Consider the following 56,116-nt stretch of genomic DNA (forward strand, 5'->3'; position numbering starts at 1 on the left):
TGTTAAGACATTTGTAGGTTTACGTTCAAGTTTATGTGAGCATTATATATGTTGTTTAATATAATAAAAATATTTTTATTTTATTTTATTTTTTTAATATCGAGTATTAATAAATACAAAATATTTAAGGATATAAGAAAATAATCACACATGTTTACCCGAAAAAAAAAAGACAATATGACATGTTAAATTGAAGTTGATTCTTTGCTCCAATTGAGTTGTGGTCAACATGACATGTTACATCAATAAATACCATAGATTAAATAATTATTATTAATGGCACGAAGAAAGATAAAATAAGACTTTAAGAAAATAATAAAAATTATAAATATTTTTAATAGAACTAAACCTATGACTTTTTAGTGTTTAGTTTGTTTGTGCCAAGTGAGTGAGTGGATGTGGAAGCTCAACAATCTTTGATACCAAATTTAGCTTAGGAAGGGAGAAAGGCAGTGGGGCCCAATTGATGTGTGATAATAGCCTTTTTGTAGGTCCATCAGTCACACAACTAAGATCCTATGGCCCCTGATGCCAAACATGCTTGCAACACCCCCAATCTCTTCTTCTTCAGCTGTCTCAAGTCATTTCAACATTAGTCCAACCGCTGCAAGGATGAATGCAGTAAGGCAATGGATTGAGAGAACAACTTGATCTGTAAGAACTTGTACGTATCATTCCAACGAGGCTCTCTTTTTCACATGCAAAAAAGGGGTGATCGCAGCACCAACTGCAGATGAATGATTTGTTCTACCTTCCTTTTCAATGTTTGTCTTGTGTGGATGGTTGCTTTTTCAAGAGACCATCCAAAATTTGATGACATGCAAATGCAGGATGCAGTTCTATGAATGGGGAATTCTTTAGAGAATCAAATCAGAATCTTATTTTCTTTGATAGCAATAGATCACAGGAAGAGCTCACATCAGAGACGCAGATCCAAAGCTTGGAAACGTCCCGAGTGCATGCATGGATTACCTCCTCCTCACATCCTTTCAGATGTGAGCAAGGCGGAGAGAGTGTCTGCAAGAACAATGGAAGGTGGAAGGTCGCCTGATGAGCTGAAGTGACCTTATGTGCCCTTACCCAAGAAGAAGAAGAAGAAGAAGAAGATTCATGGGGACCTAATGAAAAGAAAGCCAAGCAAACTTAAAAGCTCTTGTTCCATGCACAGTAGTAGAGTTCAGGGGACCAGTTAAAACCATTGCACATGCCTACATTACTCACTCCCCTCCCTTGGTGTCTTGGACCACTTGAGCTCTTCTTTCTCTTCTCCCATGATCTTGAAATTTGAACTTGAAGACACAGTTCATTTCTCTCTTCTCCTGCAATTGATCTGGCATAATATGATGCTTATAGTTTAATTCTCCTGCATAGACTAACACTCTCATGCCATCCATGCATTTTAAGATACATGGAGGAACCTAATTGCCCAAGGCTTCTTGGAAAGGTAGATCACATCATTAACCCTCCGCTCATGAGTTGACTTTGTTCAACCCCGTTCTCGGGGACCATGAAATAAGGACAGCTAACATTGTTGTGGTGTGTGACATCTTCAAATGGGCCAAAGTATTCTAGTGAAATGGAAGGTTCATGCGCCTAGGTTAATTATATTGGACCATAGCCAAGAGAGTATGCCACTGTAGAGAACAGTCTCTTTAGCTTGTGAGGACAGCAGCCACCTTCAATGTGGATTGAGATGCAGGTTATTGATTAGGGTTGAAATTGCAGAATTTATCAGACTTGAAGAAAAAGAAGAGAACTCCATGCCAAAGTCCCAGCAAGAAGGATTCATTTTTTGCTTGTGGTCTCCTCCTTCCATTGGAGTCTGAAGACTCTCCTCTAAGATCAGTACAAGAAAAAGGAGAAGATAAGACGAAAGGTCTTTGTGATTTGTTCATCTCTCTCTCTCTCTCTCCGCTGTGGTCAAACAACTCTACTGTGAAGAGAACAAGTTTGTTTGGTGTTCTTGCGAGCACGGACATGCATTGAATTCGACATTTGAACTCATATTAGGAGCTGGTTTCTACTGTGGGGAAAAGGGGAATGGGACGTACATTACTTTGGAAGCTTTCAAAACCATTGTTACATGGGAGATGTTGAAGAATACATTGCTTTCATATATCAAATGAACTTTTTGCTCCACAAAAGAAGAAACACTAGTTTTTTAAGGAACTAGGAAGAAAGAGAACGAAGAACTTGTTCTACAAATCGAAGTGCAATTAATCGCATACCTTCACGTTGATGAAGAGAACGAAACCAAAGAGAGCCACTTCAAACTAAGCATGGATTACTGCTGCCATGGCTTTAGATATGTAAGGTGAGGCCCCTTAGACACCAAACAGTAGGATTTTCTGGCCTTAGGTCGCTGTGATGTGCAATCTAAGCTTTCCGAGTTGGTCCCATCTTCTCTTTCTCCCCCTCTTTGCTTTCAGTGAGGTTTTGTTCCCGACATTTTTCTTAATGTCGGACTCTCAAGGTTTCATCGTTGCCATCTCTTTCTCTTTTCCAACCACGTTCTCAACGTGGAGCTTTTGTACTTTGCATGGCATCTCTGTTCTTCTCTATACCTTTTACCATATGTATGAGTATTGCTAATGGAGGATATGATTTACGCGATTGTAGTTGATATGATATATGAATTGCTCGCACATTAAGAATGTTTTGTTGATCATCTCCACTGGTATGTCTTGGGGTACAAAACATCTTTGGCGACAGAAGATAGTTCAGGAATCATGGGACCTATGAATGAGTGAATGGAGTCAGCAAAAAGACTTCTTAACCTTAATTACACATCTTTACGTGCTTGTGAATTCTTAACCTTAATAACACATTTGGTGTGACATCCTAATCGATGATAAGGTCATCTTAACAGAATGCAAGTCTGCTGTATCAGTGAAATGATGATGCAGTTGAAATAAATGCTCCTTATTTTTTTATGACTAATCAAATCATGCGAGCGATTGAAATGTATCATTTGTATCAGGATGATTGATCCATCGTGTATAATTGAATCAACCAGGCAAGCAAGTTAAAAATTCCTCTAGTATACATTAGAAGTGATATGATAGGGAACATTCTGACATCAATGAGAGCCCGTCAAATTGGCCACCACTAGGGAATTGATGTGGAAAGACCACGTCACCTCTTTCTGTTCAGTAGCAAAGCGATAGCCGATCAACCGTCATGATCCGCAAATCACGATGGATGGTATGACTTAGCCACCGAGGGTAGGGGTCCTCAAATGGTTAAGTTGACCTGTGCCCTCCTTTGGTCAACCTCTGTAGGCGATAGCCCACGAGAAACCTTCTCGACTAGCAAGCGATGTCCCTTATATTATCCCCTATTGATGGGTGTCACAGAAGGCCATATAAGCCTATTGTCTATATAAATAAGGCACAGGAGAAGGAAATACAGATAAGCAACTTGTCAGTCGCAACACCCTTCTGGCTTCCCAAGTATAAAAGTCAATCCTTGATGCCTGAAGGAGGGACTAGATCTGACACACATTGAATCTTCTATTCTAATTCCCCATAAAAGGCTAACTTAATCATCGGAGGGATCAGGTTGGAAAATCTCTTTCGACGTCAACTTTTATGCAAGACTTTGAGGAGACCAAAGCTCACGCTGAGATATGACAACCGCCTCAGACCCCCCTCGACCACCTCATTTTCGATATCGATTCCCCTCAATTGTCACGTAGTTCTAGTAGACTACTCCGTGCCTTTGAGATTAGATCGAGTCACGACAACCCTCCGTTGATGACACAAAGGTAAAAATAAATACGTTATATTTTAGTTATTCGATATAGAAGATGATTTGGATGGTTCTTTCCTAGAGTATGACACAAATAGATGAGTGAGAGCATCAAATCCATCTGTTAGAAATCATACAAGATTACATCAAAGATATGTCGAAATCCATCTAATACTTAGAGTGGCTGATCCTCGATGCCTGAAGGGAGGACTAGATATGATACACTGAACCCCTTGCTTTAATTCCCCACAAAAGACTAATTTAATCATCGGAGGGATCAGGTTGGGAAATCCCTTCCGATGTCAACATTTATGTAAGACCTTGAGGAGACCAAAGCTCACGTTGAGATACGACGACCGCCTCAGACCTCCCTCGATCACCTCGTTTTCGATATCGATTCTCTTTAATTACTACGTGGTCCTAGTGGACTACTTTGTGCCTTTGAGATTAGACCGAGTCATGACAACCGTCGATTGATGACACTAAGGTAAAAATAAGTACTTTATATTTTTGTAATTCCATGTAGAAGATGATTTGGATGATCCTTTCCTAAATATGACACAAGTAGATGAGGAGTGAGAACATCAAATCCATCTGTTAGAAATCATACAAGACTACATTGAAGATATGTCGAAATCCATCTAATACTAAAGTTAGTAAATGGGTTTGGATGATTCGATGTAATGTCAAATCTTAAAAATCAGATGCTAAACGATAATGCATTCGAGGGCTTTTATAGTATGAAGAATGGTCATGATTGCTCACGTAATGGTCAGTCGAATCCAATTATTACATAGTTGTTACCAACTCCTCCATTGATCTAAACGTTTACCTCCGATATAACGTTAAGAAATCTATCAGATGTGTCATGTCATTGAGTTATCAACGGCCTACCATGTCTCATCTTTGTGATCTTATTCACCATCATAATTATGTTAAATGATTTATCATTTAGCAATTCTCGTCACGCATAAAATGGTCAAAATTAAACTTCGATTATGAACGTTTTCAATGTGGCATCGGATGTTGCACAAGATTTGCCTAATTATCGTGAGAGTTGTCACGATGAAGAGCGTTGTGGATGGATTCTGAGAGCCATGAGGCGGGCTTACACAGAACAGATGGGCCAAGTTCAATCACAGTGGGCTCGGGATCTAATCAAAGAAGGCCGAGTCCTTTTGTGACAGTAATTACTCGAATCAATCTAATAATAAACTAAATCAATTGATTCAACTAAAACAATATTAGTTCCGAATAAAATTTATATATGATTATGAGTTCATGATATTAAGAAAGACCATTTTTTAGTATATTTTAGTTTACTGTCAAGATATAATAATAATAATAATAATAATAATAATAATAATAATAATAATAATAATAATAATAATAATAATAATAATCGGAAACGATCATCTGAAGAGAGGCAGAAGATTTACGGTCTACATAGTTCATGATCTCAGCCTGTTCTTCAAGTTGAATGGTGCTATCAGATGAATGCTGCAAACCCTTCTCTCTCCTAAGAAGCCAAGACAAGATGAAGAAGCCAAGCTGATGCAAAGGCAGCCACCATCAAGAAGAATCCAGCGAACACCAGTCAACACACCTCAGTAACAAAGGTGATAACAAGTTTCATGCATTTGGTTGTATCCTGTTGGATAGACTACTGCTCACAACTCCATCAACCAAACAGAAGGCTTCCTCCATTCCATCTATCTCACTGGGTGACTGGGCCGCCATTCTACGCTAACATGCATGAAACCAACAGCATAAACTCGAGTGGAATCTTTACAGAAGACCTACCCTTCTTGCACAGAGATCATTGTCTGCATCTCCTTGGCTTCCTCATGTCCGGGGTATATATGCACTCACCTTAAAGCGTTCCCTGAGCTTGTGTGCTACTTAAATACGACGGTCTGTGAGTTCTCGAATAGATGAAGGTGATGCCTCGAGCACATGCTCTTATTCCTTACTTCCATGTCTGAGCTCTTGACCAATATCATGTCCTGTTGGAAGCCAACAGAGAGTGCAGCAAAGCAAGTGAATTCTCCCTGGAGAAAGTTGGCGTTTCAGTTTAGCTGCTTGTCTGCTACTATTTGTACCCCAAGCTCAGGAATCCATTCGGTACTGTCATCAGGGAATTAACAAAGCTCGCAGGCTTAACTTACATCGTTCTCCGTATATGCTTTCCAGCGATTCTTCTAATGCTCTTTTCGGTGTCTGCGCCCGTGGATGCCCTTCAAATCATGCAACACATACGGATATATATAACAACGAAGGTGGTCAGCTTTCCATGCAAGAGTTGATTCATTGTGCCCTAAGTGGGGTGAGTGCATGTCTTCAGCTTTTGTGAGCTTTCTCACTTGTCAGCAACGCGGAAGCCAACGGGCTTCAGCTTTTCTACCTTCGAAAAGTTTGACTACATATATCTTCCTGTTCGATACCTCCCAAATCATATTGTCATGCAAAACGCATAAGATTGCATGATGGGCTTAGTACGAATTGAAGTGGTCCATTCAGGAAACTTAAGATAGGATGATACCGTACGAGAACCAGAGATAACCTATTGAAGTTTAATCTGAGACAGTTTTGTGGTCCTTGTCTTAATTATACTGTTCAAAACATGTCATCCTCCTAAGATCTATCTTCCATGTGAAGGGAAGATGGTAAGATGAGATCTAAGAATGAGATTTCTTATCAGTGAGGTGAACATTCCTCCCACATGAAATTAGTTCCCTCTTGTGGTAAAGATAAGAAATGACCTGACTGTATTAGTACACCTACTGAAATAATCAATATGAAGGTACACTTTAACCCAGATTTGCTCTAGTAAGCAGGTAGATTTTACTTCTAATGCCAATTTAGACTCCCCAACATGAACCAAAGTCTTCAACATCGACAGATCTTTAGATTTCATCTCTGCAATCCTCTAGCGGTGAATTTAAGCTTTGAAGATTGTGTTCCTTCGAGCTAAAACTCAATGTTGTTGTTGGCATGAATATATAGTACATGTGAAGGACAAGAAGAGGATCAAAACCGAGAGACTGATGACGCAGTCCATGGAAATTACACACCGAGCTCGGCCATCGATCCCACCCACCTTTAGGCCATGCTCTAAGGGAGCGTCCTTTCCCACACGAACAGAAAGATGCAGTGTATCAACTCACATGGCCTTCTTGCGAGAGACTTGCCCCTTCATAGGCCGTGGGACCTTGTTCCTCTAAGCATGCCGCTTCCATGATAGACCCCAACATGGGCATTCGTACGCTGCTCAATCACACTCACAAGCTCATATCTCTGAGAATATCTCATGTCTGCACCACAGCACGGAAGAGAGAGAGAGAGAAAGAGACGTGGAATGGTTATGTTATCTTGACGACAAAGGTCAAGGTCTCTAGGTTTTGAAGATTAGAAAAGAAACAAGTAATTTACATGAAGACAAGCATAACCCCATGATATTGGTATCAAAGATTAAGATCTTTCCGAGTAAACCCTAACTGGTTCATGCATGCTATCACACCCTCAATGGATGCATATTTGGTGCAGGCGAGTGGGTGGATTTTGCCCTGATTTGTCTTTCCCACGCATCTAACATCACAATTATTATGGAGGAATTTTGACTAAACCATGCTTGTGTCAACTTAAGCTGCATTGGTGTATTCTAATCAATGACGTGACATTTCACTTACTCGTCTGACTTATGACATCGTGAACTTTCGGGTATGAGAAGATTGCATGCCCAAATATTAATTTCTCGTCTTCTTTATTTCCTATTGATTTGCTTAGTAAGTCCCTACCGGCATCACACATTCCTCCTCAATCCAGTTATTTTATTATCTTAGATGCTCGACCACTTTGTCCGGTCATTGTCCTCAAAGATTCTTATATGTAGTGTTCTTTTCAGCCCCCTCCTTTTCTTTCTCTCCCTCACTTTATGGGAAGATTGCATGCGTGAAGAATCATCCAAGCTATTTGGCCATCCATGTAGTTGTGCTACGTATGGATGAGATGAGCAAATGATGTGGCAGATGAAGATAAGAAGGAGAATCACAGGACAAACACAAAGGTGTGGAATTGAGTGATGGCTATTTTAATTGGTGAGTAGATGAAGTAGCGGGCAAACTTGGCAAGATGTGGTGGATGATACAAAGTGTCGTTTTAGTGCATTGCCACACTAGTTTACATTAGCTGCTATCAACATTGCCAGGAAACTACTGCACCATATGATCTCGCCATGATTTGGCCGCCCCGTGAGCATCCCCTTCTTCCTTGAATCATTGTCATCTTCCTCCCTGAAGAGGAGAAATCCCGCTTCTCATGTCCTGCCAATCCATACCCGTCCTCCCCACATGCCATCATCACAGCCATGTAAAAGCTCTCTCTCTCTCTCTCTCTCTCTCTCTCTCTCTCTCTGACACTGGACTCAAGCATCTTTGGCCTACTGGAACATCTTCATCGTTTGCTTGGTGTATAGAGTGAAGAGTGCTGGTTTTGGTTTCTCTTTGGCTTCAATCCTCAAAACAACCAGCAACCTTCCATGTTTGCATACAGGCAGTAGGGGATGATCACTGTATTTTTGAGAGCCGTGTAGCAAAAGTTCTACTCTGTATAGGCTGAACAAAAGTCTTGTATCTTGAGTCAGTCATTCCTCGGGTTTCTTCACGGAAACCCTACTGCAACTTGGAGCATTGGAGTGTTCACATATAGATGTTCCCCCTTTCCATCCTCCATAGCACCAACAAGAACTACAACTAGAGATCCCAAAACACACAGCCCTCTATATATGCCTTGTACAAACACCAAATCCACTCATCTACTGCTACTCCTGTACTAGTTTGCCTCTCTCTCTCTCTCTCTCTCTCTCTCTCTCTCTCTCTCTCTCTCTCTCACAGAGCATATGATGCAATTCACTAGAAGTGCACCTCCGCTTACTTCTATCCACCCCAGTGGGCTAGGCCCGTGCTTGGACGACGACGCATCGAAGCACTCCTTACACCGTTCGTGGCCGTGGCCTGGCCTCCTGACCTCCTCCAAGTCCCTTGGCCGCCTCAACACCGCCAGCTGCATGGAGCAACTGCTCGTCCACTGTGCCAACGCCATCGAAAGCAACGATGCCACCCTCGCCCAGCAGATCTTGTGGGTTCTCAATAACATCGCTCCCCCTGACGGCGACTCCAACCAGCGCCTCACGTCTGCCTTCCTCCGAGCTCTTATCGCTCGAGCATCGAAGACTGGCTCCTGCAAGATGCTCACCGCTGTTGCGGCCCGTGCCGATGCCGACCTCGCCATCCACCTCCATCGCTTTTCCGCCATCGACCTCGCTAGCTTCATCGATCTAACTCCCTGGCACCGTTTCGGCTATGCTGCGGCGAACTCTGCCATCGTGGAGGCTGTGGAGGGGCTGCCCGTGGTCCATATCGTTGATCTCAGCACCACGCATTGCATGCAGGTGCCAACACTTATTGACCTGCTAGCCAATCGCCCCGAAGGCCCGCCGTTCATACGGCTGACCGTCCCAACCTTCACGACAACTGCGACGCCGCCGTTGCTGGACATGTCGTACGATGAACTCGGGTCGAGGCTGGTCAATTTCGCGCGTTCTAGGAACGTAGCTATGGAGTTCATAATGATCCCTTCTGATCCCATCGATGCATTTGATTCATTGATCGAGCAATTAAGAGTTCAACGACTAGTCTCTGAAGGCGAGGCCGTGATCGTGAACTGTCAGATGCTGCCGCACTACATCCCGGAGGAGACAGTCGGAGCGATCGTCTCCACCATGAACGTAAACTCACCCATCCTCTCCCTCCGAACAATGTTCCTCAAGGCTCTACGAAGTCTGGAGCCTACACTGGTCACACTGGTGGATGAGGACGCCGACTTCACGGCGTGCGACGTGGTCGGGAGGCTGCGGTCGGCGTTCAACTACCTGTGGATACCATATGACGCGGTGGACACGTTCCTCCCCAAGGGGAGCGAGCAGAGGAGGTGGTACGAGGCCGGGCTGTGCTGGAAGATCGAGAACGTGGTCGCGCAGGAGGGTCTCCAGAGAGTGGAGCGGCTGGAACCGAAGGGGAGATGGGGGCAAAGGATGAGAGCGGCGGGGTTCCGGTCGGTGCGGTTCACGGAGGAGGCAGCAGGGGAGGTGAAGAGCATGCTGGGTGAGCACGCGGCCGGGTGGGGGTTGAAGAGGGAAGACGAAGATTTGATGCTCACTTGGAAAGGGCACAATGTGGTGTTTGCCTCAGCTTGGATGCCATCTTGAAGGAACAATATTGCATGATAAGAATGTTTCTGTAAGTGATGTTTGGTGTTCATTCATTGCTTAGATTAGCTTTTTGTCTAATAATGATTATTATCTGAGATTAAGACCAGTATTGAACTCTCTATCTATCGATCCATGTCTCAACATGAAATGCATGTATGTCTTCCAATATTTAGAATAATGTTTAGGATAACAATCACCTAAACATTAAACTAAATGAGAAACTATAAATTGAAGCAAAGTAAACTCTATATGTATATGTGAATGAAATATGAGACAGGTTGTCTAGAAATCCTGTAAGAAGTTGTTTGTGGTGGTACAAACTTTCGAAAATCCATGTTAGAGAACTTATAATGGACTTTGATCACCTTGCAAATTAATCTACTCCATCTGAATTTTCAAGAGATTGTGAGGATTTGCCTTTGGTAGGATATTAAAACTGCACCACCTGATTTGGTGCAAATGGTAGAACAGCTACTTTGTGTTTTGGTATAGTGGGGAGAAAGAAAAAAGATCTTAAGCCTTGTATCATAGTTCCTCCTTGCATGATTTACTTTCTTTTCCTAATTGTAGTTCATATGTTGTGGTTGTTGATGTTTAATCTTAGCATGCAATATTAGCATGATGATTAATCTTCATGTGATGTTAAAGGAAATATGTTCCCAATTACATGAAGTCCATATTCTTTCTCTATAGAACAACGTTCTTCTCTTCTCTTATAGTTTGATTTTTTTTATTATATATATATAAAGGATAAATGACACCTTGAAAACATATATCAAATGATGCTTTGAACCTTAACTTTTGATAAGTAAATTTGGTATATCATCATCATCATCATCATCATCAGACACATATTTAAAATAATTTTTTTAGATCGAATTAGTATATGATTGAGAGCAGAAGAATGTGGTATTGGTTTGTGTGTTTGGTTCTAAGGTCTACAGCAATCTAAGGTTCTAAGGTCTACTTTAATTAAGAAATAGATACATCTGCATTGCTTATTCAGTAAATACAGAAATATTTGTTTAGAGGAAATTAAGGTCCAACCAAAGACTGATTCATCTACATGGAGAAATAGATGAATCACTGATTCAGCTGTAATTACGGAGCATAAAAGCCATAACTCCAACCAAAGCCATAGTCCTAAAAGCCATAACCCACCCCATTCGGATTCCAATTCCAATCGTGGTCACCTCTACGCTTATTATTTATCTGTGAATCAATCTGCTATCCGTATGATTAGACAAATGCCATGGAAAATTTTTCTATGACAAATATAATATCCACATGGGAATTCAGAGGTGGATTTCAGTGCAGGAAAGAATCAGAAACATCCCCACTCCCATGTCCTAACTCCTATCACCGCAGCATCTGTCATCAGTCAAATGTGGCCGGAAGAACAAGTTCTTGGCGTTCGGATAACTACCATGCATATTGTTTAATAAACCTCCCCAGACGACAGACATCATTAAGTTCGTCGATCACCATATCTTTCACAAAATGGTGACCGTCACAAAGGTGTCTAATGGCGTTCACGCTATTGTGAATGCTATGAACCAAGTATTGACAACCACAAAACACGCTCATGGATGGCAGATTACAATGTAAGGAGAATGACGAAGAAGAGGCCACAGATAGCATTGACAACCATAATAGTTCCATAGAAATGAAATCAACTCACTGCATCGTTCCGATTAAATAACAAGTCTAAAACAAAAACCCAGTGGATCAGATAAGTTGAGTTCAGCAATAAAAACTCCAAACATCATAAGTTCTGCATTTTACAGGCTTCGCCTCATAGAAGGGCATCTTTAGCGGTACTGCACAAGGCAAAAAAAAAAAAGTTTAGTGAAGGTCAATAAAAGAAAATGCGTATCATTATATCATTGTAACACCATAAATGCATCTTTGAAAAAGAAGCAAAAGACTAACCTAAGTCTCCTAGCAGCACAAGTGTCAAAAAATAGAACCACTAACTACATAAGAACTACCATTTTAAACATGACATCAAACTTCAAATAACCACATAAGCAACCAAAAGAGAAATAACATAATTTATCACCATCTATAAGCATGGCTCAATTCAAGTGGACGAACAGAGCAGCAACCTTTGGATATACAGGTTACTTCAGTAAAGATGGATAACTTAATACGAGTAAAAATAGCACCACTATTACTTCCATCGTCATCATGCGATATCAGGCTTGCATACAACAAGGCAAACAAAGAGCAGAACACATGATCTTACGGTTGCTACACTCAAGCATGTAGCATTTGTACATTCCTAACACCTTTATGTTCCCTCCAAAATACAACCACAACAGCATCTTGGAAGACATGAAAAAGGACAGATCATTTTATAGAGCAGAGCTCCCAATTCAAGCACAGAAAGGCAAAAAAAATAAACAACAATCAGCACAACCAGAAAAAAAAATAGTAACTTAAACTCGATATCTAAAAATTGAAGAAAAAAACTAACAGTCAATGTAAACAAGAATAGAAGATTGAGTTCCTATGAGAACAACAGCATTACCAAGGAGGGAGAACAAAAAACAGCAGCAGCAGTAAATCATAATCTGTTGTTTCAAATGATTCTCATTGATAGAGAATAGTCTTATAGAAACCTCTACAGAGATTAAATATAAAATCAAATAAAAGATCAGCAAAAGGATATAACATATGGATACAAGTATCTATCTATAGCTCTATATACTTTTGACACCTATCTAATAGATCATATATCAAAAAGGCCCTATTACTTCATTGCCCACCCCGCAACCAAACTATCAAAATTTAGGATAAAGTAGATAATATGAGACAACTCTATGACATAATATTTATTATAAACGTTCAACACCATTTTTGTTTTGAAGGAAGTTATATATAGATAAATGTCCTCCTCCAATAAACTCAAACACTCAGGAAATGGCAATTTCATACACCAATTAACCAAAGCATTCAGAAAGGACAAAATACATTCAAAATCTTTAAACCAAGTGCATGCTCTGAGCAACTGAGAGTTAAAGCATCAAACTACCTTGATGAAGCCAATTTCCTTGGCATTGCTGCGGAAGCACTGTCTGCAACACATAAGTCCATACTTCCTAATCAGTCCATGCGGGTTCCCACAAACTCGGCTAGAGAAGAAAGGAAAAAAAATAAGATGATATCAAAAGCGGTACAAGGCAATAACTTAGACATAACGATGCACATTTTTTATGCGATCTTTAAAGAAACAGAACTGCGTTCTACAAGTACACAGTTGACTGGAGTTGTCTTCTCGAGCACAAAGATGTATGGAAAATACAAGGTTCAGTTGAATCATACTATTTCATCTCTAAACAGTTCGCTTATGTATGTTAATTTTATTTTCTTCACGTAAATTTGGAATATGACAACAAAAGATTAGTATTCCAGAACAACGATGATATGACATCAACCATCCACAAAATCTCCCATAAACACAATACATATCGATCAGATTCGTAAGGAAGAAGCTAAATATGCAAAATGTTACACAAGAACCACGAAGACGTGATCAAACTCCTTATGACAAAAGAGAAAAGACCAAACTATATATTTCCTTTGAAAGTTTTCATTTTTAGCGAATCAATTCGACAAAAAATATCGAATCCGGGGAAGAACAACAGAGACCGTTGCAAGGTGCGAACACTTAAAGACTCACGAAATCATTCAGCGAGATAAAAGGAACACTGATTCTGAAGCAGAAACCGAAATAATGCTCACCAAACTCGGGATCCCGGTCCGTAGTTCTTCGGATGCGAGTTCCAGACGTTCGAGTGCCCCATCCCTCTCGTCGCGCCGCTCTATCGCTCGAACGCCCCAAACCCTAATCTTTCGCCAAGAAAGGATGCAAGCGCACGAATCGTTTCATTATATGCCCACTAAAAACCCCAACCTTGACCGAGTCCAAAACAGACGCCAGCGATCCGCCGTCGGTTTCCCACTCTATCAATCTTGCCCGTGCTTTTCTGATCAGACGGTTGAACTTTCGCATTTCCAAATAAGATCACCCCGTCGAGTTTATAATTTCTTTATTTTTATCCTCTCGTTGTTTTTATACATTTTCTTTTTTATATTTCTTCTTATATATATATATATATATATATATATATATATATATTGAGAAAGAGATTTCTTTCTATCAGACACTTCAATGATATATTTAAATACGATATACAAATAGGATTAGAATATATAGAAAATACAGATTAATTAAGGATTAAAATATGTATGGCTACACTTAAACGTACTATTAATTCATATATCTCTCTATCTTCATGATCTTTTATCACCATTAATCATCAACAAAAGTCGTCTCCTCAATTGAAGAGAGCACAGTCGCGGCGGATGTTGCCGTTGGCTCCGGTCTTGACGCCGACACGGCCGAGCTTGGTGATGGCAGCCACGAACGCCCGGTCGAAGGCCGCAACGCTCTGCGCCCACGAGTCCACCACCGGGCGGGTCCGGGCGTCGGTGAAGAGCACCTGGTCCGAGGTGAAAAGCCCCATGCCCTGCTGCAGGTTCTTGTAGTACTGGTTGTCGAACGCTCGCGGCGTGACGGGGTCCATGTTGACGGCCACCCGCGGGTCCACGTCTCTGGGGCACATGGCCTGGAGCTGAGCCGCGTACGCCCTGTTCAGAGTCGGATCCACTGGTTTCTGCTGGCTGAAGTCGTAGATGCGGCTGGCGAAACTGCTGCAGTGGGAGAACCCGAGCGTGTGTGCCGCTGCCATAGAAGCGTAGACACGAAAGCTAATTTGATGGCCAGAAGAGAATGCAGCAATGCCAAGACATCAATTCATTTCTCTCACTCGGAATCTAACTTTTCGAGTAAAAGCATCGATCCTTTTTCTTATTCCACAGGTCGTGTCTCCACATCGTTAAATTGCAAGCATGTGAGGAGCCACGCAGGAAAGAAAAGCAAAAGGTTCTACAATTATTGGTCGATGATTGATGACGAGCTGGTGACTATACCTGACAGAGCGATCATATCCGACTGCGAGAGGCCGTTTGCCGCAAACAAAGAGGTAAGCTGGTTGAGGTTGAAGCCGGGCTGCGGTAACTTCCCGGTCACGCTTGCCGCCGTCGACGTCAACCCATCCATTCTTCCCAATTCCACAGCGTACGACGGCCCGCCGGCCTGGTTATAACATGCCCATGAATTAGAGAGGCAAAAGACTGTAAAGCTGACTGCCCGATGGTCAAGAGTCACAAAGGAGCTGACCAGAGCTATAACATCTCGAGCCGCGATGGCAAGGATGTCAGCGCACGACACCCTATTCCGGCACTGAGCCACCGCGTCGATGGCCGCTTTGGCTTTGATGACCGTGTCGAATCCATCCCCGGCGAGGGAGATGTTGTCAGGGTGGTCCTTCTCAGCCGTGTTATTCCCCGTAGACGCCACTATCACCGACGCGTCACAACCCTGCAAGGTTGACCGCACCAGAAGCTCAGCGATCTAAATAACTCAAACAGAAAGCTCGACGCTCTGCAGCGCGCGCGACAGCACATCCGGCTTCACCTCGACGAAGCAGTCATGGAAGAAGAGGCGGAGGGTGGCAGGGACGGTGACGAAGGTCTGTCTGAACTTGGCGGTGACGGCGTCGCGCACGATGCTCTCGACGTTGGGGCAGATGTTGGCGTAGTAGTTCTGCCGCAGCTGAGCATTGGCGAAGCGAGGAATTTGGCAGAGAACAAGGACCGCAGCCGCTGCTATGAGGACTAACTTAGCGTGTGCCATCTGCTGCTGCTAATGAAAGAATCGAGTGGCTTCGAAGAAGCAGTAAGAAAGGGGAACAGTTGTTTAAAGAGAGTCGGCATTGGATTCTTCCTGTTGGATGTACTCGAGCTCGATAACAAGATGAAATGAGAGAAAGCGAGAGAGCCCAATTTGCCCGAGAAGTGGTCGGCCCCATAACATAAGGGAGCAATGGCAAAACGAGGAGAACGTGGCTTACATTGTGCAAGAAGGACATGAAGAGAAAGGGAGGGAAGGAGACGGAGGAGACGAAGGAGGTAAAAGAAAGGCGGCGGCTTGGTCGTGAGATGGTCCAAACCGGGCCGGACGTCTAAAATAGCCCAATAACGGAAACCATTGGCCCGTGTCAGTCCACGACCATAATGAATACAATCTCAGCCCATAGGTAATCATCCGAATCAACACTTCAAAATGCCTTTAAGAGTCGTCACCTTCATTCAATACGAATAAAGATATGCCCCAGCTGAACCCAAGAGAAGCTGGCAGAGGCAAAATGCCTTCGAGCACATCGCTGATGCAGAACTCTCGTCGGCTTCTGCAACACTTCAAGTCAGTGCAGATTACCACTCCCATCAGTAGTGCTCAGTTGGCGCACGCCATCAAAGACTCCGAGACGAACAATCTGCCAAAGCTTTGGTCAAAGCAGCAGTTTTCTGCAGGGAAATTGGGTACGTCGGCCACCCATCCCCATCCAAGATAACAAGTGGAATCAACCCTATCTGTTGTTCCAAGCCATTGAAAGGATATAAAGGTTCGGTTTATTTTGTCCAAGGAAATCTCCACATGTCCATGCATTGTGGGTGCTCGAAAGCTTTCCAATTCCTCCTCAATATGCCTTGTGACCATCACATCTGCCAACTAAATGGCCATGGCAGCCGCCCGAAAGCCACTTGTAGAATCAAACAATGGCTGTCCCCTTATTCCCTCAAAGAGGTAAAAAAAGGTGGAATAAAAGATAAGACGTGTTCTATCCTCCCCACGTCCCACTATCTATTGTATATTAATTAGAACCCCTCGAATGCTACAAGACTATATGAGGCATTCAAGTTGTAGAACGATCATATGATGTATTTCATTCGTCTATCGTATGTTTTGAATCGTTTTCATATGTCACAACTACTATATTGTACAACATCAAACGTCTCGGTCGTCTCAATATCGTGTAATCTCGAACGTCACAGGTTGAACGAGGATCTCCACTCGTCGCTTGTCAGTGGTATCTTCAACATTTCCTACTTTGATTTCTAACATCTAACTTTAGGGTTCTCATATTCTATGTGGTGACAGAGGCTGGCCCTCCACCCACTTGTAACGAGGGAAAAAGAGCTTGCGTGACGACAAGCAGCAGATGTATCAGCCCACTCTCAATGCATATTGGACTGTCTCAGTCTCCAAGAAGACCTCAACTTTAGCTTTGTATATTTCTGCAACTTGAACGAGTCTTTTCCATCCGCAAGCGGCACACAAAGTAGAGCTGACGTCCAAACGCACCCACCGTCTTCATGGGGTGCAATGAATGGACGCGATCTACCACAATGCACACTGGTACAACAATGTACACAGTCTCCTTCAGATACTCCCGTGTATGACGCCGGGGAAAGAGACAACCATAAAGTATTCTTATGCGTCTAAAAGAGACTCTTAAAGTAGTATGTAGCATTCTCTGCATACCTTACATCAAAATCATTGTAGCATTCTCTTTTCTGAAGTATTACCTTTTCTTTGACTTCAGTTCAGGTATACTGAGAATGAGATCTCTGTCAGCCATGGATTTAAAGTAGCATGCAGTTGGTTGTACGTGAAGCTCCAACATATACTGAAATGATCTCACTAAGAATACATGATAATATGTGAAAGCCACTATGAGATGTTGATGATGTGATACTATGTGAATAAGAGACGGCAAGCATCACAGCCACCGGTGCTGCAGTTGTCATCAAGCTGTGTATATGTCGTGTTTACTGGTGTCAGTGCATCTCCTGGTATTCATCAACACATAAATCTGATTAATAGAATTCGGATTACAGCAAGTGCGTGCATTTCAGTGACCTTCGTGACCCTTTCATTCCATCAAGCAGCACAATCAATCATCCTCATGATGACCACCAGAATATCTCCATCACTGTCACCTCCAAAGTTGTCTTCTCGGGTCGAGGAGGAATTGGTGGCAATGAACCCCACTAGGCTAAGGTGATAATGTTTCTACTCGTAATTTCCTGCCTTGTCATATCCAAGAAACTTAGGCCCTTAACTATCAAGAGACACTTTGTTTTGACCTGATCCCCGGTCTTCATTAGGCAAATGAAAGCAAGAGCTGCTGCTGCTTTCTTCCATGATTGAGCTAATTCATGCTTGCATGTATGCTTCCTGGTTCCTGCTTTACTCTCCACCCAGAGAAGATGCCTGGGTCCAATACGCAAAGTTATCTGTGGGACCCATCGGTGCTATTCCCAGCCCGGCAACGCGTGCTTCCTCGTGGGCCCATCCTGTCGCTGCCGCCCTCTGGGCCCACAGAACAAAACACAAAAGGGGATTAGTGAGATGAGGAAAGGATACAGTAATACATTGCACCGAGGGGAACAAGACGAAGAGTTCATCCACATGACCCCCCACCCCCTTCCCGCGCCCCCCACTCGCGGTGGCCGCAACCCAACATCCCCATCTCTACATCTCTATCACAATCTACTGTGTTCATAGCTTTTTCTTTGGAGTCTTGTAGTTCCCAGATGCTCTGTCCGTATCCACCCGCTCTGCAATTGGATTGTTTAGAGAGAGAGCCTCTGTCAGTACAACAAGGACAAAACAAGAGAAATATAGCCTTTTGTATCATTAGGGCAATAATGCACACCTCCTCATAAGTCGTCCCTTGTTCCAAGTGATGCTTACTAGGTTGGTTGGAGCTTGATCCAAGGCCTGTGCTTGCAGATCCATATGCAGCAGCCAGTGGCAGCCCTTTCTCTGGTTAATTAACCTGCCATGGCCAGACTCTGATCCTGTTTCCAGGCAACGCTAAACACAAGTATGCATTGTGACACCAATGTGGGATTCTTTCATCTAGATCTTATCCTATTGGAATCAGTTCAAGGATCACACACTGAACATGTACTGAGGACTGTCTCCTGATGATTGAAGTTACCAAGTACATGGTCGGATCCACTGGAATTGCATTAAGATGTCGCAGTACTTGCTTGATGCAACACATGATATGATCGACTACTAATATGTTCTTAGCTCACCCACCACAGACAGATCCAGCTAATGGCTGTAGTAATCTCAGCCGACAACACAATTATATACGCCATGTGCTACTAATCACTGTATCTAATCACCTTACATTATGGCTTAGTGCTTAATCTACTATGAACATGTAGATCTTGGTCAAGTCATAAAAGAAAATGTAGATCTGTACAAAGACCTATTGTCTTGTTTGTTCACCAAATCATCACAGGACATGTCGGTATAGAAATGTATTGAGGGACATGTAGGTATCCAGAGAATAATACATGCATTGAGACACCTTGTAATGATCATAAAATCCTAAGGCAACACATGTGATCTACGATGGGAGGTATAGCTGTCTGTCCAATGATTCTTGTGAAGTAGTGCTCCATAATTTTGAGAAATAGTATGTAGAATGAGTGGGTCTTCTTATTCTAATGCTATCCTTTGTTGGTACTGTCTTGGGCATCTTTCACCTTCATATAATTGAGCTGCACTGGCGAAAGACTGGGATTTGTTTGGCATGCCTTCAACCCATTGAAATACTCTGGTGAGAGAGCCTGTGGAGAGGATCTTAAATTCCGCAGGTTGGGTGTATGGAGATGGTTTGGTAGGTATAACTAAGCACATATGCCCTGTTATGACAGAAGAGGAGCGTCTTCCCTCAGGCTGCAGTTTCTAGCAAAAGAATTGAGCTGCTAGCAGATCTCCGGTGAGGATTCCCTCTTCCCTTATTCATTTGTATGTTTCTGTCACAAATCATAAGATTCTTTTGAGAGTTCATCTTGTTTCACTTCTTATCCCATCCTAATCTGCATTCTAGCAATTTTGCGTGAAGGTCTCATGTTCTCGATTGCTTCCTCTGTCATAATTTCGAGGTTGTCAATTAGTATGGAGATCATGAGACAGTCGTCCACATCCTTTACATGATCATAAAGCATGTGATGCTCTCCTGTGGCCTTCAGCTTACAGAAGACAGAATGGATGTATAAGATCAAAGCAGTTTCCTTGTTTATTAAGCCTCCATCGTAATTGACAGTGAGTTTAACTTCAACAGATCATTCATCCCACAACAACACACCGCAGAGGGCCAATGGGGAGATACATGAATCAGTATGACAAAGAGTACTTGAAGATGGCCATCATGAAGCAGGAAGCCACCTTCAGACAACAGGTACCTTCTTCTTCTTCTGCTTACAACTCCGTCGAATCAGGATGAAGTTACTGGAGATTCTGAGTTTTTTTCCGCTGCCCGGTCCAGGTGCATGAACTCCACCATTTGTACCATGTTCAGCAGCTGCTGATGAGGGAGATGAACAACACCAACAAGACGGATGCGCATAACCGGACACCTGATCTGAAGCTGCCGGCAGGGGAATTCAGTGGGAAGAAAGATAGAAACGTGAGTACGACGGTGGAGGCTTACCGAGAGAGCGACTTGGAGCTGACGCTTGCAACTGGAAGCAGCGCCCGAGGAAAAAGGAAAGAGACATCATCGACTTCAGATTCTGGATCAAGCTTTTCTTCATCCTCGACGCAGTCTGGTGGTACCAAACGAAGCAGCAACGGATCTGGGCAGTGTCCGGTCCGGGATATGAGATTCCAACATGGGATCGAGGAACGAATGAGGGAGGATGGGATAAAGCAGCCTCCTTGGTTCTCTCGATGCTTGAGCCTCAACATGGCATGACTGCCTCTGTGAATTGTAATGAGATGTAATTGTAGTTATCGGAAGACAACGAATTTAGATGAGCAGAGAACTCGTATAAGAAGGAAAGGCAAACAACCTTGCGCAGCTTAAACTAACACATGCTTGAAGCAAGTTGGTACTTTTTGGTAGTCATTGACATTGTTGTCTATGTGATGCTCTTAGCGTTGTTCGTTTGATCATTACTAGATGATGCAAGCCCTTTCAACCTCTCGTCTTGTTGATATCATTCACACTATGGTTTGCGATGTCAAAAGATATATCTTTGGTTTGGGTTGGTATGTTTCAGATATTGTGTAGCTCAGTGGAATGTACAAAGTCAAATGACGATAGAGGGGTCAGTTGCTGCCAATGGCCCGATCTGAGTGGGAAGATATGTCGCATGCGAGGCTGCATGCACTTTGTTCTCTGTTTCATGAATTATTCTGACCGCCAAATATACGAATAAGGCCAGCCTTCTATAGAGTAATTTGTTCTCTGAAAGATCATCACACAATTGACAGGAAAAGCCATCTTAGACAGGCCAGCCTTCTATAGAGTAATTTGTTCTCTGAAAGATCAGCACACAATTGACAGGAAAAGCCATCTTAGACATATGTATGGATTTTATTTCAATAGTAAGGATATTGATGCCGCCTAAAGATGCACCAGTATTACAATAATCAAAACCATTTCTTTAGAGAAACAACTGAATAATCTTTGACATCACTATTTAAACAACGGACAACAGTTTGCAATTTCAACCAGTTCAGGTTAAAGATAATAACAGTGATAACTGAGCCTCTTTGAAATCTCTTCGCCCCTATTTTCAACTTGAATTCATAATCCTAAAGAACAGCAAATTCTGATAGGAGTTTGCCACTTAATTCTTCTGAATGCTTACTTTCTGCAGGCTTGCCATGTATGTGAGGTATATTGTCCAAAGGAAAGAGAATGAATTGCATACCAAGGGCTGAAAAGGCAGTGAATTGCATTATTGTATCAGTGGAAGATGTATTTCAAGACTATGCATGATAGTTAAAGTAGACAAGAATATATGTACCTGTAAAAGAACAGGGACAAATTTAAATGTGATGAAATCACAGAAAGGCCAGTACATAAATCCTCTTTTAACCGTAGGAAACATGTCTCTCTTTAACCTGGCAATTATCTCACCCCTGGTTTCACCTGATGTCAAAAACATATCAGAAAAAGAGCAACAACACGTAAGACTGGTATTTCTAATTTGTTTAAAAGAGTCAGATCCACATCGGCTTGTATTAGATTAAATAGTATTGTTAATTTCTTCAGAGATTAATTGAATTTACAAAAGGAATATGAATAGACTGAGAAAAGTTACCATACTGTCGGAGGAAACATCAGCCCAGCAAAAAAGCAGATGTAACTTGATTAAGCATTAAATTGCAAGTTAAAAGCTATAATACAGATAAGCAATTCAAGCTCCAACAACGACGACCTATCAATTTGTCCAGCAACACTAGACAGGATTAGTAGACAACTTATAAAACTGAGACTATTTTGAAACAAAGCAATAGCATCAGGTTTGATTTACATGACCTATATGAAATTAAATTCAAAATTAGTTCTTGGGTTGCTTCAAATATGAAAAGGATTTACCCTGTCACCACAACTTCACAAGTAATTGGCATGATGAACCTTGGGACAGTGATTTAAAAAGCGCTAGGCGTCAAAAGGCGCCAAGGTCCAAAAACGCCCGAGGAGCTCACCCGAACGAAGAATAGCGCTAAAATATAAAAATATATAATATAATTAATAAATATAATTATTTAAATAAAAAATACTATTAAATTAAGAAAATCGAGTACAAAATCACAATAAATAAATAAATCATAATAGTATTTTTTTAAAATAAAAAATATACTACTAAATAAATAAAAATTAATAGTATTAAAATCAAAATAATATATTATTAATTTAATAAAAAAATACTATTATTAGTATACTGTTAACAGTATAGTGAGAAGAGTGTGAGAAGACTGAGGCTGTTGAGGCAACGACAACGGTAGGAGGCGACAACCGTAGCTAGAGCGGGAGCGGCGAGCGACGGCGACAGCGGGAGTAGGAGCGAGAGCTGCGAGCGACAGCGAAAGCGGCGAGCAACGATTGTGGCAGCGGTGAGCAGCGATTGTGTCAATGGCGAGTAGCGATAGTAGCGACGAGCAACGACAGTGGCAGCGGTGGCAAAGAGCAGCGATAGCGGAGAAGAAATCTTGGTGGCAAAATCGTGAGTGTTAGGGTTGGGGAAGTCGGGGAAATCGCGAGAGGGAGCCTGATATCAGTGATTTAGTTGGTTCGATTGAACCAACTAAAGCACCGGAGACCAACCAGACCTAAAAGTCTGGTTCGGTCGCTTGGTTTAACCTAGGCGTTCGCCCGAAGCGCCCGACGCCTGGGCTCGGGCGAGCGCCTCTTCGAAGCGAGGCACCTGGACATGAAGCGAGGCGCTCAGGCCTTGCCTCACCTCGCTCGAGCGCCTAGGTGAGCGCCCGAGCGCCTATTGAAATCACTGCCTTGGAAAAGAAACTTTTGCATCATTTTCCATCAGAGAAAAAATTTACATCTTCTACTTCATAGTTCATATCTATGGGAATGATAAAGCAGCCATATAAGAAGAATAAACATACATGCAATAACACCAATAGTCTTTTTGCAATATTAATGCCTATATTTTCATGATCTGAATATTAGTGCTTTGTTATTCTAATTTGATCTAGTGACATCCCAGGATATAACAAAGGCTAATCCCTGCTTAATCTCTCATGATGCTATGCGTAAGTTTATTAGGAAGAAATTTACCTATATGAAGCTAACTTCATAGTTTGAGGGTGAACCTTGATATAGTGATAAGTTTGTCCCTTTTGCAATCTGGTTGACCAGGGGTTGAGTCATGGAAACCACCTCTTTATTCATAGGGATAAGACTGTGAACATGAACTCTCCCTTAACCCTGAATTGGGGGGAGCTTTGTCTTAACTTTATAATCTAATTTAACTTGTTCATCCAGTTGCTAATTTAAGGTCTGGTTAAATCTTCATCGAAAGCCAAAAACATCCAAAAACACAAAAGGCATATTGGTTTACTACCGGAGTAATTTAGCTATAATTAAGAAGCCAGTTACAAAAAAAAGTTTAGATAAAAAACCATGAGATGTTCACTTCAGCAAAATAAGGATAAATATGAAGACAAAAAATTGTAGCGACAAATCTTTAGATAATATCATGATTAAGCTATTAACAATGATTAGAAAACATGATGATAAAGACAAAGCATAATGTTATGTTGACACTATGTGAAAATAGTGCCAATACCTTGTAGCACTGCATTTACTGAGAAGAATGCAGCAGTCATCAAAGGACCATAAGTAGTTTGACCAAGAAGCATCTTCTTCAAAGTGGTGATCATATCTTGTTTTGGTAGAATTCTTGCAACAAAATTGTACCAGAAATGCAAAGAAGGTCCAAGAATTATCATCCCATAACCAGCCATACGCAGAGTTCTAACCAAATCAAGGTTGTCAGGAGAAGTGAGTGTGGTGATCTGCGAAGTTAGTCAAAAGTTAGGAAAAGTTCTGTGAGATCGACTTGTACTACTTCAATATTGGAATTCAAGAAAATCTGACAACTATAAGACAAACCAAAAAAGAAACCTACTCAGAGAAAATTTGCCATATATACTCTAGTGTTTTTTCATTCTTTTAGAATACCACCGAGTATAGACATAAAAGTAATGTTGTAATTTACAAGACATTTATTAAGTACTGATAAACCATGAAATTAGTTGCAAAAGTCAGATGCTTGAAAATTTTCTATTTGTGTCATCCTTATACATCACTTCTTGCTAATTTTCTAGTAGCTTGCAAATCTTCATGCACCTTTGCACTCTCTCAGCATCCTTATTGCTTTTGGAAAATTTTCCAATCAAGCTTTGCATGTTCATTCCAGTCATACCCAGTTTGATATAGATTAAGGTCTCTTTTTGTGTTCATACTTCCTAAAGAAAACAGGTAAAATTCAGAAAGAGTATCACTAAATAAAATTTGTGGCAAGATTTGGTTCTTCGTCATGCCAAACTTGGTTCATATTCAAGCATGGATGAATATGTTTTATGTGACAATTTATACAAACACCGCCGTACAGCTATCTGCACCCAGAATGGTTGTAAAAAATTTTACTTTTTGTTGATTTTGTTATATGAAAAACTTCCAAAGTCCAACATGGACTACAAAATAAATGAAGGAAAAGTTTATTCCAATTATCAGATCAAACACTCTAATGTTTTGCAGCAACTTTCTCATTAGTGCAATAACCTATGGTACATTGTGCTCTGCTACCACATTAGATAAAATGCAACTGAGAAAAGAAAAGCAAACATTTCCAGTGATGTGGCAGAACAATCATCTACGCACCTATATGCCATCCATCCATTATTTCAGTAAGAAGCAACCCAACACTATTCAGGCCTTATTTCTCCATAGACCCTGGGTCAGTTCTAGTCAGAGGTACATCTAATTAAGAACCAAATAATATACCCTTGTTCTGTTATCAAACGTGATTTTTCCTTGTCATTTTCTTATTTCCCATGAAATTTGACCAATAGAAAATTATCACCACATGTAAACTTCAAACAGACTAATGATAGTCAATAGTAAATTTCACCTTGTCAATCAGCACTATGATTCATCAATCCACAAATTTGGCAGCTTTATTTAAGCTGTATATTTCAGAGCATAATTCATGGTATAGTAGCAAAGCTCAAAATAGCTGCAGTCAGGTTAATACTTTGAAGAAGCAACCTAAAAAAATCAAGTCATGAACTTGGAAGAATCCAGCTATATGCACACAGAATTCAAATATCAAAACAGATTTCAGCAACAGAAGATAAAGAAGACACTTCTCGCTTTATGTGCAATTATGGGTTTTAGGCAAGTTTATAGCATCTTAGATGATGATTCTCCTTCGATCTTATCCCCAACTATTGCTACCTCTGGCTTCAAAGGATTCAATACTTTGTTGTCTGACTTTCCTCATAATATCAGTGCTCCATCTCAACATTTTAAATATCAGCAGCACAAAGAATTTTAATATGGTTTTTGGCTGAACAAATAAAAAAGTTAACTAGCTATAGTATGAAATAGTGGGACAGGCACAGCATGGTTGAGAATGAAACCATGGTTAAGCCATAAGAAATAGAATATAATAACCTTCTTAATATTTTCTTTTCTTACTAGCACTTTTGTTAGTACATAAAGCATGTTTGATAATACAAGTTCTCTTACAAACTTGCCAATTAATTAATGGCAGCCTAGAGATGCATAACTCCTAGACCACATCAAAAGTCTGTCGCCACTTAGCTATACCATTCTTGTTTGATAGCACTATACTGTTCAGAACTTTTCTTCATGAAACTTACATGGATATATCAAATGGTTTTACTTCTTCTGGTTCTTAACAAAATATTACAACGAAACTTATGTTTTCGTTTCTTTTTCTTTTTTGATGCTTTCATTTCATACACATTATGAAATTCACATTCAATATAGACTAACTTGCTCCTACTTATTTAGAAAAAAATTAGTTCTATATTTTGGTTTCAATGCTCTAATTGGAATTTGATCTATTTTGTTATCATTGGTAAAACTAGTGCTAGTGGCAAATTGTACATATACAACGTCAAACATCATCCTGAGTATGGACTATAATTTTATTCAAAATTTATCCACAATTATTGCAGATTGTTAAAAGTTCCTGCTTAAGATATCTCACTCATTGTTTTAACACTAGTAATTGCTACATCATTAATCACATCGACGATCTTTCATCAGATCAATAAAAAGCAAGTCTAAATTAAGCTCTTTTAGCTATAAACTTCTGCTACGTATAAGAATGAGAGATAAGAACCTTCTACTTGTATGTTGCTTAATCTTAAAAATAGAATCCAGACCTTTTCTGAAGCCTTTCTATCACAGAAATACACAAAGGCCTGATCATTATCTACTTTCTTCCAGTGTTTTCTATTAAGTGATAAGCAATCTGTTAACACAGTTGACAACTCATGATCTTCACATGAATGATCTAATGTAAAGACATCAACAAACAAAGGCTTGCATAGTATTCAGCGTCTAAGGCACATAAACCGCTGAAAGAGATAAAAATACACATAAAATAGTCGATCCTTGTTAGCTATTACATAAAGAAACTAGGCCCTAAAATCTTAAGGAGACATATTCTTTGCCAACCCCACCAGCCAATGGAGCCCAATATTAACAACCACTCAGTGCATTGCACTATTCAGTTTCCCCAGGGACATTGATAATAGAAAAACCTAATCTGTAACATGCCGAATCAATTGCAACAAGCAAATCACCAATAAGAAAAAGGCAAAATTTCTGCGAAAACGGATACAAAATGGAGGGCAGGCCGACAAAAGAACCTGAGAGGAGATGTCAGCGGCGGCGAAAATGGCTGCGGCGGTGAGGCTCTTGGTGAGAACCGGGCGCGATTCGATCATGCCTAGGTACCAACCTACGAACCCGTTCCGAAGAAAAGAAGAAGTTGACGCCGAAGAAGCAGCGGCGACGGTGGAAGCGGAGGGATGAGAAAGGAGGAAAGAAACAGTGGGGGAGACCCGCAAGGACGATTTCCTGGGCTTGTATGACAAGGGGTAGGATCGTACGTACGCCCTCGCGTGCGACATTGAGGGCTTGGAGAGGTCGCCTGAGGGCGGAGCCCGAAGATGGTGGACCAGGAGGCGGTGCGCACTCCGGCCGCCGTTGTTTAAGAAGAGGCCGCTCATATCGCTTCGCCTTCTTCTTCTCCTCTTGCTTTCTTTGTTCTGCGGCCTTCGCCAATCTCTACAGTTTCATAGCCTATACGCTCGCCCGCTCGCCTCTTTTTTATCACGGGAAGGCAGGAAGCGAGGCGAGCAAAAAGGAGGAGCGAGTCGCGTGTGGTACGGCCGCCCTGTAACGACCTCGCGAGATCGTGATTGGCGCACGGGAGCTCCGTTTGAGAGGCTTTTGTTACTCCAACGAAGCAGCCCACTAAAAAAACCCAGATGATCCCGACCGTCAATTCTGTTGCCGCACTCAATCCGTATCACTAAGAAGGTATATGGGCCCAGCCCAAGGTGATACGTAACAACAGACCCCAAAAGACTGAGGGTCCAGTATTTTAACCATCGCTATTCGGCTTTCCGGTGAACTGGGCCCGCCTCGGCTCGCGTCACCTTCAAACTCATACTCACACGTGCGAACGGGGTTGGCAAATGGAAAGCAAATGCGTACAAGTGTGAGAGACCCCTTATCACGTGTCGGAATTTTATCTCTAGCACGCCGTCCCTTGTTTCATCCACATCAGATTCGGTGGGTCGCACCACCGACGCGGCTGGGCCGAACCCGACCTGTATCGGCCTTCTGGTCGCGCTCGTGCTCGCCACATCGGCGTCGGCCGACCCTTCCTCGATTTCCTCTCGGCTCCGCTCGTAGAAGCTACGTCCTCCTCGCTTATAGCACGCCCGCTCTCTTTCTGCCCTTTGCCTCTCGCCTCCGTGACGGGCGACATCTCGGTAGAGTTGTAGGCGGTCTAGCCATGTCGAAAGCCCGGGTATACACCGACGTCAACGTCCTCCGGCCCAAGGAGTACTGGGATTACGAGTCGCTCACCGTCCAGTGGGGGTAAGAGCTGGATTATCTGAACCCTAGCGCAGAATTAGCCCTAGGTTATGTTTTCCCTCTTTTGGGCGCTCTCTTTCTTGATCTGGAACCAATTTAGCCGGTTCACGTAGGCGTGCTTCTAGCACGTCTGGCATATCGATTGATGATTTTCCATCATAATCTTCAATCTAGATGTTGCGTGTTCTTTTCTCGTCTGTTGATATTATCTTTTTCGTTGTTCTTGGTTGAATAGGGAGCAATACATGAGTTTAGATGCAAGGAAGGGTTGCAAGAAAAGGAAAACTGGACCTCAAGAGAAAAATTAGGTCTTTTTGGTCAACTGAGGAATAGGAGAGAGGAGCCGACCTGGCCTTCATACAATCCAGGAGATCTCCATCTTGGATACAAGTTGTTTGGTGCGTAATTCATGTGAGATCCTTCACCTGCAATCACAAAGGAGGATAAGAGAAACGCCCTCCATGACAAAGTCAGTGACTGGTGGTGATTGTAGCAGGAAATGTAGGGAAAGAGGTGAAGAACATGGAGGTGAGCAGGAAGAGGAAGGTCCTTTGATCAAGATGGTCAGCTTCCTTTATACCTGTAGGAAGGGTTCCCCTTTATCTCAGAGATTCAATGCCTGCCTGCCCGCATGTGTGTGGGTGAGAGGCAGCCTCTAATGGCATGCCGCCCTTGTCAAATATTGTTTCCTTCAGGTTGAATGGGGAGGTAGTTAGGAGGCATCACAGTCGAGTTGAGCCACTCAGTGATTGTTGGCTATTGGGATGCTCAATTGTGTCTAGTTATTATTGGTTGTCAAAGGGGCCTGTTGCTTTTAGCCATCATCAAGAAAGAAGAGCATATAGGAGACCAAAGGCACCAAAATTTTCCTGGGGTAACTAGTAGTATATCAGATATGTTTATTTCAGATTAGGAGATCATAGGTGGTAATGGATGGTGTCAATCCTGCTTATTAATTGTTCTTCATCATAGATATTTTTGTTGTAAATTGCTTATAAAGTGTTTTATACTTGATACAGGATCACTATGGTTCCTTAAAAATTGTGACCCAAATAACAAAGGTTACTTTGTGAATTGTGGCAATCTATCTTCTTATTCCAAGCATTGGCTATATGTTTGTGGGGCTTATAGAGAAACTAGTTTTGAGTCTGTAGAGAACACAAGGAATCTGACATGGTGGAATAGAATGTCAGCAAATATGACCTAACAGAATAATTTTATGAGCTCCCAAGTCTATTTCTTTTCCATTTCTCAACTAATAACTCTGATAGGAGAATATAAAGAATAAAGAATTAAGATAGAAGTGCTGATATATCAGTTTCTTGGGCAATTCTTATCAAACAAAAATAGTAGACTTCATAAAGCGAGGAATGGTTATAGAAGATTTACTATTGTGATAGCATCAATATATTTTACTATTTATCTGGAGACTAGCAGGTCTGCTTGACTTTGTGACAATAATATTTACAGAACCACTCATGAAATTTGTTCTGACCTTAGCACAACTCACAATATGAATGGTCTCATGGTGCAGAATTAGTGGTTGCTGGTTCTTGTAAGGTTAACCAAACAATTTGACAGTTCTAGTAACTGACCAAGTTTTAGAAGATCAAAGTCAGATTCTCAATTCAGATTTTTCTTTGCTAATTGAAGCTACTCTGATCATGGAAGATCAAAATTGTTTGGCAACAATACTTTGAAAATTGAAGATACTTCCTTCTAGAGTCAGCTACATGGTTTTGCAGCTTTTTTGTCATCTTCATAGTTCATACATTTGCACACGAACTCATTACTGTGATCGGGGAAAACTTCTAATTGTTTGGGAAATAAATTAATGATCGGGGAAAACTTCTAATTGTTTGGGAAATAAATTAAAGATAATTACATTCAGTGATTATACCATCCTTGAGGTTTTTGATGCCATTTCTGATGTTGTATGATATGTTCTATTCTTTCTTAATATGTGTGCTTGCATATTTTTTTTATATTGATATTGTAGTGGTAGTTTTGGATTAGAGGATTATACCTCAAGGTTCCATGGTAAAATTGTTCCATTGTGATCTTGGTGTCAAGGGCTTGAATCATAATAAAGAACCATTCTTTTCAGAAATAAGGCTGCATATATTTGACCACCAGATCTTTCGTTGACAGAAGCTTCATGCACTTTGTCCTGTTGATTATCTTTTTGGATTCTTGCACATGTTCATAGTATGTGTACTAAGCTGCTAAGAATTTTTGTAAAACTGATCACTAAACACTAAACAGTTTCAAAAACTGTTGTGTGTGTGGTGGTTTCTTCAGATCTTCATGTTCATTACCAATGACACGAACAAGCAGTAATATTTCATATTCAGTTGGAAGAGAAAAGAAATATCCTGAATGAGGTTCAAACTATACTTTTCTTCAGAAATCAAGATGATTATGAGGTTGTGCGAAAAGTTGGAAGAGGGAAGTACAGTGAGGTCTTTGAAGGCATAAATATAACCAATAATGAACGGTGCATTATCAAGATCCTGAAGCCTGTTAAGAAAAAAAAGGTATTGATTCATATGCTGATATCCATTGTTCTATTATTTTGTTAATTATCTTAAGTTTTTCTTTCTGTAAAGCCCTATAGGTACTTTTTTCTTATTTCATTGCTAGAAAATGAGATCTATCCTTTTATTTGTTAATAACATAGTAGCCTGATAGAGAAAAGTATCATTTAGATGCCTTATGTGATTGACATGCAGTCAGATTCTGATGTGCACCTGGAAGTTAGGTTAAGCCAATAGAAAGTAGGATTGATCATATGTATGCACCATTTGAAACTATCTTCTTACATATTCATCGTATAGAACTCTCTTTTCTTTATAACAATGAAGTTGAAAAATCTGGACCTATGAAATGCATCAGCTGCACCAAAACTCCAAAAGAAGGGTGTCAGCTGACAATCCATGTCATGAGTTTGCAGTAGATGGCTTGAAGATCAAATTAATAGTGAATTTCGTTGTTATTCTCATGATTTGATACTGTCTTATTTTTTTTCTTCTTCTTGTCTTTGCTTAATATGTCTGGGAAAAGAGAGACTACATGAATTTATAAAACTGATTCTCCCATTTGATATCTCTCTAGTACTATGATGAAGGACAAAGAATTTTATGTGTTTCACAGTTTTTTTTGTTAAAATTTTTTGTGGATTTACTGGATAATTTATTTCTTCATTATTTTTGTCGCTCACTCCAAGATCTTCAAATTAAGTGTATCCATTGTCAAAATATTCACATTCACATGAAACAAATTATATTGTGATGTTTTCTGATGTGGATTTGTATATTATAATTACAAGGATTTTTGCCTTTCTTTGTTATACCCTCTGGATGAGAGTGATTGGTTTAACATTGATTCATGGCCCTATTTTCCACAGTAATAGAATTCTTGCTTATGATTTCCATCAAGAAATTTTCTTCTTTCACATTATTTAATTGGAATGTCCTTCCTTCCTGTTCTTTTCTTAAACTAGCTGTTAGTGTTTTATTGTCATGTTTTATCTGTTCCTACAATTACACCACCATTTGTAAAAACTTTTGGCTGAACTGGTGTTTTTACATTGTTCTGTTGAACTTATTTTTCTTGTCTCCGTTTGCAGATCAAGAGGGAGATTAAAATACTTCAGAACCTTTGTGGTGGTCCAAATGTTGTGAAGCTTTTTGATATTGTCAGAGATCAGCAATCAAAAACTCCCAGCTTGATATTTGAATATGTTAACAGTACAGACTTCAAAGTCTTGTACCCTACACTGTCGGATTATGACATACGATACTATATCTACGAACTTCTTAAGGTTTATTATCTGGACCATTTTTCAATATGACCATGCATGCATCTTTTTACATGCTCATCTCCTGAGATATCAAAATTTGTGACTGCTAAAGATTCTGTAAAAAGTGATGTATTTCACAAATCATAATGGGCATAGTTAACTCATGACAGCTTAGTAACCTCACATCTTTATTGCTGATCATTGAACATTAAGGTTTTGAAGTGCTGCATGGGTGCGAATACTTCAGGTTTAGTTTGTTCGCAAGGAAAATGGAAAATGCATTTTTCCACTAAAAAATCTTTTCCTTGAAATTGTATATGAGTTGGTTGAATTTCAGGGAAAGAAAATGAAAACTGTTTTCTGTATTTCTTCATGTTTGAGATGCAAGAAAAACTAAAAGTCATAAGCAGGTGGTTCTCAAACTAAAAGAAAACTAAAAGATAACTTCCTATAAATCTGGAAATGCTTTTCACAAATTTTGGGCTTCCGTGTAAAATGAACATCAGAAACAAAGTTTTCCTAAAAAAATTTCTTTTGTGAAGCTATCTGTGCAACCAAACATGCCCTACAGATAACTAATCTGCATGTCTAAACCATTGGAAATAGACGTGTGAATGAAGAAATTGTTATTCAAGAAACTAACTTGGGTGTCTCAGCTAGCCTACAATGTAACTTGCCTAGACCATGATGTTGACAAATTTGTATTCATATGTCCTAACGAGGATGATTAAGTTCATGTGTTAAGTCAATGTATATATCTTCCTTGCAGTTTAGCATTTGCATATTAGTTGGCTAAGATAACATCTATAATAATTGTACACTCTTTTTTTTTTGGGAGCCTAATTACTTCAACAAAGTAGAAACTGTAATATCTTCTCCAATTGTTTTCAACTATCAATGTTACTTGTTTCAACTATAATATGTAAGGTATATTGAATCGTAACAGATTAAGAAATATTTTTGAAATTATTATTTTTAGTTTATCGCTCACGGCTTAGGTGTGTAGGGCATTGTTTGTCCTTTAAGATAGGTCTGTCACCTAGGGTATTTTTTGGGCTTTAAAATGGGTCTGTCACCTGGATTCCTTAGTCTGTTTGATAACTAGAATTAACTAATGGGAGGAGATGGTTACTATGGAGTTTGAAATCTGGTGGAATTCATGGAAGCAGCAGCAAATTAAATGTTGGTTCTTGCAACTGGAGGACATTCAGTAATGTGTTTCTCTTTATAAAGGCTTGTTGCATGGGTTTATCATTTGCTTGTGATAATAGTTCATTTGATGACTAGAAGGATCAGGTTAAGAAGGAGCATAGAGGTTGGTGAATGTCATTGCAGAAAAAGGCAGTTCGATGCTTTATATCATAGGTAACTGCTTGATGTGCCACTCTTAATAAAGTTTTATTGGTTGGTGATCCCATATGCTGCTAGTGTTTTTTCCCTGCTTCATTATTGGATCCTGTTAGATGAAGGCTAATGTGTGTTGATAATCAGGATAGGAGATTGAGTTTCAGACTACCAGAAGATTAGAAAATCTTGTTTCTAATTACAGGGATTGGGATATCACTAAAAGCAGTTTGGAGTTTTAAAAAGGATTTTAGCCAACTTGGTCTTATTTTCATTGCCTGCAGAGCTTCTAAGTATTGGAATAATCTTAAGCATAGCTACCAAGTGTTGGGGAGCTCTCTGGTTTGATACTCATTGTCTTTAAGGGTTATATAAGTTATCATACTGCAGAATTATGAGTATGAGTTATAATCATAAGTTTTTTTAGTTAATGCATTCATGAGAAAGATATTACTGCCTGTTGTCTTTGTATTTTATGAAAATTGGCTTCTTCCTGATCTAGCGGTGATCTTTAAACTTCTGAATTTCTCCTTTAATCTTATAGATTTATTAAACAACAAGAAGAATACATATTTTGGTCTTTCAGTGAGCCCATTTGCGAATGCAATGAGCAAGCATTGTTGCTTAGTAAATATTTTAGCTACAGAAGAGAAAAAGTACAAGTGCATAACTGATGCTGCAAACAATTTTGAACTTGTACAACCATGATATTGTTGTGCTGCTTCTGTGTTACTCAAGTAATTCTAATTGCTCTCTTTGATGCTACCACATGATTTATTGTTCTTCATTTGACTTGTGAGTTTTATACTGCTTTTCTAACCTTTTGCACTTCCAGGCACTAGATTACTGTCATTCTCAAGGAATCATGCATCGAGATGTCAAGCCACATAATGTTATGATAGATCATGAGCTGCGCAAACTCCGGTTAATAGACTGGGGACTTGCCGAGTTCTACCATCCTAACAAGGAGTACAATGTTCGTGTAGCTTCAAGGTAGGTTTGGCATGCTAAAGTTTAGATGATCCTTGCAATTGACTATAAAAAAATATTATCTTATGCGTAAGATAATTGTCATGTTTAATCTATCTGCATTTATAAATATAGGATGGGTCATAGGCAGTAGTAATTATTGCCAATTGCCTATTTGGGTTAGTGCATGTCATGCCGACTGTGTGCTGTCACAAGGCATGCTGATATTGCCCATATAAGGGCATCAGACATGTGCATGTGCCTGACTATCTTAAACAGCATCAGCAGTATATTCCATAGCATGCTGGGTGCCTATATTCCTTAGCAAGGCAATTGCAATTATCATTGATTATCAGAACATATTATGGGTAAAATCCTACAAGATATGTATTACAAAGCAAGGATTAGAAGAAATATGTTACTTATGTTAAAAGTCATCCTGAAATATTCACATCTAATACCCAAAAAAGAGATTTACACGCAACTTTTTTGTTCATTCACAAATGCGATGACTTAGGAACCACAATTTATATCTAGACTCTAGAGGTTCCTGTTTTTGAATTATGAGAGCACTTTTGTGGAAAGATCAATTGATATTATGGACGCTGACCAATATTGATAAATCCATTACTTTTTTGTCCTCTGCAGCCTCTATTAAAAGAACGAGCTAGAATATGTCGTAATCTTCATGATTTAACTTTTTAGCCAGACAGCCATTTCCAAGGTGTATTTTGATGTTCTTTTCGAAAAACAATTGGTTAGTGAATAACTACAATTGGTTTAGTTTTGTCAGCCAGACAGTCATTTCCATGTTTAGCTTGTTTCAGGCTCCATGATGTTTTACCACCAGAGGCAAACCTTTTTCTGATGTATGGCAAAATCCTTACATGAGTATATCCTCTCACATATGTGTACCTAAGAAAAAAACCTAAGTTCAATAGGTTACCTGAACCTTGCCTCCTGCTGACATAAGAATGGCTTATTGCCTTTTTCCGGAGTCAGGAGCTCCAGTAATTTTATATTTAACAAAAAGGTCAATCTTGATGTCAAAATGAGTAATTACCTTTTTGTTAAATAGAAAGGTAAATGATATTAAGAAATAAGAAGGAAGATTGGTTTACTTCATTATACATAGATCTAATTAATAATTAGGTGCATCTTCTGTCTTAGTCACTCTTCTTTTATAACTTGCTGGAGGTTCTTGACTGATGTCTCACATTTGAGTTTCCAAGAAAGTGGCATCCTTCGATGCTTTTTAGATTTTTTTAACATTGTAAACAAGACAATCTGAAGTCCAACTGTACCATGTTTTGTACATTAAAATAGTCCCAAATATCTGGAACTGCTGCTCTGTCATTACAAATGTAATTTGGCTTGGGCACCAGCTCTATTTTGGCATTTCTTACATTCTTTGTAAATGTGAAATTCTATGATCTTGTATAAACAAAATGATGAAATTTAAAATGAATTTTCTATTAGGGATCTTGGTGAATATACAATATCTTCATGTTTAATCTCAATTGAAGAAATTTAATGAATTGGTTGGGATCCAGATACTTTAAGGGTCCGGAGCTCCTGGTTGACTTGCAAGATTATGACTACTCCTTGGACATGTGGAGTCTTGGTTGTATGTTTGCTGGAATGGTAAGTGGGAAAATCAATCTAATGAAATGCTTTATTCTTTTAAATACTATTAGCTTGTTCTGTACTATCTGATTCCATCTTCCAAAAAATCGGATATAGTAAACATATCTCTGCTGGTTAATCACAGATATTTCGCAAGGAACCATTCTTCTATGGTCATGACAATCATGATCAGCTTGTTAAAATTGCTAAGGTAACAATCAATTATATTTTGTTGTTTTCGTTTTAGATGTGAAGTTACACATTGCAGTATATACATTGCCTTCAATAAAAAAATGTCATGCTTGTATGTTGATTCTTTCCGAAAATCTACTGTTAGATTATAAGCATACATGTCATGCTTGTATGTTGATTCTTTCCACTTATTTGTTGAAGATGTAATTGGATTATCTTATAAATTTTTTGTGACATCTCATTTAGCGAATTGCTCATGTGGACCTACCATCCATTTTAGTTAGTATACCATGAGGCTTTATCCATGAGCTTCATTACATGGTGATTCCCGGAACTGCATCTACTTGTGGCATAATTTTCCTTTGTTTAGACATTTTAATCTGATTAGGATATTTATCAGCCAGACCTTTTTCCTTATTTTTCTCTTCTTCATCATTCATCTTTTGTCTTCCGAAGCCATTTAGATAGTCAACCACTTATTTGTCATGTGTCCCTATGCTTTGGGCTTGCCAGTACAGTATCATTCGTTGTCTTTATTCACATTTTAAAAGGTTCATAGATCAAGATAAGTTTCAAAATCACTTTGATCAGACAGGATTTGATGGATCAGGTAGTCTTGGAAGATTGATAATCGTCTGACTCAGTTTGGTGAATATCTGCCACAATGGGTGGGACTGGCTATGATCAACAGGATTTGTTTATCCTAGCTGATCCAAGCAAACCTTTACTTGAATCTGATTGATTATGGGGCCTCAAGAGAAATTTGGGCATTTGCGAGTTGTTGTGGCCCATCTCAATCTACATCGGTTTAATTGTATTAAGATTGCATGACACCAAGAATTATCTATCTTCTTTTTCCTTGTCTATTGTCCTTGATGTGGTAGTGGCAAAGTTCGTATTGAAAATGATTCTATTATTGGTTGAAAGGGAACATAACCATATGCAATCCATAATTTGATCAGCATTACACCTCATGGGCCAGATATTGGGATAGTGTTTGGCCTGCATACCCTTGTATGAAGCTTGATCGAAAAATTTAATCATAGTGCACATTACATGCTAACCTTATTTTATATTTTCTGTGGAACTTCAAGTTGATTATCAGTATGCCTAATCTTATTGGATTTACTTGGCTTTTCCCTTGGTTTAGCTTATTAGGTCCTAATTGAAATCTAATTTGCCAGCTTCTTTGTGCCTGTTATTTCCAACAGATAATTTGAATTGCATCCGATGTTAGATTAATTTAAAGAGAAGGGGTGCCCAGTGGTCGACACAAAAGGGCTTGATGAGAAATTATTTGGACATAAAGTTCTTTTTTGCTGGTGGACTGTACCCATCTTTGCTCTGATCTATCCTTTTCTTCTTTTTTCCCCTTCTCTCATCAATTGAAATCCTGCTTTGATCTTATCTCGAAAGGGAAATTCTACCTGGAGCATCTACAGGAAGGAATTTCACGGGAAACTTAGACTCAGAACAGGTTTTGTGCCAATGTATAGCGGTCTGACCCAGGATTTATTTCTGACCATGATATATTTGCACTCAACTAGGTTTCATGAAATATCTTTCTATGAATTGGAACTCAATTTTACAGCAATGGTCTTAGATCTCTTCTATTGGCATGCATGTCTATTAGCTAGATATTAAATTGGAAAAAAAATGAAGCCTATAACTTCATTCTCAACACTTAGCTGATTGACTAAAATTATGCAACTGGGAGGTCTTGATATGGTCATTTTGTTCATTGTGGATCACAATCTATTTCAAAATAGTGTTGTTCCTATCTGATTTCACTTTCTCGCCTAGATACCAGATCTTTCTGCTTTCCATGGTCTACACCCATCCCACTTTGTGATCAGTGCAGCCAAATTGTCAGAGTCTCTATATAGACTTACCAACTATTTTAGGTAGGAGCACAACTGTAGCATGCATAAATAATCACAACAATTTAATGAAAAACATTAAGTTGAAAATAAATCCAAGTTAGACTCAACTTTACCTGAAGTTGGTATTTAAGAAAAACACAGTAGACCAAACCCTTATTAAATCTGGCTCCATCAGTACTGAGGGGAAATTGGAGTTCAAGATGGATGGAGTTACATGATTTAATAATTCCTAGTGGAGACAAATGGATAGTTATACGTGGAAATATAATTAGTATTTGTTGTGCATTATAGTATTCTTGTTGAGGATGGATATAGGTTGGATTGGAGTTGATTCTTTGTTTTTCCAGGTACTTGGTACCGATGAACTTAATGCATATCTAAACAAGTACCGCTTAGAGCTTGATCCACAGCTTGATGCTCTTGTTGGGAGGTACGTTTGTGTTCTTTTTTTTTCATTTTGACGTGGTATCATTGGCTATATGGGAGTTACTTCACTTCTAATGAAAAGGTTAAAATCCTGCATTTTTCACAAAGTATCTTATGCTTGTTCTATGTTCTGCAGACACAGCAGGAAACCATGGTCTAAATTTATCAATGCAGACAACCAGCATCTTGTTTCTCCAGAGGTTTCTTTTTGCACCCTGTTTAAAGCTTTACCATGCTGTACACATCATCTTTTTGAAATTACCTTTGGCTTTTATTATCCTTAATGCATCTATACCCTGTCATTCCATTCGAGTCTTCCATCATGACACTGGCTGAAAATTGGATGCAGGCAATAGATTTTCTTGATAAACTCCTTCGATATGATCACCTGGACAGGCTCACAGCACGGGAAGCAATGGTAGTAATTCTAAACACATTTTTCTTGTGATGATATTACTTTAGTTTCTAGTGAACTGTTCTGCTGATTGAGAGCCGTCTTTCTTATGCCCAACTTTGTGATAAAACTTATCAGCATCTACCAGCAGCATATTTTCAATTAAGCAACTTAATTTAATTCTTTTCCTTCTGCTTTGAGAATTTTAGTTTCCAAAATTTTTGGAGGGACCGAGTAAAATATAATCATCACTTGACAATAGAAGATTCTGAATTAAAAAAAAAAAAATCAGTGATAAGTCTAGCTAAAGAATGGACATAAGGGTGCAAGTAATTTGGAAGAACTCTCATTCTTAGAAGTATGATTGAGTGAACTTGAAATTGTATTGAATTGTTTAGTGAATCAACTCCTAAAGAATCAGCGGAGTGGATATGATTGATCTATCAATAAATGCCAGATTATGGGTTACTTACCAAACTCTATATGACACTGCATACATAGAGGTGTCTGTCTTAATGTTTGTTTCTTTTTCTTGTGCAGGCGCATCCCTACTTTCTTCAAGTGAGAGCTGCAGAGAATAGCAGAATGCGGACCCAGTAAAAGTCCAGGCGAGTTTAACTGCAACTTGTAGAATATCCCGATAATGATATTGATTTGGCGCACCTGTTATTTATACCGCAACCTGTAGTACTCGGATGACGTGTGTTGCTTATAACACGATTTTATTGAGCGTGCGTTATCTTCTGTAGCACTCATCATCATAGTGCTATTGACTAATTATGCAACTCAAACATGGAAATGCATGGTACTCATCTTTATTTCCAGAATTTGTGTTTTGAGCTCCTGCGATCGTTTAGTTGCTTTCTGTTGTTCAGAGGTCAGTCAATCGATCATGGGTCGTCGAACTTTGACCTTTTGGCTATTCCAAAGGTCGGGTGAACTTGTTCGCTAGTCTGCGTCAGGTGAGAAGGTTTGACGAGGCACGTAGCATTAAGTCATCCAATTACGTGGGCAGGGTCCCACCACCAACTAATACACGTTGGATCTAGAAGCAAATGCCACCTGTATTCCGGTCAAACCAAACTAGCTGACCGTATCCCGAATGCGATTCGTCGAAAGTCCCCGCGACGTCCGGATACGCACCTCTTCACAAACCGTCCGATCAAGATCCGACAGTCAACATCGAATTCTTTCTTCCGCTGGTCAAGATCGCGTCCCCTCCCGCGTCATCGAATTACTTCATTTTTGGACTCCCGAAAAGCCAAATCGCTACAAAAGCTGAACCTCCGGATTCTTTCGGCTCGGGGATTGCGGTCGGCGCTGGTTCGGATCACTACAAAAGGATTTCTTCTGGCCTTCAATATACGTCTCGATCCGCTTCGACCTTTGATTTCCGGGAGGATTTGAAATGGCGGCGAGCTTCCATCAATGGGAGAAGGATCCTTTCTTCTCCGCCGCCGATGAGGTGCAGGAATCCGCCGATAGGTAACGTATCTTCCGTCGGTTTCTTTTCTTCTTCCTTGAATTTGATGGAGTTTTACGGTTTCTTTTCTTCCACGATCTGTAGGATGGAGTCGCTTTACCGTTTGTACATCCAGGAGCGGAATAACGCAGCAAAGGCTACCACGGGAGTCGAATTCGCATCCGGCGAGCTCCGTACAGAGCTTCGCACGGCTCTTGGGACCGCAAAGTGGCAGGTGATTTCTGGTCCATGTTGGGTTGCATTACCTAGGGTTTCCTGCGAAACTGGATATGTTCAAAATCAGATTTTTTATCCACCCCTTCTTGATCACGCAGCTCGAGGAATTGGAACGGGCTGTGAGATCGAATGATGATGCATGCTCAGCGGGAGAAGACACGAGAGTTCGGCATGACAAATTCATCGTGGCTATTCGGAGTCAGATATCCATGGTGGAAGATTGTTTGAGGCAGTCCAATTTGGAGCTGGGTGAGACTGCTGTCGCCTGGATCCGTTTGAATGACGGAGAAAGGGATGAGCTTGCACGTTTTCTATCTGGTCCACTGCAAGCCGAAGATGTGCCCAAGTTTTCTTCGTTTGGTGGCGTTGAAGTCGGGAACAGTACTGTTGATATGAATGGAGAGGCTTCCATTGACTGTATGAAGAATTTCTCTAGCCAATCAAGTGAGTCTTGTAGACGGGAGACCAGGGATGAGAGGTTGCATGGTCATGCATCATGTGCCACAACTGATGTTGGATCATGGGCCATTGGGATCCCTGATGAGGGTGAGGATACACCTGGGAGATTACCCGATGATAGACCTAATTTCGTATCCCGAGCGATTTTTAGTTCTGCTGCATTATCAGACGCTTTGGAATCAACACCTAGGATGAGTTGGCTTAGAAATGGACTTGGGAATTGGAGAGGTCGATTTCAACATAGTTTGGTGGGATACATCCCATTGAAAAATGATCAATTAGGTCAGGTAAGCAAATCCTGTTGTGTTTCTTTAATTACGCAATGTTCATTGCTTTAAATGTTAGGTGCAGTTTGCTTTAGAACATCTAATTTGGTTGTTGCTATAGGAAATCAATGCATGTTACGGAAGAAGCAAGAGCTGCCTTAGATACTGTAGAGAGGATATTAATGATAAGCAGCTTTATGGGTGTCTTGGAGCTTTCCAGAGACAACTGCAAAGGTCCCAGTATCAAATTCAGTATGGCCGTCCTATCCAAATTATTCTTTGGGCAACACTTGCTGTTACCTTGATGGGTGAGTTTCTTTGATTTCTTTAGTTTTTTTTTGTAGTTATCAATTGGATTGATCACAATGAGGAGTTTTTCTAATTGTTCTAGCAGACTGCATTGAGTTGAACTGGATAAAGGAAGATAATTTGAGTTTATGACAGAGAAATCAGTAATGATATAATGATAAAAACTATAAAAAATAATGGAAATATGCAATGATTATGTTGCAATGGAGTAATAAACAAAGGGAGGGAAGTGCATAAGAAAATGAAGAAAAGGATAAAACCTAACTTCACGGTGATGTGTTTGTAGTACATATATGTAATACATATCAAAATCATGTTTGTCTCTTGGATTGTTGCTTAAAATGAGTTCGTGATCTTAAACTTTAACTAGGTTTTTCTTATATGGGATTTTTTAATATTTAGCCACTTGTTTTGATCTAAGAAACTAAGAATACATTAATTTTTAATAGGTAACTGGACTATTATGAAAAAAATTGGAACGAAAAAAAAAATCCGGACTTCACCAAGTTCAATAATTCTAAAAATCTAGTTTATGAATAATATGATTATATGTGGAAGACATCACCCCATAGATCATTGATGACCTACATACTGGACTTTGTTATATGTATTCTCATATCAAAGCAAGAAAAGGGGAAAAAGCATCAAACATATTGAAGTTGTATTTTAATCTCTATAGATTAAGATTTGCTGATCCCAAATAGTTGTGCACTATGACTTGTCATTACTTCATAGTTTCGAATGCATATTATTTTTTATTTTCACAAAACATTTACAATTTTACATTTATTAAAGTGCATCATCAGCAACATAATTTGTTGACAACACATGTATTCCAGCTAGCAAATTTACCTATTATAGGTGTCACTAAGGCAAAATAAGTGTTTTGATCTTTTCTATTATCGTAAAAGAAATGCCCTTGATTAGATATGCTCCCACTCCCAGGATTTATGAAAGCATTGCTTGTTTTAAATATAATATAATATTAAAATCTCACTAACTTAATAGCATAAGTATAAAGACTAATATTTTATGTTGTGATTTACTTTATATACCATTTTAAAATTTTATCCACTTTAGTCAATTATGATTGTCATAAACATCATTATCAACAACAACAATAACAAAACTGTATATCACAACTATTTAAGGTCGACTACATGAATCTTTTATCGCTATTAAGATTGGTAAAAAATCATATGTTTAGTTAAATTTATAGTACTTTTGGTCTTTCTCTATCTATCCTTGTTCCATTAGTATTAATTATTTTACCTCTTCTAACTATCATATCCGGAAGTCTTCTCAGCACGTGCCCATACTATCTTAAACAATTCTCTCATATTATTCTATATCGAAACGGTACCTAGTTGTTCACGAATAAGTGTATTTCTTTTCTTATAGTTCTTAGTAACTCCATACATCCATCTCAACATTCTTATCTTGATAACACAAACATTTTGTATATGTTTTTTCTTAATTGTCCAACACTCAGATCCATATAGTATTGTTGGTCCCACAATTGTCTTATAAAATTTTTCTTTTAGTCTCATAATTATCCCATGATCAATCCTTAAAATATTATTTTTTAGTAAAAATTATTTTTTGAACTTCCTTACACTATCACCAGCTTTTTCTTAAGGTTACACTTCTACATTTAGTTTCACCAGGAATCTCCTTTGTTAAGCTCTTAATTTTATTAACTATTATAGTCAAAATAATATTAATATTATCTTCATCTAAGTTCCAAGTTATCTTCCTTTTCATCTTATTTTTAAAAATATTTATATTATCATCTTTATAATTTCACCATCTAATCCTAGTAACTTTTTTTACTATCTTTTTATTTTCTATTTTCTACAGTAAATATATAATATCTTCAAACTATGTTAATTCGTTAAACTTTCACTAGGTATAACTTTACAATTCTTATAATTAATTTTATCTACCTTTCTAGTAAAAAAAAATCTATTTGACTACTCTTGTAATTAATTAAATGTTCATCTTTTTTCCTTAAAGTGAGTATTTACAATTATAAGATCATATGAAGTTGCAAAATTCAAAATCATACAACCATCTTCATTTCTCTCTCTATAACCAAAGTCCTCATGCACCCCTTCATATTAATTATATATTTTCCTTACAAGACTATTCAAATCTCTTCCAATTATAAATTTTTCAGTTATAGGTATTCTTTGAATGATATCATCTAAGCTTTCCCAAAATTATCTGTTGGTTTGATCATCCAATCCGACTCGAGGGGTATAAGCACTAAGGATATTCAAAACATCTTGTCCTTTCATAACCTTTAGAACTATAGTTTTATCTCCAAATCTTTTTACATCTACAACAATATTCTTAAGATCCTTATCTACAACAATTCCTATGTCATTTTTGTATTTAACTTTTTCAGTATACCAAATTTTAAATCCAGTATTATCAATCTCTCTAGTTTTGCCCTTAGTATTTTGTAAGCAAATAATATTTATTCTTCTTTTGATCATGGTGTTTACCGATTCTAATCTATTCCCTAAAAGTGTTCCTATATTCCAAGTTGTTAATCTAACTTTTTGTTCTCGGATTAAATTCTTTACTCCCATTGATCCAAAACAATGAGAGAACCTTTGCCTACTTGGCACCACATCTGCGTGTTGATATGATGGGCTGCTTCTGGGCAACCTAACCCACAATTTGTAATTCGGGACACTTATGTGGTAAAGGTGCCTCACGTCACTTTCGGATGACGGCCTATCAGTTAAGATCCATATTCCTTATTTTATGCTATTTAGGAAGTTGTTATGAGAATACACATTCCTGGGTTTGTATGCATTTGATAGTGCTTTATCAGTAAACAGGATCTTAATGAAGCTATTAGAACTAGAAATGTCATATTTAGAAAGGGGCTAGAATACTTGTTAAACAAATGGATCATCAATTGTGCGATTTGTCTGTTTTTATTGAGCAGATACTTCTTTTTTTTTTTGTTGACAATTAGCAGACTCCAAATAATTAATGGTTTATTGTTATTTTACTGTTGTTGATAATGATTTTAGTTTCTTGCTTTTTCATCAATTACTCAACTCATTTGTGCAGTGACTTTTGTGCGGTATATTGGCTAGTGATTGCACAATGGTATTTGGATCTGGTACATGCGACTTGGATGCTTCAGCGGTGGCTTGTATGTTGCTTTCTTTGTTGAACCTTTTCTAGACTCCTCGTAAGCATGGATAGTGTTTTTAGATAACCCGAGTCACCTGAAGGCATTTTACACTCAAGCTTTTACCCTTTTCCAGACAAAGTTTTCTTATGTTCTGCAGCCAATTTTGCATGTTGACTTTGAATGCATGATGATGAATACTATCAAAAGCTTCTTAGTGGGCTTAATAAATTCAAATGGGTCTTATTCCAAGCTTGCGAACTTGAGGCCTATTAACAAAACTGGTGTCCCTTCCAAAAGGAGAGACAAAAAGAAAGAAAAAAGGTTTTTTTTTAATTGAAAAAGTATTTCACTATATTAAACGATGTACATGATGCAAACTTAAGATCTATTTATTATTTGTGCAGCAATGCACTAACCAAGCATATGGATATTTAGATTTTCACTCACATACACCCAAAACACTATGTTTCTTTAAAGCATCGTTTGGCAATTTATATGCTCAGTGGTTCCTTAAACACTGCTTTCTTAATTGCAGCATTCTGTGGTACAAAACTGAAGCTGACACTTTCTGGACAAAATTTGCTGCAGACTTTGGGAGCAGTTTCACTGTGCAATCAATCTGCAGCTCATTAGAGGTTTCTCATGGTAATGATATAGAAGTTTTGGCCATGTCACGGGACCATTTGTTAGACTTGATCTCTAAAAATAAATTTGGCCTGTGTATTGTTGGTTTCATGGCACACAATGTGATCCTTGGATAATGTAAATTTGGGAAGTTAGCCAAGGGAAGGAATTTACAAGTGGTAGATGCTATGAGTGATGGCCTTTTCAAGTTGAATGTGGTTTTACAAGTTAAATGCTGAAGAATTGGAAGGATTTAAATTTAAAAAGTGTTACCCATTTTACTGATTAGACTTAACATGATGGTGATTAACTACAAAATGTATACTGTGAAAGACAACACTGACCTTTATTTGATGGTAAATTTTTCCTCAAAATGATTGTTTAGTATTTTATGCTGCCATTCCCGAGTACTGAAATGTTCAAGTTGGTTATGAGGAGCCCTTTAAATTAGCTTGTCTACGTAAAAGCTGTGAGATGCTTGATGTGACTCTCAATAGAGGAAATGTCTCTCCCTTTAAATTAGCATTTCGGTGGGACTCAAATCAAAGAAATGACAATTATTAAAATACTCTTTAATTTTTCAAGAAAAAAAAAATAGAGTTGAAGATGATTCGATAATCTAATTAGAAAGAATTCAAATGATGACGCACCAAATGACACGGTTGAGAGTGACTATAAGGTAGGAAGTCTTTTTTATCTTATATTTCTCCCTCATCTTTTCTATATAGATTATTGAATCCTATCAAATTTCAAGTTAAATTCTCTTATATATATATATATATATATATATATATTCATGAATACTCTCTCTCTCTCTCTCTCTCTCTAATGCTGGTGGTTCTGAAAGATGCTTCCTTGAATGCTTATCTTATTGTTCATATGGCAATCAATAATGGAGATTTAATTTCCACAAGTGGGCCGCAAATTAAATATTGACGTAGCAGCCCAACCGCTACAGTCTGGCACAGCAGCGGCTCTCGTGTCCCTCCTGTGAGTGGCCGATGTATTAGGACCTGTCGTTTCTTGCGTCGACTTGTCTTATTCGGTATAATTGCCTCTTTAATGTATATGTGCTAATGATTTTTCTTGACCGAGCTTTGTATCTCCCATTTGGTCTCTGACACTCGATGAGCACAATGTCTTATCATAAGAAGGATGCAATGTGCTTAAAGTAGCGGGTGGGGTCCAGTGTTCGATGTAGTCAACGGAGGGTGTGCAAGTCAGGGACGGACGCCCTCCTCATGTCGATCAGTCACCGTACGTGTGGCGACGGTGCTCACTGATCACATGCGACGGGCGGCCCGGAGCGAGGTCCGGTAGCGGGACGGCGTTGCTGGCTCGACCGACGTGCCGGATCGGCACGCATGGTGGTACGTGCGAGGGAACTCAACTCGACGCAATCTAATCACGATATCCACATCCTCAAGACATCGGGCTGTTCGTTCGTGCCGCGAAACGCGGTGGGGGCCCATTCGAGTTTTCCGAAAATGGTACGGGTAAGACGACCGCGTGGCTTCATCTCAGTCACGCTGATCTGAACGGCACGAACGCTCCACGTTGCCTCCTCCTCGTCCGTGCACAGGCACCAGATTTTTGTTTACGTGGACAGAACCTACCCGCCTCCCGGCTGGAGGAATGTTGATCCCTCGGTGGGACCCGTAGGGTTCCAGATGTCACCCCCACTCACTTGGCGGTTCTCATCGTCAGATCGGTGCGGTGCGACGCAGCCAAACCGCCCGTGGCCTGTGCCTCGAGGGAGTCGTGTCCTGATGGCGATGCGTGTGGTCGAATGATGAATCATAGACAAATTGCGGTTTTTGGTCTATTTGCTATTCGAGAAGAAGATACTTAGGTAGCTGAAAGAGTAAAGAGGGTACCATAGTAGCGAGGGAAGGGAAGAGGGAAACAGAAGAGGAGGAGAGCAGATGGGGATCGTGGAGGAGGCGCACAACTTGAGGGTGATCGGGCGAGCGGATGGGGGGCGGGGGACCATCGTGCTGGCGCATGGGTTCGGGACGGACCAGTCGGTGTGGAAGCACCTGGTGCCGCACCTGGTGGAGGAGTACCGGGTGGTGCTCTTCGACAACATGGGTGCCGGCACCACCAACCCCGACGACTTCGACTTCGACCGCTACACCACCCTCGAGGGCTACGCCCTCGACCTCCTCGCCATCCTCGAGGAGCTCCGCCTCGGCCCCTGCATCTTCGTCGGCCACTCCGTCTCCGCCGCCATCGGCGCCATCGCCTCCATCTCCCGCCCCGACCTCTTCTCCAAGCTCGTCATGCTCAGCGCCTCCCCAAGGTGTGCGTGCGCCCCTTATCGTATTTTCACCTTCTTTATTCTTGTTGGGTCTCTTTTCCTACGCAACCATACACTATACCTAATTGATATCACCGCGAAATGTTTGGGAGGAACTTATGATGGCGGCGGCCGCCGCCTACTGTCTAATTAATCCGTGACTATTACGCTGGTGTACCTCCGTCTTGTTTCTCTAATTCTAACGGTGATCGGCTTGTTTGTGCAATCTTGTGAATGAAATTAACACATCATTTGTAAATTGGGACTATTCATGATGGAAGTTCCACTTCTAGCTTGGATATCTCCGTCCCAAACGAGTGTTCTTGAGGGAAAGACACAAGGACGATTGAATCAAGAAGACAGGCTTCTGGAACTCCTACTTTACAACTTTCTTTGTGGGATTGTGTAACAAAATCAAATTTTTAGATGAAATAAAAGATGCGTGAGGGTTTGTTTACTATTTTCTTTGTGGGATTGTGGAACAAAATCAAATTTTTAGAAGAAATAAAAGATGCGTGAGGGTTTGTTTCTTGTCATTCCAATTTTTTCAGAAGATCTTAAACTAAGGTACTGTATATTGGGATTCTTCAACATGAGGATTCCATATCTTGCTTGGATATCTCCATAATTTAGATAGTACTTTGAGAAGTTTGATCTTTAGTCTAGCAGGAGAAGGGGCTGAAATAATGATGAACGACTCTGGAACAGCTAATTGACTAACTTCTTTTTGAGATTCAAGTATATATATATATATATATTTATTTTTTTTTTTTCTTGGAGTGAAGACCTCAGAGAGAACATGAAAATTTTATAATTTGATGGAATGATCCAGTGATTTGAACGGACATGTTAGACCTAATTTTTTGTGATATGAATCAGGGGAGTACGTTAGACGATTCAGACCTCCACTGTTATAAAATTTAATGTAGATTTTGGGTTCTGCTGTTGGAGGATTGAGATGATTAGACAAAGAACCAACAAATGACCAAAAGTCCAATTTTTGACTACTTCAATTACCATTATGGTTTGTGGTCTACCAAATTCATACTGAACCTGAAGAACCCAAGCGCTTTGTGGTCTCAAGCTGAAACTTGTAAGCGCATAGCGTTTGCATGATGGTTACATGCTTTATAGAAAAATTGAACTTTATGATGCAGACATTACTATGGCTTTTTAAAGTTGAATTGTGAGTTGCTAAAGTTCCCCATAATGAACAAAAGAATAGCATCTACATGCATGATTCTTCTGATTTGCAGCCTAATTTCTCAAGAATAACTTTTAATTTTGAAGAGTTTGTGTTGCTAAATATTCTGGGCTCAAAACATCGTGACACAGCATTAAATTCTTAAGTGCATGTGGTTGTTTCTGCTTATGGATAGTCATACTCTTCTAATTCATTGTTCAGGTCAGTGATTATATCTTGAACAGTCTACTTTTTCGAATTTGCAGGTATTTGAACGATGTGGACTACTTTGGGGGTTTTGAACAGGAAGAATTGGACCAACTTTTTGATGCCATGAGATCGAACTACAAGGCTTGGGTCTCTGGATTTGCACCACTAGCTGTCGGCGGAGATATGGACTCCGTGGCAGTCCAAGAGTTCAGCAGAACGCTTTTCAACATTCGCCCTGACATTGCCTTGTGTGTGGCTCAGACAATCTTCCAGAGTGACCTGAGGGAGATACTTGGGCTTGTTATGGTTCCGTGCCATATCCTGCAGAGCAGCAAGGATCTTGCAGTCCCTGTTGTGGTGTCTGAGTATTTGCACAGGAACCTTGGGGGCGAGTCAATCGTCGAGGTTATGTCCTCCGAGGGTCATCTGCCCCAGCTTAGTTCTCCAGACATTGTCATCCCTGTTCTTCTCAGGCACATACGGTATGACATTGCAGTTTAGGAACAGAATCTGATTCTTCATAACTACAATGAATCACACGATCTCTTGCTTTTAGTTTCAGTGGCTTCTTTGTGCTCTTCGCTGTAAAACATTTTAGATTGATTTGTAATGCTACAAAGTGCTTGTACTCGTAACATTATCTACAATCAGTTTGTTTTCATGATTTAAATCGATACCAACCTGTTCCAGGATCTTTGTTTTTCCTTGATGGTCCGCGTGCTGTTTTATACATGTTGACAGAAAGCTATTGTGTAGCTAATCAAGGTTCATATTCTGGTTGTAATTTTCTGAGGATGATGATTTTAGTTTACGAGCAAGCTCGTTGCTTCTCATAGCAGTGAGACCATCATCATCAATTCATGACGAAATGGCAAATTACAAGTCCGATTGGACACTAAAATCAGGTTGTTAATTGCATAAAACACTTTGGATCGAGGGCTGCACTTATGGATGTCCAACAATGAGGTTTATCTGTGTCTTCCTTTGAGACGGTATTTGGTTCTGAAATCCTTGTGGTGGGATCAAGAAAAGTCTTCAAAACAGAGATTCTTGTTATTAAGCCTTTTTCTTTTTCCTCTTCCTCTTCTATTTGAATGCAGCAGAAATAAGTTGAAAGAAGGAGAACATTGGGATTGTTCTTTCTCATGGAATCGTGATCTTTATTTGAGTCAGGGTGTTTGGATATATAATCCGCTTAATATCTCCAAATCAAACAGTTTGCTGTGCTTCATATCGGTAACGCGACTTCAATTACTGTATGTGAAGCTGTGCATCGGTCCAGTGCTGTTCCTGAGACTAAATCTCAAGAGTAGATATATTTATATTCCATGTTCTTGCCCTGTTCCAGATTGAAATGTATACAGATATTGGTGGAGGATATTGAAACTGTTCGATTAAATTTCAATCTAAATCCATCGAAACACAAGTAGATGATAACCAAACAAAGCATCACTGATACGACAACGATTCCAAGATGTTCTGCCGGTAGACAAAGAGCACTTATTCGAGTGAGGGGTTCCAACTTCACTTGGTCATCCCTGTCAGGCCAGCAGAATAACGATACCAGAAAGCAAAGGAAGCAACCACGAGAGGCAATACGAACTCGATCGCCCCAAGGCATCTGATCTTTTTGTCATCCTTGATGGCCGAACCGGTCATCACATGTGCTCGTGCCTTGGTGCCTTCTCCAGCGTCATCCTCGGCAGGGGCAGCATCGGCGTGCTTGAAGCCCCGCATTACTCCCACCTGGTACTTGAGCAGAAGGCCGTATGCTGCCTTGCTGTGCCCGATGGCCTCGAACTCTTTGGTCGCGTCCTTGCCGCACGCCTCAAGCAGCACCTCCTCCCCCCCCGGGTGCTCTTCCAGGAACTTTGTCACATCTATCACCTATACACATAGGATCTCAAGAACATGTCATCGTTGTGTGTGTGTGCGTGTCCGTGTGTGTGTGTGTGTGTGTGAGAGAGAGAGAGAGAGAGAGAGAGAGAGAGAGAGAGGACCTGTCCATTGATGACAAGCCAACAATCGTTCCTGGTGGTGTGGAGGGCGACATGGGAGAGGTCGAACACTCGGGGGTTTCCTCCCATGGTTGTGTGATAGCTTGAGGAGGTGCAGCGGCAGCTTTAGAGAGAGAGATTTACGAGGGAGATGAGGATGGTTCTCGTGGTGGTTATACCGGTCGGTCAGATCGAACTCAGTCTCGAGAGATTGGTTGGATTGTTTGGGCGCGTGGGTGGTACGATACCTGCTGTGTTTTCTTGAGTTATTGCTATTTGGCTATATAATTCGATTTATTTATTCTTTTTTGGGGGGGGGAAAAAGATTAAGGGTTCGACCCAAATCTCAATCAAAGATTTCTGGAAGTTGGAAACTCGTCAAGTGTTGGAAATAAATACTGAAAAGGGTGGCGTTTAAGAACACTGTATAGGATAATTCTTGTTGACTTCGACAACAACAAAAACATAAAGAAGGATGAGTTGTTTGTTGATCCCAAGCACGTGGATCTCTCTGTGTCTTGTTCTTAAAGTTGCACCACCACCTTTGCAATGGACAGCAGCAGATCTATCTATGTTTGCCAGAAGGCAGAATCCAATGGCCAAATGGGACTTGGAAGTTGACCTGTCGTGGCAATTGGGGGCAGTCTGATGGCAGAAAGATGGGTAGTTTGTATGGCTAACAAAGCCAGTTTAATTGGATTTAGACATATAAATCCTCATCTTACATTACCGTTGTCGGTGTAAACAAGGCCTCCGGACCGGATGATGGGGGATCTCCCTGGGACGTTCCTCGAGACTGCTGAGATGGTCGATTGCGGTGGTCCGATCAGGACGTGGTCGCTGTTTCCTCCGGGAAGAAACTCCCCGCCTGGGCGTTTAGTGGGAGACATCTGCCTTCGCACCTGCACAAAGGTCGGGTCGGGAGAGCTCGGCCCGACCCCTCCGACGATCAAGTTAGTGAACAGTCGTAGGGGGTTTATTATGTTGTTCTTCTTTTCTCATTTTCTTCTTCCTTTCCTCGGAGCACGAGGGTTTTTATAGTGAGGATTACCGTTGCCTGATGTGCCTGCCAGCAGGGAGCAAGATCGTACTTTTGGTACCGTCTGACATTGATGTTAGCGTGGCGTGAGGGATCGAGCCTGAGCATGGTGTTTAATGCGCCTTGGTCAGCGTTCCGGTCCGCGTTGACTAGGAGCTGTCAGGTCAACAGGGGCGTGAGGCATCATTTGAGGCAGCTAACGTCACCCGAGTCTTATCATCATTATTACCCTCATCAAGGTTGGATTTAGACGTATAAATCGAAAGCACTTTGGATTAATCCAAGAAAGGAAGATGTTGAATATTAAAATAAATTTAATTATAATTTAAAATGATTTTAACAAATTATTGAAGCCAAGTATTATATGCGTCATATCGTTAGACATCTAAATTGTTTCTTGCACTGTTTTGTTATTTTAGGTGGACCTCAAAAAGAAATAAAGATCGTCGAATTACTAGTCTAAGTGAAAAATCTAATATTTTTAAAATCGTAAAAATAATACATATAATATTATAAAATAATTTTTTTGGTATAATGAAAGAGAATAATAGAGATGAAAAGAAAAAAAACATATAAAGAGGATGATAGATATATCTATGAACAAATACAATTTGGTAGCTTTGAATATTTGGAAAACATATGTTGAGAACTTTAATCTTTTTAGAAATTAAATGATCTTATTAGTCGATGGATGGATGATGGATCGAATTTGAATTATAAATTATCGATATAATAACTTGTCATGTTAGAAGGGTTACGTAAACATTGGTGCATGTTTCATTAATATACATTGATCCTCATTTACTGACAAATAGAAATCTATTTCTAGATTTGCTTTACTAACCATGTTCAATGAATCAAAGAAAAGTTTTGGCTATAAATCATCTATGTTTTCGAAGAACCTCAATCTATCTCTATCTCCATCATAATTTTAGGGTAGAGGAGAAATTACGACGACGAGTCCTACCACTCCATTTTTGAGGTTCAAAGTTTGATCCCATCTCACCCATCATGAAGGGAAAGAAAAGTATGTTTAAAAACTATTTTGAATTTAATCTTTCTCCTAAATATATTTTATAGTTATTATTATGAATATGTTTTTTTTTCGTATATAAATATTTTGCACTCAATTTCTTCTTCTTCCAGCATCTTTCTGTTTTCAAGAGAAAAGAGATTAACTAATATAATGTCCCCTAGGAAATTCCTGAAGGGGCCATAATGTAAGTAAAATTCCCTTGTACGATTTCCATTAGCTTTAGCTCTACCCTTATTATGATCTTATGCTAATAATAGTCTTCCATGTTTTGTAGCTGGAAGAAAACAGGAAGGCTCAGGAGATTGTCTTCCGAGATATGTCACATGACTATCAAGATTTAGTCGATTCGATTGGAGCAAATATGTATTTGGATATTGCAAAGTGTTGGTGCTTTGTGCTCTCTCTTGTAAATCAACCATGTACATGGTCCGAACTTACAACAAGGATCCATCATTTTATGTGGTCCATTTTATTGTCCATTGCAATACAAAGTTAGCTGGTTCTGAAACTAGCAAGGATTTCATTCTTCTTCTCTAAACACAGGTTGATGAATGATGATAAAAGCAATGGCAACTTGTATAGTGCTAGTGTGACATCACCAATGGCAACTTATGAGAATGTAAACATCAACATGTATTAGCCCAAGCTGAAAGTATTTACTCGATGTTAATTGGTTTCATATTTCCTATCCATTTCACAAAATGTAACTTTATAGGATAATTCTGCCTCCTATGCTAAGGAAAACAAAGTAACAAGCACAAAGATTTGCAAGGGGGAAGACTACTAATCTCAGCATCAGCAAAAGTGGTGATGATGTTGCAAAAGCTTATCTCTAACAAGTTTTTTTTCTTTTTTTTCATCTCTAAAAAGTTAAATTCAGTGCATGATGCTCTCAAGGGTCAATAAATATTATTTTCAAGAGTTAAACCCTAATCTCCAAGTCAAGCAATCTTATCCGTTGTATGAAACGAACATAAATATCTTTATTCTTAGCATTTGAATGTCAATCACTAAGTCACTATTGTGGTGTAAACCCATAAGATTTCTAAGACAATTGATGGCTTTACGACATTTCACTTGAAGTAAGAAAGATATACATGATTGGTCCCAATCACCTTAAAAATAATATCTAAGCTCTTTACCATGGAAGAGAGGCTAAGCCATGTTTTATCGTTTAAAACTTATCATTAAGTGCATGAGTTCGTTTAAATGATGGCAAATTGAGGCCCAACCATTCGAGCGAAGTTTAATTATATAACACATCATTTTCTTCATGTTTTGTTGGACTCCCGAAAAGAAGAAAAAGGAAATAATATTTTCATCTTCATATCAAAAGGTCATCGTGAAATTTTCAACCGATATTATCATCATAAATAACTCATTATAACTTCAAACCAAAAATAACAAGTGTGTGTATGGTAACATTATAATAAAATTTTCTTGGTTTACCATTTAGAAAAATTATCATGATTAAATTTGCTTTTTAAATAAAGTATATTACTCCTTAAATGCTTTCTATATGGATGAAAGTTAGGATTAAAACAAGGATTTGCTCACCCTTGTGCTACGTATCCTTGCATGCATGCACGTGTCTTTGCCCATCATTTGATCTCCAATATGACTATGAATTGGTTGACTAATCTCATTATTATTATTGGTTGACTAATCTCATTATTATTATTTTTTAAAGAGGGGAGTGGCCTTCTTGATTACATGCTTTGTTTTGCTCCAATGCTAGAGGCAATTTGTGCTCCGTTGTGATATAGTAATAGATATTCCATATATGTATATATATGATATCTGAATCTCCATATACAATGAATTAGAGAGTGATTTGGACTATAAATTGTGTTCCCAAATTTGAAAGAACCAAGTCTCTATCAATAGTGTTAAGAAGGAATCAAGCCATGAGTCTTGATTCTTTATTTTACTACATGATGGTTTTTGAGGTTTAGAGTTTGATTCCATGTTGCCTCTCGAGAGGCAAGAAAAAGATGAACATAAAATGGTTTTTATGTGCATCGATAAGGCATGAAAAGTATGGTAAAAAAGAGGACAACCCTAAGAATTAAGCTACCTTTCTTCTTTATCTCTGAAGGTAAGCAGAACGCCCATCTATAGTTGTTTGTCTTACTGTAATTTCTCTCATGTTGACAGTCCTCTTTTATGTTTGAGATGGAAAACTAGTCGCCAAATGTTCTTCCAAGACGAGCATCGGATGCTGATCACAAACCTTGTCGATCAGCTCAAAGAGATTCCAAACTTTTCACAAGATTGTTGTGAAACTATGTGAACAAAACAATCACTGTAGCATCAAGTTTTACTTTTTGTTGATTGTGAGCAAATATGTAGTGATGATGAATGCTGCAAAGCCACGGGGATGTGTTTTATACTGTAAATAATTATTTGAATGTTTTCTGAGTTGCGCTAACTCTCATCGCATCGGGTGATGACTGCATTATTAGTCTAAACCCATATTAAGGATTAATGAGCAATGAGGATTGACTTGGGAATCATCAGCAAAACAAATTGATTGGTTTAGATGAATCGATTTGGTCTCTTTTTTGAAAAGTGGAGAAATTTTGTATAAACATTGCACTGTGAGGAGAATTAAAAGACAATAAAGTGCATAATTTTCTTTTAGAAAATTGTAGAGAACATATGGCAAATAATAGATGATTCATATTTATAAAAAGATAACTTTACCCCAACCCCAACCCCAACCCCAACCCCAACCCCAAGAAGTAAGCTACATTTCTTCTCTTTATTCTCCAAGGTAAGTAGAA

The 56,116-nt window shown here is 39.6% G+C and overlaps 10 protein-coding genes and 1 long non-coding RNA gene across 15 annotated transcripts in view; 5 read left to right on the top strand and 6 right to left on the bottom strand.

Moving 5' to 3' along the window:
- The window catches only part of LOC104000784 (QWRF motif-containing protein 2-like), a 9,857-nt gene extending 7,520 nt beyond the window's left edge, over positions 1 to 2,337 (bottom strand). Inside the window, exon 1 of one of the 2 annotated variants that reach the window (XM_065086546.1) lies at positions 2,229 to 2,337. The gene's annotated coding sequence lies outside the window, so the exon portion shown is untranslated. Of the gene's footprint in view, positions 1 to 918; positions 1,034 to 2,228 lie in introns of those variants that run through there. The other variant, XM_065086545.1, reaches the window with a different exon arrangement.
- Positions 2,338 to 7,894: 5,557 nt separating this feature from the next.
- LOC135594990 (scarecrow-like protein 32) lies at positions 7,895 to 10,133 on the top strand. The gene has a single exon (XM_065085490.1). The coding sequence runs from the start codon at positions 8,648 to 8,650 to the stop codon at positions 10,013 to 10,015; it is 1,368 nt and encodes a 455-aa protein (XP_064941562.1). The 5' UTR covers positions 7,895 to 8,647; the 3' UTR covers positions 10,016 to 10,133.
- A 1,499-nt stretch (positions 10,134 to 11,632) lies between these two features.
- Positions 11,633 to 13,925, bottom strand: LOC104000713 (small ribosomal subunit protein uS14). Its single transcript, XM_009422824.3, has 3 exons — positions 13,766 to 13,925; positions 13,056 to 13,155; positions 11,633 to 11,838 (listed from the first exon to the last, which is right to left on the bottom strand). Exons 1-3 carry the CDS (start codon positions 13,825 to 13,827, stop codon positions 11,830 to 11,832), a joined length of 171 nt encoding a protein of 56 aa, XP_009421099.1. The 5' UTR covers positions 13,828 to 13,925; the 3' UTR covers positions 11,633 to 11,829.
- A 276-nt stretch (positions 13,926 to 14,201) lies between these two features.
- Positions 14,202 to 16,046, bottom strand: LOC135595526 (peroxidase 50-like). The gene is made up of 4 exons (XM_065086548.1): positions 15,564 to 16,046; positions 15,267 to 15,467; positions 15,017 to 15,182; positions 14,202 to 14,768 (listed from the first exon to the last, which is right to left on the bottom strand). Exons 1-4 carry the CDS (start codon positions 15,780 to 15,782, stop codon positions 14,362 to 14,364), a joined length of 993 nt encoding a protein of 330 aa, XP_064942620.1. The 5' UTR covers positions 15,783 to 16,046; the 3' UTR covers positions 14,202 to 14,361.
- A 3,303-nt stretch (positions 16,047 to 19,349) lies between these two features.
- On the top strand, positions 19,350 to 20,862 carry LOC104000711 (uncharacterized). Its single transcript, XM_065086549.1, has 4 exons — positions 19,350 to 19,569; positions 19,667 to 19,731; positions 20,077 to 20,193; positions 20,281 to 20,862. Exons 3-4 carry the CDS (start codon positions 20,113 to 20,115, stop codon positions 20,707 to 20,709), a joined length of 510 nt encoding a protein of 169 aa, XP_064942621.1. The 5' UTR covers positions 19,350 to 19,569; positions 19,667 to 19,731; positions 20,077 to 20,112; the 3' UTR covers positions 20,710 to 20,862.
- On the bottom strand, positions 20,007 to 21,235 carry LOC135595527 (uncharacterized). Its single transcript, XR_010480400.1, has 2 exons — positions 20,807 to 21,235; positions 20,007 to 20,715 (listed from the first exon to the last, which is right to left on the bottom strand). It is a non-coding gene; the product is annotated as an uncharacterized LOC135595527 (long non-coding RNA).
- A 79-nt stretch (positions 21,236 to 21,314) lies between these two features.
- On the bottom strand, positions 21,315 to 27,731 carry LOC104000710 (protein SYM1). The gene is made up of 4 exons (XM_009422819.3): positions 27,177 to 27,731; positions 24,056 to 24,284; positions 21,770 to 21,894; positions 21,315 to 21,679 (listed from the first exon to the last, which is right to left on the bottom strand). Exons 1-4 carry the CDS (start codon positions 27,537 to 27,539, stop codon positions 21,590 to 21,592), a joined length of 807 nt encoding a protein of 268 aa, XP_009421094.1. The 5' UTR covers positions 27,540 to 27,731; the 3' UTR covers positions 21,315 to 21,589.
- A 328-nt stretch (positions 27,732 to 28,059) lies between these two features.
- LOC104000709 (casein kinase II subunit alpha-2) lies at positions 28,060 to 39,879 on the top strand. The gene is made up of 10 exons (XM_009422818.3): positions 28,060 to 28,419; positions 30,824 to 30,953; positions 32,045 to 32,239; positions 34,398 to 34,555; positions 36,085 to 36,175; positions 36,303 to 36,368; positions 38,580 to 38,662; positions 38,795 to 38,858; positions 39,008 to 39,076; positions 39,593 to 39,879. The coding sequence occupies exons 1-10, from the start codon at positions 28,334 to 28,336 to the stop codon at positions 39,650 to 39,652; spliced, it is 1,002 nt and encodes a 333-aa protein (XP_009421093.1). The 5' UTR covers positions 28,060 to 28,333; the 3' UTR covers positions 39,653 to 39,879.
- A 126-nt stretch (positions 39,880 to 40,005) lies between these two features.
- LOC104000708 (uncharacterized) lies at positions 40,006 to 45,847 on the top strand. Of its 4 annotated transcripts, none has more exons than XR_010480402.1 (6): positions 40,006 to 40,537; positions 40,620 to 40,749; positions 40,850 to 41,497; positions 41,598 to 41,784; positions 44,876 to 44,960; positions 45,478 to 45,847. XR_010480402.1 is itself a non-coding variant. In XM_065086551.1 (5 exons), the coding sequence occupies exons 1-5, from the start codon at positions 40,461 to 40,463 to the stop codon at positions 44,899 to 44,901; spliced, it is 1,068 nt and encodes a 355-aa protein (XP_064942623.1). In that variant the 5' UTR covers positions 40,006 to 40,460; the 3' UTR covers positions 44,902 to 45,847. The 4 variants fall into 4 exon arrangements, 2 of the variants coding, with proteins under 2 accessions (XP_064942623.1, XP_064942622.1); XR_010480403.1 differs by having other exon boundaries at positions 45,531 to 45,847; XM_065086551.1 differs by having other exon boundaries at positions 44,876 to 45,847.
- A 1,460-nt stretch (positions 45,848 to 47,307) lies between these two features.
- LOC104000706 (probable esterase D14L) lies at positions 47,308 to 49,950 on the top strand. Its single transcript, XM_009422816.3, has 2 exons — positions 47,308 to 47,868; positions 49,315 to 49,950. The coding sequence occupies exons 1-2, from the start codon at positions 47,492 to 47,494 to the stop codon at positions 49,757 to 49,759; spliced, it is 822 nt and encodes a 273-aa protein (XP_009421091.2). The 5' UTR covers positions 47,308 to 47,491; the 3' UTR covers positions 49,760 to 49,950.
- A 675-nt stretch (positions 49,951 to 50,625) lies between these two features.
- On the bottom strand, positions 50,626 to 51,411 carry LOC104000705 (cytochrome b5). The gene is made up of 2 exons (XM_009422815.3): positions 51,259 to 51,411; positions 50,626 to 51,145 (listed from the first exon to the last, which is right to left on the bottom strand). Exons 1-2 carry the CDS (start codon positions 51,343 to 51,345, stop codon positions 50,783 to 50,785), a joined length of 450 nt encoding a protein of 149 aa, XP_009421090.1. The 5' UTR covers positions 51,346 to 51,411; the 3' UTR covers positions 50,626 to 50,782.
- Between the last annotated feature and the right edge of the window lie 4,705 nt (positions 51,412 to 56,116).

Source organism: Musa acuminata, chromosome BXJ1-10 (genome assembly GCF_036884655.1).
Source record: "Musa acuminata AAA Group cultivar baxijiao chromosome BXJ1-10, Cavendish_Baxijiao_AAA, whole genome shotgun sequence".
NCBI classification, from domain to species: domain Eukaryota; kingdom Viridiplantae; phylum Streptophyta; class Magnoliopsida; order Zingiberales; family Musaceae; genus Musa; species Musa acuminata.

Coding starts and splice junctions, on each gene's coding strand:
- LOC104000713 (XM_009422824.3), bottom strand. CDS start 13,827: ATGGGGCACTCGAACGTCTGGAACTCGCATCCGAAGAACTACGGACCG. Junction 13,156..13,765: donor GGACCGGGATCCCGAGTTTG/GTGAGCATTATT, acceptor TTTCTTCTCTAG/CCGAGTTTGTGGGAACCCGC.
- LOC104000711 (XM_065086549.1), top strand. CDS start 20,113: ATGGGGAGATACATGAATCAGTATGACAAAGAGTACTTGAAGATGGCC. Junction 20,194..20,280: donor AAGCCACCTTCAGACAACAG/GTACCTTCTTCT, acceptor TGCCCGGTCCAG/GTGCATGAACTCCACCATTT.
- LOC104000710 (XM_009422819.3), bottom strand. CDS start 27,539: ATGAGCGGCCTCTTCTTAAACAACGGCGGCCGGAGTGCGCACCGCCTC. Junction 24,285..27,176: donor CCGCTGACATCTCCTCTCAG/GTTCTTTTGTCG, acceptor CTAACTTCGCAG/ATCACCACACTCACTTCTCC. Junction 21,895..24,055: donor AGTAAATGCAGTGCTACAAG/GTATTGGCACTA, acceptor TTTTGACATCAG/GTGAAACCAGGGGTGAGATA.
- LOC104000706 (XM_009422816.3), top strand. CDS start 47,492: ATGGGGATCGTGGAGGAGGCGCACAACTTGAGGGTGATCGGGCGAGCG. Junction 47,869..49,314: donor ATGCTCAGCGCCTCCCCAAG/GTGTGCGTGCGC, acceptor TCGAATTTGCAG/GTATTTGAACGATGTGGACT.
- LOC104000709 (XM_009422818.3), top strand. CDS start 28,334: ATGTCGAAAGCCCGGGTATACACCGACGTCAACGTCCTCCGGCCCAAG. Junction 36,369..38,579: donor AGCTTGTTAAAATTGCTAAG/GTAACAATCAAT, acceptor TTGTTTTTCCAG/GTACTTGGTACCGATGAACT. Junction 38,859..39,007: donor AGCATCTTGTTTCTCCAGAG/GTTTCTTTTTGC, acceptor AATTGGATGCAG/GCAATAGATTTTCTTGATAA.
- LOC135594990 (XM_065085490.1), top strand. CDS start 8,648: ATGATGCAATTCACTAGAAGTGCACCTCCGCTTACTTCTATCCACCCC.
- LOC135595526 (XM_065086548.1), bottom strand. CDS start 15,782: ATGGCACACGCTAAGTTAGTCCTCATAGCAGCGGCTGCGGTCCTTGTT. Junction 15,468..15,563: donor TCCATGACTGCTTCGTCGAG/GTGAAGCCGGAT, acceptor TCAACCTTGCAG/GGTTGTGACGCGTCGGTGAT. Junction 15,183..15,266: donor CTCGAGATGTTATAGCTCTG/GTCAGCTCCTTT, acceptor TGTTATAACCAG/GCCGGCGGGCCGTCGTACGC.
- LOC104000705 (XM_009422815.3), bottom strand. CDS start 51,345: ATGGGAGGAAACCCCCGAGTGTTCGACCTCTCCCATGTCGCCCTCCAC. Junction 51,146..51,258: donor GGCTTGTCATCAATGGACAG/GTCCTCTCTCTC, acceptor CTATGTGTATAG/GTGATAGATGTGACAAAGTT.
- LOC104000708 (XM_065086550.1), top strand. CDS start 40,461: ATGGCGGCGAGCTTCCATCAATGGGAGAAGGATCCTTTCTTCTCCGCC. Junction 40,538..40,619: donor GTGCAGGAATCCGCCGATAG/GTAACGTATCTT, acceptor CACGATCTGTAG/GATGGAGTCGCTTTACCGTT. Junction 41,498..41,597: donor AAAATGATCAATTAGGTCAG/GTAAGCAAATCC, acceptor TTGTTGCTATAG/GAAATCAATGCATGTTACGG.